We start from the raw sequence: 72,089 nt of genomic DNA on the forward strand, positions 1-72,089 counted from the left end.
TGTGTAGCTTCGCCACGTATTAGGGAAAATGGGATTGTTCAGTTTTGCTTGTTGTCAGCCTTTATATGCTGATTTTTTTTCTGTCACTTTCTTTGGCATCTTGCTTGTAAGATTCTGCAATGTTGTGCTGTGTAGCTATAATATGTTCATTCTCATTGCTGGGTTATGTCTCATTTTTGAATATACCTACATATACCTACATTTATAGATATATGGGGTATTTCCAGTTGAGACTGTTACTAGGCTTTGGCTTTCAGTAGTCTCGTATACATATTCTGGTATACCTGGTATACCTGTGCATGAGTTTCTTGAAAGTAGTGATTCTCATACTTTTTAGTCTCAGAATTTTTTTTTTTTTTTTTTTTTTTAAGAGAGGATCTGGTTTTGTCACTGAGGCTGAAGTGCAGTGGTGTGATCATAGCTCACTATAACCTCAAACTCCTAGGTTCAGGCGATCCTCCTGCCTTAGCCTTCCAAGTAGCTGGGACTATAGGCATGTGCCACCATGCCCAGCTAATTTTTAAAAACTTATTATGGAGAAGAGGTATCACTATGTTTCCCTGGCTGGTCTTGAATGCCTTGGCTCAAGCAATCTTCCCACCTCAGGCTTCTAAATTGCTAGGATTACAGGTGTGAGCCATCATGTTCTCAGCTGGGCCTCAGAATCGTAAAAATTAAAGATTAAGTAAAAATATTAAAATTTAAAAATGTCCAATAAAAGTTATTGAGATCTGAGACATTTAAAATATTTGATAATTCATTTAAAATAAACAATAAACCCATTACACGTTGCATTAGTTTCCTAAGGATCCCGTTACAAATTACTACAAATGTGATGACTTGAAACAACAGAAATTTTTTCTCTCAGAACTGTAGAGTCCAGAAGTCTGCAAGTAAAGTATTGCCAAGGTTGATTCCTTCTGGAAACTCTGAAGGAGAAACTGTTCCAAGCCATTCTCCTAGTTTCCCATAGCTTTGGGCAATCTTTGATGTTCCTTGACTTGTGAACATATCATTCCAATCTGTATCTTTGTCTTCAATATGCCATTCCCCTCCTCCCACTCTGCCCCCTATATCTTTGTGTCTGTGCATCTGAAATCTTCCCTTCTCTTATAAGGGGTATTAGTCCATGTTCATACTGCTATGAAGAAATACCCAAGACAGGGTAATTTATAAAGAAAAATAAGTTAAATGAATTGACTGTTCCACATGGCTGGGGAGGCCTCACAATCATGGTGGAAGGCGAAGGCGGAGCAAAAGCACATCTTACATGGCAAAAGCACATCTTACATGGCAAAAGCACAACTTACATGGCAGCAGGCAAGACAGCGTGTTCAGGGGAACTGCCCTTTATAAAACCATCAGATCTTATGTAGCTAACTACCTGTTACAAACATGAACAATGCATTATACGTGCATTATATGTTTATAAACACGATTGGTGCATTATAAACACGAATACTGTTTTATGGGAAACATAAACAAATGGGAAAAACCTGCCCCCATGATTCAATTACCTCCCACCAGGTCTCTCCCATGATACATGGGGATTATGGGAACTACAATAAAACCATCAGATCTTATGAGACTTACTCACTATCACGAGAACAGCATGGGAAAAACTTGCCTCCATGATTCAATTACCTCCCACCGGGTCCCTTCCATGACATGTGGGGATTATGGGAACTACAATTCAAGATGAGATTTGGGTGGAGACACAGCCAAACCATACCATAAGAATAACAGTCTTTAGATTTAGGGCCCACCCTAAATCCCAGGATGACCTCATCTTGAGGTCCTTAACTTAATTACATCTGTGAAAAGCCCTATTTCCAAATAAAATCATATTCACGGAGTGGAGGGGTTGAAACTTTGAACATGTATTTTTTAGGGGGACACAATGCAACTCACCGCACACATTTACATAAATAACACCTTTTAATAAAAATATTTTCCAAATAAAAATTTAGCAAGAAGAGTGACCTTATTTTCATAAATCTTTCATAATCTAGATTTATAGAAGAAGCTGGGTGCTCATTTCCTTTGATATTCACTCTGTTGTGCTGTTTTGGTTGAAATATATAATGAAAATCCAGCTTCACACAGATCATTACATACCCTCTGACAGGGTTTCAAGAGGCCTCTGGGGGTCTTCAGAGCAACACTTGAGAACCACTGCTCTAAAGCATATACTCTATAAATATATGTAAAGTGAAATTTCCAGGCGGTGGCTATATATTCCAGGCTATATATATATATATATATATATATGCACACACACACTGAATATAGGTGTGTGTGTTATGTGTATACATATATTCTACCTTATTAGATAACAGCACATTGTTTTCCAACTTAATTAACCAATTTGCTTTTTCACTAGCAGTGTATAAGAGGTTTTGTGGCTCTGTAAGTTGACCAATATCTGTTACTGTTACACTTAAAATTTTTGCCTATCTAGCAGTATGTAATGTATTGCATTGTGATTTTAATCGTATTCATCCTTTTGTGTCTGTTCGTTTGTATTACCATTTGATGTATGAAGAAACTGAGGTTTATTTAGAAGATCAATGTTACTTGTCCCGGGTCACATAATTAGTAAATAAGAACCCATGTTTTCTCTTTTCGAATTCAGATTTCTTCCTACTCACTAAGACAAATAATGCTTCGGTTTCTGGCCCATTTCTCTGGAAGGCTCAACCTTCCCCAGATCCCCACCCAATAACTAAGAACCTTGACTTCAAATCTTCTCCCCTCATTTCCCCACTGTGGAGACTTTGGGCACTTCAGGCGGCTGGAGGACTGCACAGCAGCCCTGCATCTTCCTCCCTTCATACCCCACTACCCACTCACCCCTACTCTCACCCTCTCATTTCCCTGTCTGACTGCTTTCTATCTGCCTCTATTTCCTTTTCATAAAACCCTCTACTCATCTTCTGCTGACTAGACCCTCATCTAATCATTTAAAAAGGAATAATTTCTAATTCGTGTGTATAATGTATGAGAAAATGTATAATGCACTATAAGAATCATCACCTGTTAGCTGTTATTATTATTACTTATTAATACTATTATTTTTAAGCACTTCAACACAAATCAGTGGTGTGATCATAGGCAGTTACTCAATGTTTTTGATACTCAATTTTCTCATCAGTGAAAAGGCGTAATAATACCTTATGAGGTTGTTTGAAGGATGGAATGACATAATATATGTAATGTGCTCAGCACAGTGCTTGATGATAAGGCGTGCTCGAAGACGTTTAATTTATGTAACAAAAATTCATCTAGTGCTTGCTATGTACCAACCACTTCTAAGTAGTTTTTCCAAATATTGAAACTTTGTAATAATTCTCTATGGTAGGTGTTATTATCTCCATTCTACAGACACAGACTGAGGCAGAGAGTTTAAGCAAGTGGCCGGACGTCACAGCCAGTACATGGCAAAACTCCTGCAGTCTGCTCTTAGAATTCGCACTCCTTGTCCAGCTCCTGTCCAAATATTTATTATTACTTATGAGAAAACTCTGCAAACTGCAGAGGGCTCTACCACCAAAGATTAGCACCCTAGGGCAAAATGAGCCCTTTACCACTCCCTCGATGCTCCCCAGCGCTAAGTTCCCAGCGGAGGTTGCAGTGAACCCAGATGGCGCCACTGCACTCCAGCCTGGGTGACAAGGCGAGACTCTTGTCTCAAAAAAAAAAAAAAAAAAAAAAAAAAAAAAAAGCGAGTGAGTGCAGCGTAATTACCCTCGCCAATAGCCTGTAACCACCGCGGCCGCCACTCCCCTTTTCCTGGCCTCGCCCCTCTCCACCCACGACTCTGGCCCCGCCCCTCGTCCCAGGCTGCGACGGAAGAAGAGCCAACGCCTCGCGGGCTTCCACGTACGCACTCTAACGCCTGTCCCCGGAGGAGAACACATCCGGGTCACGGGAGCCGGTGTCTCAGGCTCCGCCCCTTCCCCCCCAAGGGCTAATCCCCACTTCCGACCCTCATAGTCCTTTTCCGCTTCTCTTTCACCTCTCCTGGTGCGCCCCTCTGCGCCCCTCATAGGAACCCGGAGGGTAGCTCTGATCCCGAATCTCCCACAGGCGCGAACCTGCTCTGCCGTGTATCTTTGCGGGGCGGCCTGCGCTGAGGCCTGCCGCGCGCGGTGAGTCCGCGCAGAACTGACCCTGCGTCTTGCAGCTCGGTTGAGGCCGCCGACTTCTCGGGATGCCGCGGCCGGGGTCCGCGCAGCGCTGGGCGGCCGCCGCGGGCCGTTGGGGCTGCGGGCTGCTCGCACTGCTGCTGCTGGTGCCTGGACCTGGAGGCGCCTCTGAGATCACCTTCGAGCTTCCTGACAACGCCAAGCAGTGCTTCTACGAGGACATCGCTCAGGGCACCAAGTGCACCCTGGAGTTCCAGGTATCAGGGGCCTAGCAGTCCCTGGGCCCCAACTCGCGGCTCCAGGGTTGGGGGTGTAAGTTGAGGGATGGCACTTTCCTGTCCGTGTTAACCCGTTCTTAGGCTAATTCAAAAATCGCTTCCAGGTAGCTGATGCCCAGCATTTGACTTTCCTCTAATAAACCTGGAGTGAGAGATGTTAAGACCGGATGTTAAAATGTATGAATTCCAGAAATGCTCCCTCTAGCATTTCTTTCCATTCTCATATTTAAGGCCTATTGAACTTCCTTCCTTAAAATATTCCCTTAAAGAAAATCATTTATATTCTATAGTACCCAGTGTCAACTCTCTAATCCACACTTCCAATTTAATTGAATTTGAAGTATTTTATTATACTACCTTCCAGAGACTGAGTTTGACCTCAGAGAGCTTGTATAGACATATATAGTCATAAAATGTTAAATGCAACAATAAAGGTACACACTAGGTATAGTGCTGGCAGAAGACAGAAGGGTCATTGGGAAATTTAGCTGAGGAGCTGATATTAGAGCTGAGTCTGCAAGGTAAGTAGCCGTTGTTCGACAAGGCAGCAGAGGAGAGAAGAAGGGGCCCTAGGCAGATATGTTCATGACAGTTCCAGCAGGCCTGAAATTAGCCTGAGCTATATTGCTAACATTTGTGCATGACAGTGAAATACACTGAATAATAATAGTTTTGTGACTATAGTTACATATATTGTCACAAAACTATATATTATTAGCTTTAATGTAAAGCTAATAGCTTTGTGACTGTGAGTCCAAGGGCTTTGGGGGCAGTTTGTACCAGTTTGTCAACATTATTTATTGGTAACAGTGAGATTGATGATTTGCTCCTGGTCTTGGTGAGACCACACCCCCAACACAGAGCTCTGTTGTTGAGACTAGCTTCATAGCAGGAATATGCCTATGTGACCAGCGAAATATTTAAAAATGTGGTCAAGACTCCATTTTGTGTTCCTTGGTTCCAGGGTGTTTTGTTTGCACACTTGGGTGGTTCCAGATCTGAGCGAGTATGTGTCTGGCCACAGACCTAACAGAGGGAAGACAAAGGAGCCCACACCTGACCTTTTCAGACCTCTTGCTGTGAGACAGCCTTTGACTGTGATGTTTTATATTCTTTTCCTTTTGGAACTCTTTTCAGTCCCAAGTTAAATTCTTAACCACTTTATTATACTACCTCCCAGAGACTGACTCTGACCTCAGAGAGCTTACATAGACATATATAGTCATATAATATAAACTGTAGATTTATGACATTATAACATACAGTAATAAACTGTAGATTTGCAAACACTGTCATTTTGAGCCCTGTGATTCTTCTTTAGCAAACCCTGTTGAACTGCACCGTCAGTGCAGATGTAAAGCAAAGACTTGTTCAGAGAATTTCTGGTAGTGTGGCATTTTGGGAACATAGAATGAGTAAGGCTGTGAATAAAAGAGGTTCTGAAGCTACCTGGGAGGAAGAACAGTGAATAGTATACCATTGTTAACAGGTTTCGATTTTTCTGCAGGCCACAGGTAATTATCAAAAAGTTTTTAAGTGATTGCTCAGTGGGGAATGAGGAAGGATGAGGAGATTGGCACCCCTCCTTCCCAGGAGACATTTGGCATCATGTTAGAAGGGCAGCTACCTGCATCTAGTAGGTAGAGACCAGGTATGCTGCTTAACGTGCTGTAGTGCACAGGACAGTACAGGGTCCTACAACACAGAATTATTCAGCTCAAAATGGGAATAATGCCAAGGTTGAGAAACCCTGAGTTAGAGGGAGAAGATATTGGGTAGTGGGAAGACCTTTTAGGAAGTTGTGGCAATCAATAGTCCTGTCTGGATTGTGGTTTAGGAATGCGATGAATTTGAGAGGGGCAAAAAGATTGAGAGATTTGTGTGATCGTATGGATAGATAGGGACACTTGGTTTGGGATGATCCTCAGTTTCAATAGTAGGTGATTGGACAGGTTTAAAGGGATACTTAACAAGATTACTTGTTTTAAGTTTGATGGAAGAGAAGTGGGGTGATGATAAGTTCTGGTCCTATTCAGTTTGTATGTATGTGTTTGATTATTCAAAATACAATGGTCAGGTATGAATAATTCAGTATAGCAAAATGAAGTTATTATTTTCACTTGGAGAAAAAGTTACTTTTTGGTGAGGATGGGGATTGGTAAATCTCCAATTGATAAGACATTTTTATATCAAAACATTTTATCTGTATATTAACATTTACATATTTTTACAGTTTCCTAAGTGCATAATTATTTTCATTTGATTATCAAAATGATCTGTAACATAGTTCAGTTAGTATCTTCTCTCTTAAGTGAGAAAAGGTCACACCTCACAGATCCTTCTTTTAAATCCACAGTTTGAACTCTGTTCTACTGACCTAGAATGTCAGTATGCTAACCAAGAGGGTTCAAGGTTGAAAATAACAGTCTTGTGCTACCCAATCACATGGTGGTTTGGGAACCCTTCATTCAACCCAATGTCTCTTCCTAATCATCTCTTTCACAAGTGTATACGTTTCCTCTGTTTCTTCACCTCTCTCCACTCCCTCTTTCTTCCTACTCAGTTCTTTCTCATGTAAGGAAGCCTTTCTCTTTAATCCTTTCCCCCTTTTGTCTCTTAAAATACTTATCCAGTTACCGCAGGAAAAATCTCTCCCTCCTCTGTTCGTACAACCCAAATGGCTGGAAGTGTAACTGATTAAGCATAAGCCCTTGAAAGTAGTTCTGCAGTTCTGTTCAGAACTACCTCCAGCCTTCCATTCAGTATGTTTGCCCTTAAGTACTGGCTTTCTAAATAAACAGACTTGTTGTCCTTTATGTTACTCATTTTTGCTTTAATGACAAGTGTTTCAGCAATATTTTGTTTAATCAGTTATGTGTCTCCTGAAAACAAGGTTGTAAATGATTATATACTTTTAGAATAGCCCACTCCATTACTCAACTTGTGTAGTTCAAAACAAAATATATATCAAATTCCATATAACTGACTATAAAAGAACTTAATAAACACAATCCACTTGTAATTTGGCAGTAAAATGAACTTAAGTTCTATGATAGAAGTATGAATGGGGTGTAATCCTAAGGACTGGCCTACCTTATTACTTCACTGTGTGTGTGCTTGGATGATGCTAATAGGAAAGTGGGTGAGAAAATTTTCAGAAGGAAAATATTGCAGACAGTAAGCTTAGAGGTTAAGAATATGACTTTGGAGTTCAAGTTCTGCCTTTCCCACTTAACTGGATGAATACTCTTAAATGGGTCGCATATTTAACATCAGTTTTTCAGTCTGTCAAATGGAAGGAAAAAAGTCTCTTGTAGGGTTGCTGGGAGAATTAAGTGATCTAATAGATCTACATTAATTAGCACAGTTGTCTGGCTAGTTCAAAGTGAATAAAAGTTGGAGGAAACTTGTTCAGTTTCTGTAAAGTTTAGTTGAAGTAAAATCTCCTCCCAACTTCCATCCACTGGCGAACATTTAAAAATGTAAAATTGTCTGTGATAGTAAAAGTCCTTTGCCCATTACCTTATTGCCATTTTATTAGGAAATCTGATTAAATCTGATTAATTTTTCAAACTTTTCACAGTAATTTTTTTTTTTTAATCTCTTACAGGTGATTACTGGTGGTCACTATGATGTAGATTGTCGATTAGAAGATCCTGATGGTAAAGTGTTATATAAAGAGATGAAGAAACAGTATGATAGTTTTACCTTCACAGCCTCCAAAAATGGGACATACAAATTTTGCTTCAGCAATGAATTTTCTACTTTCACACATAAAACTGTATATTTTGATTTTCAAGTTGGAGAAGACCCACCTTTGTTTCCTAGTGAGAACCGAGTCAGTGCTCTTACCCAGGTAAATAAAAAAAATCAGCAATATAATGTTGGTATATTTAAAAGGAGGAAAAAAGCATAATTTAATATCATGCACTAACTGATGAGCATGGAGTTTCGAGACTAACAATCTTTAAAATCTATCTTAATTCTTACATAGTAGGCATTTCACAGAGAACTTCAAACTTTTATAGTGAAAAATAATGTTGAAAGATTTTATGAACTTTTAAGTGTAAAGGGAAAGAAGCATCAAAATGGGAGGAAGATCACTAAGGTAGAAACATCAGTGGTAAAAGACGTTTGGGAAGGCTGAGCAGTGTTCCAATCTTCTGAAGCATTTTCTTTAATCCCTAAAGGAATGTTGCTGTCATACTCAGGCTGGTATAACTGGAAGCAAAATGATGCCTACATTAGTAGAGAAATAATACCACATGATAGCCTTTATACCATTACTTAGTGTTACTCAAGCTGCTGTAACAGTAACTTGTGCTGTAACTTTAGGTGAAATATTGAAGATTAATGGTAAGTCATCTCACAAAAATAGTTACAAAAGCTAAATACGGATTTATTTTGGAGAAATAGAGAAAGCGTAAAAAATTCAAACCCAGTGAACAGCTATTGCTTAGGTGATGAGGACTGCTCTCTATTTCTAGTTCAAATACAGCAAAATCCAAAATGCTTCCAAATCCAAAGCTTTTTTTTTTTAGCTCCAACCTGATGCCACAAGTGGAATATTGTACATCTGATCTCATGACACATCATTGAACATATCATATACAGTTGCCTTAAGGCTACATGTATAAGGCGTATATGAAACATAAATGAATTTCATGTCTAGACCTGGGTTCCATCACAAAGATATCTCATTATGTGTACGTAGATATTCCAAAATCTGAAGTTCCAAACAATTCTGGTCCCAAACATTTTGGATAAGGGATACTCAACCTGTATGGGCTTAGATCATATCTAAAAGTTACTCAATTAGGCATGAAAAAGAATTATTTACCACTTATTTGTTAAAAATCTTAAACCGATATTTTAGCATTCCCAATTTCTATTTAGTCTCTTGGCCAAAGTCATGGTGAAAGAGACAGCTTTAAGAATGTGTAAAAGCCTTAATTCATAAACCTGTTGTAAGAATTAGCAAGATAAATTCAAATACTCTTAATTTTAGAAATGTTCTCTTTATTTTAAGGTCCTGTGGGAAAGACACTTTGCTTTGTAAAATGATATTTCTTTGGGGCCATTACCTTAACCTGTGTCCATTGCTTCATGAATTTTAACTTATATAAGGTGGCTTGTTCTAAACACCTAAGTGGGTAAATACAAGAAATGAATGGTAATAAAGCAGTTAGTATCATACCCTTCTTTATCCATGCTACATTTTTAATTTTTCTTAGTCTTATTTTTCTACTTTCAAAAAGATAATGTCTCATATAATAGGGATAGTTATAAAGCAACTTTTCATACTTTAAAATGGAAAATTACCAGCTAGGAATGCAGAATAAATGATAAGAGTTTTACTCTCACCCTTTTTTGCCCATTGATAAAATGATAGATTTAGAGTAGGCAATGATCACCAGTCACTACCAAAACCATTAAGTAAAAGGCTGGTGGGGAACTTAATACTGAGTGGATCAGAGTGAATGATCTTTCACAAATGGAGAGACAACTAGACATTATGTGCCTTATGAATAATTTGCAGTAAGAAGTACACAACACTGACTACTAGGCGTTCCCACCCACAACATTGCACCTGAATCCCATCAAGTCTCTAGCTCTAAATGCCAGTTTACAAGAAATACAGAGGATAAAGGAATAGCATGGGAATGCAATCAGCAAAATCCAGTAAGTGGGAAATGCCACAGGATAGGGGTAGATGGCAAGGAAAAAAGAAAAAAACAAGGACAAAAGCCTAAAGATTAACGAAGACTTGTATCAGCCAAATGATTGTGTTAACCTTACTTGGATTCTCATTTGAAAACCAGTTTTGAAACAGTAGGGGAAATTTGAACACTATTTCCTGACTTTAAGGAACTGTTTTAAATTATTTCATGTGTTACAATACTATTGGGGTTATGTTTTTAAAAAGTGTTACCTTTTAGAAATAAAGTATAAAAGTATTTGTAGCTAAAGTGATAAAATATCTGAGATTTGCTTTAAAAATAATCGGGGAAAATACGTGGGGAATGTAGATGAAGCAAGATTAGCTATATGTTAATCTTTATTGACATCATGGAGGTTCATTATACTTTTCTCAATACTTTTGAATATGTATGGAAGTTTTCACTGTAAAAGTTTTTTAAAAATCACATCTCAGGCCAGGCGCGGTGGCTCACGCCTGTAATCCCAGCACTTTGGGAGGCCGAGGCGGGCGGATCATGAAGTCAGTAGTTCGAGATCAGCCTGACCAACATGGTGAAACCCTGTTTGTAATAAAAATACAAAAATTAGTTGGGTGTGGTGGAGTGTGCCTCTAATCCCAGCTACTCAGGAGGCTGAGGCAGGAGAATTGCTTGAACCTGGGAGGTGGAAGTTGCAGTGAGCCAAGCAAATTTTTCATTCCTAGGGGCCCAAAGCAAGGACAGCAAAACATTTGACTCTTCTAATAGGCCAATGCAGTTTGTTGGCCTCATAATTTCTTACATTTTTTTAAAAGCACTTTTAATAGAATATTTTAATAATTATTCCTTTCATACTTACTTTGGCAGAACTTTATTAAACGTTATTTTCTAATGTCTCTATTCCTTAACTAAAATTAAACTTAGATTTGTTTTTAAATACAGGTTTGTTGCATAAAATAATAATAAAACATATATTTTACCTAGGATTAAGTTTGCAGCAGTAGAAAAATATTAAACCATGGTATACAAAAAAACTAGTCGCTTAACCTTTCTCAAAACAGACGGTATAATAAATGTATAAAAAGGCAAGCGTTATCAGCTAAAGGCTCACAAAGTGATTACACAGTGAAACTGAAACTTGCATCCTGTTGGGAACATACATTGGTTTAGTTGACTGGCATGAGGGAAAAGGCTGATTTAACAAATAGATAAATGTAAAAAAAAAAAAAAAAAGCCATTCCTGTTCTTACATATCCCTTTCAGATTTAAAAGTTACCTAACAATTTTGATGTAGCTGTTTTAAATATAGTTGAAATAACTGACTAATTCGGCCTTTTTTTTTTTTTTTTTTTTTTTTGAGACAGAGTCTTGCTCTGTCGCCCAAGCTGGAGTACAGTGGCACGATCCTGGCTCACTGCAAGCTCCGCCTCCCGGGTTCACGCCATTCTCCTGCCCCAGCCTCCCGAGTAGCTGGGACTACAGGCGCCCGCCACTGCGCCCGGCTCTTTTTGGTATTTTTTTTTAGTAGAGACGGGGTTTCACCATGGTCTCGTTCTCCTGACCTTGTGATCCGCTCGCCTTGGCCTCCCAAAGTGCTGGGATTACAGGCGTGAGCCACCGCGCCTGGCCTAATTCGGCCTTTTTTTTTTGTACTGTGCTTTATTTTTATAGATATTTGGGCTTTGATTTATATTCTCATTATTGATGAGCTCACTGCCATTGTCTTCCTCCTAATTCTTGTTTAAAGAACTTGGGCTAGAAATTCTGTAGTCACCAACCTTAGCTGATAAGTATTTCTGCTATTGTTAGCTTTGTGTTCCATCTGCCCCCTTACTGATGCCATGGCTGTGATATCTCAGTTCGGGAAAACAGCTGCTTCATGAGATCTCTGGCCTTAACAGTTGTCCTAGTGAAAATGAGCAGGGGGGTTTCATTGCAAGGACAACTGGCATAAATGTATGAATGAATGCCAGGTTAGTAGCACGTTAGTCAAAAGAGGAATTGAGATCAAATTGAAAGAAAAGCTGAATATGATAGATGAAGTCTACAGAAAGTATCACACATACTGACTGAAAATATTTCTCTGCAGATGGAATCTGCCTGTGTTTCAATTCACGAAGCTCTGAAGTCTGTCATCGATTATCAGACTCATTTCCGATTAAGAGAAGCTCAAGGCCGAAGCCGAGCAGAGGATCTAAATACAAGAGTGGCCTATTGGTCAGTAGGAGAAGCCCTCATTCTTCTGGTGGTTAGCATAGGGCAGGTATTTCTTTTGAAAAGTTTTTTCTCAGATAAAAGAACCACCACAACTCGTGTTGGATCATAACTACGTTTTGAGAATTGATGCACCATTGCCACTGTAATATTGCTGTCCTCTAATTAATTTTAGGTACTGAAGAACTTAATATTGGCAACATTTTTAAAACCTTACTCATACACTTGTTGGGAGGGATGTACAATGCATATCCCCAAACTGTGGAAAGGACACCTTTTTTTATTTGTAAAGGTGGAAAAACTTTGGAACTCATTTTGGGCTATTCATGTTAAATATTCAACACCAATGATCTACTCTGTTCTGGGTTGTTTCTATCTACTCTTCGCACACTAAACCTTGGTATTTTGATTCCTTTTAACCATTTAAAACTACTTTCTTATAGGTAGTTGATATTTTAAAAACCTTAGATTTAATGTCTACATATGTTAAAGAGGAAGAAAATTGCCTTTTAATTGTTAATAAGAAAACCAAATGTGATGAACTGTAGCCCAAGCCCTATTCTGCACTGTTCAATTTTATGGAGGAAAAAAAAGTCTACCATAGGAATGTTAGTTAATATTGATACATCATGGTAAAATTTATTTCTCACTAGCTTAGAAAATGTCAGACTTTTGTTTTTGGGGTTTATGATTTATAACCAGCTATGCTATTTTTTCATAAAGGCATTTGTAGCACACACAAAACATATGTTTCAGTAGCATAAAAGAGTTTATACAGGCCTTAAATATCAGACTGTTTGTAACAGGTAGAAATATTACAGAATAATTTCAGACACTACAATGGGGGCAAATGAAATAGGAAAATTTTTAGTGAGTTACCTGTACTCATTACATTTTCAGTGCTTTTACAAAGAAAAAAGGTGATATGTTTAATTTTAACATTTTAATTGGCTGACTCTTGCCCTTACATGACTTTAATGTCTTTGTGAGTCATTCCCAGCTTAAATTAACAATTGTTAGTATTAGTATCACATAAGTGCCGTACATTTTATCCTCATGGGTGTGATGCACTGAAAAGTTAGTTGCTTTCCTTTTTTCTTTTTTCTTTTTTTCTTTTTTTTTTTTGTCTTGCATATTTTATTTCTGTAGTTTCTGGTTAGCTACCCTAAAGTGATTAAAAAATTTAGAATGCTATGTGTTTCCTATTTGGTAATCTTCATCGACTGTTCTTTATTTAATGAGTATTAAATACTGCATATTCTATAGACTATAGGGTTTACATTGTGTTTGCACCTCATAACTTGTATAGATTGAGCTGATTGAAATAAGATTTTGTTCCAAGTATTATCTGATAGAATACAAGATGATTCAAAATTATATAGATATTTAAAGCTTTTCTGCTGGTTTTTTTTTTTTAATTGCAACTACTTTTCTGCCATGCCTCTCTTCCCTACCCAAAAGTGATGAGTTCTGAACAAGACAAGACTGTCATATTGTAGAGACTTTGATATGTGATACCATGGAATACTGATTGGATAGCCATCCTAGTCACTTACCAATACTGACTAGAAGTTAACTCTTAATTCTAAGCTATCTTAAAATACATATATATACTTCTTGCATGGAAGAGCAAAACAAATTCAAGTTGTCATACTTGGTAATTTCAGATGCCGCAGTATAGCAAAGGGTGAACATGTTTTCAACCCTTTAATTTTTTAAGATATTTGAAGACCAACTAACTACTCCTTAATATTTATCAATGGATTAAGAAGTTTAAGATTTTGCAGATTTATCAATTTGGGTTTTTGTATTGAGGTTGTCTTGCCTCTTTATAAGTGTCCCTTTATATTTAAATTTGAAAGTTTTAAGCACTGATGTTAATGTGATTGATCAGCATGGGCATATGTAAAATGTCCTTTTCTGGTTGCCTCTCTGTGCTATTGTGTTCAGATACTTATACCATAATTAAACAGTAAGGTATAGATCTTGCTGAGTTTGGCATAGATAGTGCACTCATTTAATCTGTGCCTCTCAAAACTTCAGAATATTAGAATATTACCACAAATAATTTTTGGTGAAACTATTGAGATATTAAAATTTTTGAAATCACTGCTGTTACCTGTTATAGAAAATAGTGTGGGCTTAGTCTAGTCTCTGTGTAACTGGTTACATTTTGATGGTTGTCTATACTCAACTGGATATGTATATGTAAATTAGAAAATACATACCTATCCAGACATAAATGTTAAGTAACCTTTTTTTCTTCCTCCAACTACATAATTTGTAGCTCATCATCTTTCCTTAATCCTTTCCTAACTTGTTGCAGCAGTTTGAACTTCCCAAATATTTATGTTTGGACATAATGGCTCAGAATACATATTTGAACATCATAGTTGTATATATTTTTAAAGTAGAATAAATAATGGAAAGCAACTTGATATACAAGTTTATACTAAAATTTCAACTGTGTGAAGATACATTTTAAGGTATTACTTTGCTAATAATCTACACATTCTTTTTTCTATTAAAGAAACGGTTTGTTGTTCACAGCTTTCATCCAAGCTTGGTGATAATCAACTTTGAAAATACAGTGGACTGAAAAGCAAATTTATTCTTTCAAAAATTTCATTTAAATCTCTGTACTATGCATTTTTGTTTCAGTTTGTAAATGTGTAACATTTGTAGTTAAATAGGACAAAGCAGGCCCTATGACTATTGTTTTCAAAAAATTAAATTAATATATAAATAATTCAGAGGGGTTTTTCATTTACTTTTGAAAAGAAACTTCTTTAACAGGATTGCACCTATCAGTTTCTTGTAGAATAAAAAAAAAATCTTTCAACAAACTGACTTCACTTGTTTCTGTCAGGATTTAAATCTTTCTATAGCTCCTTATAAACTTAAAGCCTGGAGTACAGTTCTGTAATGAGAGTGATTATTTATTTGGTATTTTATTAAAATATCTGAGGGACTGTCCAAGAAAGAAGGTGAAAGAGAAATACCACATCTGTACTGCCTAATTGGTAACCTTCTCTTTGCATTCCTTACTGAAAGTTTGTGTAGGTGAAAAGCAGTTAAATCATCAATTGCTCTAAAGAGGTCTTAATTTTTAAGTGAATTAACTTTAGGTTGTATAATACCCAGTTGTATCAATGTTTTTCTTAATAATGTAGTCAGAGGGGACAGTCTGGTTCCTGGGCACAATTCTCCAAAAACAACAGGGAAATAACTGTAAATATAGGTTAACATTTATTGAATGCCTACCTTGTGCTAGGTGCTGTGCTGAGTATTTGTATTGACACATTTAATCTTTGCAATGTTTCCATGAAATGTATTATTTCCATTTTACAGATGAGGAAACTGAGGCATAGAGGGGTTAAGAAATCTCATATCACACAGTAATTGGCACAGTTTGAATATGAACCATAGCAGTCTGGCCCCAGAGCCCTCTTTCTCAAGCACTATGCAATATTGCCTTACAAAAAACCAATTAAGGATAGTTCTCTGAAGGCTTAGCTATCTTGAATTCACTACAGCTCAGTAGCGGTTCAGTGCTTTGGCTTTGAAGTCACAGCCAAGTTCTAGTCATGGTTGTGTGACTTTGGATTTTATTAACTATATATTTCTGTTTTCCATCTGCTGCTAAGGTGATGCCATCTGGTATAATGAGAATGAAATGAGATGTTTATTAAACACTGAGAATCAGTGCCTAGCATATACAAGCATTTAGTAATTATATTTTTTATCATTAGTCTAATTCTGGTCTCTTGATCTTTCTTTAGTTCCTAAAGTCCTTACTATGGCTTCTATTCATGTGACTCTTACATGAACAATACATGACACAAATACAGTGTTTGAATGCCTGTCATGCACATGATGGTCTGCTAGAAGTTTCAAAAATGAATAAGACCGACTGGGCGCAGTGGCTCATGCCTGTAATCCCAGCACTGTTGGAGGTCCAGGTGGGCGGATCACCTGAGGTCAGGCGTTCAAGACCAGCCTGGCCAACATGGTGAAACCCTGTCTGTACTAAAAATACAAAAAGTAGTGGGGCATGGTGGTGCATGCCTGTAATTCCAGCTACTTGGGAGGCTGAGGCAGGAGAATCACTTGAACCTGGGAGGCAGAGGTTGCAGTGAGCCAAGATTGCACCACTGCAGTCCAGCCTGGGCAACAGAGCGGGACTTGGTCTCAAAAAAAAAAAAAAAAAAAAAAATGAATAAGATAGTCTGATCTCCAGGAACATAACCTAGATGGTGTAGATAGGATAACTGTATGAGCAACTAATGTTACACAGGTAGTGAAGCAGAGTGGACTCTAAGGGTCTAAGGTATTTACAGGGTGCTAGAGGAAGAAGAGAATATATAGGTCAAAAGACTTATTTCTTAGGGAGTTTTACATCATCTCCCCATAGTGGAAGCCCTGGTTATGTGACTATGCCAGTAATTGAGTGGTTTAATCTCCAGTTTAGGGATATGGGTATTAACCAGTCCCTCTTGCTACAGATTAAAAGACATATTCTTTAATTTTGTTAACAATAAAGGTGATGTTTGATCTCCTGAGTAACTTCTCCATCTCAGGAGTTTCCAAATTCTGGAGGAAAATACAAGGATGTTATCCTATTTTTATCATTAAGAATCAGCTTCCTTCCTGAAATGTAGGTACAAAAGTGACACTGGTCTGGCATACGCTTTTTAGTGCTGGATGATTCCTAATGATCACTACTATCTTGAAAAGGCAACAGCATAAGAATTTGATTAATAATTGTTCAAAGAACAAAGTCTACCCAGAATTTCATCATTCTTTTTGGTGTATTTCAGTTATTTTTATAGATACAAAAAAAAATTTATTGTTTAAAGAAATTGGTATTGTACTTTCTATAACAAATTTTTACACTTTTACATTTGTGAAATCTATCATATAGAAGAGAGCATTTAGCGTGTACAATCTAATGAGAAATAAAGTTATAAAACAGATACTCATATATCCAATGCTCAGGTTAAGAAATGTAACATTGCCAATACCTTAGAAAAGCTCCTATGTATCCTTTCCTGGTCAGTTTCCTGAATCACCCCAAGAGAGAGAACCAATATTCTGCTTGTAATGCAAATAATCTTTTCTTTGTATTTTTACCAGTTAAGTATACTAGTTCTCACGCTTTTTAAAACATAATTTCTAAACCATCATAAACTGATACTTTCATAAATACAAAATCATGTACTTGAATGTATTGGCACTGTCAGATTACTATCAGCATTTCTAAATGTTTATGAATGTTTACTCACTTTATATGCTTACCTCTCCATCAGCCAATGACAGTTGATCAGTATGGGATCAATATGGGACCACACTTTGAGTAGTACTGATGTCTGCATTCCTTAAAAATAGTCGAAACAGGTAGAAGTAAACATTAATAAAATTTAATAAAGTATTAAATTCTATTTAATAAGTAGAAATGTCACTTTTTTGTGACTTGCTGAACATTTAGTACCATCCATGATGATGCATATGACTATAGTTTTTGTTACTGTGTTTATTATTAATATTACTACTCTTGTGTATTTCTTCCGTGAAGGTATTTGGAGCATTCCACCTTTTTTGCTATTTTGAACAAAGCCACTATGAACATCCTTGTATATATGTCAGGTTGTACATGTGTATGATCTCTTGAGAATACATCCAGCAGTGGAATTGGTGGGTCATAGGATATGTGTATCTTCAAATTTACTAGGTAATACCTAACTTTTCCAAAGTAATTATGTCCATCAGTGCTTTCACCAGCAGTATTAAAAGGTTCCGCATTTGGTATTGTTAGACTTTAAAACTTTGGAAAATCTAGGCTTGTAATGGTACCTCATTGTTGCTTAATTTGCATTTCCATGAGGTTATTTTTTTCTACAAATTTATCTAACATTTGGATTTCCCCTTTTTGCAAAATTGCTGTTTAAATCATTTGCCCATTTTTAACAGTTTTATTGACTTTTTTTGGTTAATAAAATTCCTTCATATACTGAGACTACTTAATCATTTGGTTATAACTATTTCCAATATCTTCTCACAGTTATTTACTTTCTGCTCCTAGTGAAATGTATCCATCTTCTCTATTTTTGGTGTTTTTGTGTCTTATTTAAAAAATACTTCCCTCTCCTTAGGTCATGAATATCTTCTGTACTGTGTTCTAAAATATGTGTAGTTTTGTCTTCCACTCAAACTGAATTTTGTTTTATGGGTGAGGGTAGGTATCCAGGTTCTTTTTTTTCCCCTTGCTTCTTGAAAAGTCATCTTTCTCAATTGGTTGAACATGCCATTTCTGTCATCTATGAAATGTTCATATTTACATGAATCTATTTCTGGGCTCTCTTTTATTCCATTGATCAATTTGCCCATATATCAGTAACACACTGTCTTAATTACTAAAGCTTTTAAAAGTCTTGATATTTGGTAAAATAAGTCTTTTTATACCTTGTTCTTCAAGATTTTGGTTGTGATCATTTCTTCGCACTTTTATACAAATTTTAGAATTTCAACAAAACAAAATTGTTAGGATTTTGATTGGGATTGTATTTTATCTGTGAACAAATTCTTTACAATAGTACATTTTTTGGTGAGTTAATGTTGTCTTTCCATTGTATCTTTGAATAAAGTCTTATAATTTTCTTCATAGAAATACTGTATACATATATTTTGTTAATCTTACTTTCTTGTATCTTTATGTTTTTGATGCTGTCATCATAAATGATATCTTTTAAGTTTTTAATTTTTTGTTGGTTTGTGGGAATACTTTTTAAATTGATTTTTCTATTCAGCAACCTTGCCTACTACTAACTTCATTCTACAAGTCTTAATATCTAGCATTTTAGTTATTCATTAACTGCAAAGTTTTTTTTTCATTATCACTACTACTCTTTGATCCATAGATATTATTTGGAACTATAATTTCCAAACATGAATATTTAAGTTTTCCTTTATTGTTGTTTTTTAACATAATTGAATTGTGATCAGAGGATATATTCTCTATATGATTTAAATTCTTCGAAATGTGTTAATGGTTGCTTTATGGCGTAAGTGGCTGGTTTTTATAAATTTTAGGGTGCTTGAAAAGAAGGTTCTACAGTTATTTATGTTCATTAATCATTTTAGTCGTGTTCATTAATCATTTTTCAAGTCTTCAGTATCCTTAGTGGTGATTTTTTTGTTTTTGGTATATGTCTCTCGATTACTAAGATAATTGTGTTAAAATCTAGCTAGCATGATTTTAGATGTGTCCGTGTGATTCTTTCAGTTTCTCTCTTTTTCTATTTTGGGGACATACTGGGATACAAATGTACAATTGTATTTTCCAGGTTAATTGAAAGAAGCTTTATCATTACAAAATTATCTTTATTTCCACTAATAAATTTTGCCTTAAAATTAATTTTATTTGATATTAATGTAGCTATACGAGCTTTCGTTTGACTATCACTTGTGTAGTATATCATTTTCCACAGTTTTACTTTCAGCCTTTATATATATTTATTTTTTAGAGGTGCCTCTTATTTATATCATATTGCTGTTACTATTACTATGTGTCCTATCTGTCCTGTGTTTCTTTTTCTCTACTTTTTTTTTTATTGTTGTTGTTGTTGTTGTTGTTACTCCTTTTTTTCCTCTAGCTATTAGATCGGAAGTTGTGTATATTTCTGTTCATGGTTATTCTAGAAATTTCATTATGCATCTCTGACTTACCAAAGCCTAAACTTGCCCAGACTTCTGGGCAGTACAGTAGCCTTAGAACACGTTAACTCCATTTACTGTCCTCCCAGCTTATATACTGTGGTTGTCACATATGTTGTATCTCTTTAAATGTAAGTCATTACTATTGTTTTATATAGCTAATATTGACTTAGATTTACCCACAAATTTACCACCTTTCTTACTCTCCATTCCTTGCTGTGTCTTTGAGCTTTCATCTGGAGTAATTTTTCTTTTGCCTGAGTATACGTTTAGAATTTACTTTAGTGCAGTTCACCTGGTGGCACATTTACTTTGTTCTTGTTTTTTGAAATGTCGTTATTTTGCCTTCTTTTTGAAGGACTTCCCCCTGCCCCCCACTTGACAGAATTCTAAATGGATGGTTATCTGGAAAGGTAAAGATAACTTTCTGTTGTATTCTGACTTCCATTGTTACTGGGAAGAAGTCACCTGTCAGTCTATTGCTCCATTGAGACTAATCCATTTTTTTTCCTCTGGTTGCTTTCAGGATTTTCTCTTTGTAATTATTATTATTATTATTTTATTTTATTTTTTTTTTTGGAGTTTCATTATGTTGTATATAAGGGGATTTTATTGTATTTTCCCACTTGGGCTTTGTTTGGCATCTTGGATCTGTGGGTTGATACGTCAGTTCTGGAAAATTCTCAACCATCATTGATTTGTTCAAATTTTGTTTAGAATCTTACATCTGTATTCATGAGAGATGTTGGTCTGTGGTTTTCTGTTTTTGTAATGTCTTTTGTCTGATTAGTATGATACTAATGCTGGCTTAATAGAATGATTTCACAAGTATTCCCTCCTCTTGAATTTTTTTGAAGAGTATGTGTAGGATTGGTATTATTTCTTCCTTAAATGTTTTGGTAGAGCTCACTTTACCATTGAAATCACCTGGACATGAAGTTTTCTTTGTGGGAACATTTTTCACTATACCTTTAATTTCTTTGATAGATGTAGGGCTTTTAAAATAAAATGTTTTATCTTGACTGAGTTTGTCTTTTAAGGATTTTTTCCATTTCATCTAAATTGTTGAAGTTGCTGGCATAAAGTTGTTCATAATCTTTCCTTAGTAACCTTTTAATAACTGGTATGTCCTGTTACCTCTCTCATTTCTAATATTGGTAATTTGCATCTGGTCTCTTTTTTCTTGACTTACCTGGCTAGAAGTTTATTGATTTTGAAATCTTAGTAAACCATCTTTTGGTTTTATTTCTGGGGGAATAAAGTACCATAATCAAGCTTAGTAATCCTTTTTCTTACCTTCCTCCAGGATTTTGACTAGATGGGATTCTTTGTCTAATGAAGTGACCTAAACCTTCATTTCTACAGAATGGAGCCGTTGATAGGCCTGTCTTGTTGCAGTTTTCCACTGACTAGGACTGTTAGCACTAAGGGGCATTCCGGTGAATTTCCTAGTTTCCAGATATAGCCTTCTTGTTTCCATTGTATAACAGAAACACAGTTTTCCTCTGATAACTGGAATTAGCTATGCTGGCCAGTCCATTGAGCTGCTTTTCTGTTAGTTTAATGGCATGAGGAACCTCAAAAGACCAGGGCCAGTCTCAGCTCCTAAATCATCAAAACGTGATTCTTTTTCCTGAAGGAAGTGTTCTACTCTTAGACTCTAGAATTTCTAAACCCACCAAGCCCAACATTTTGGGAATGGGAAGCAAAAATTATTCATGTAGATTCTTAGGTATGCTATTGAACAGAAACACTCCTTCTACCCTTTGGCTCTGAGACCTGTGCATCCTGGTAGTGGGGAGACCACTCCATATACTGACTGCATATTAAATTAATATACCACATTCTATGGGATAGCACCCTACCTTTTCATGATGTTGCCTCCCAGATACCTCTGTAACTGAGCTCTCATTTTGCCACTCAACCATTCTATCAAGCTAGCTACTTCTAGGAGATAAATCATGTGTTAAAACCATTGAATTCACTTCCATTGCCATTAACTGCGTACCTGGTTGGAAGAAATGTTTTTGGGATTCCTATGCAATGGATAAAACCCTCAGAAATGTGAAGAGTATTAGTGCCAGTGGAAACACTGCAGGCAGAGAATGCAAATTCATACCTTGAATGTGAATTATCTTTGTGTGAAGACAAAGTGCTACCTATTTCTTATGGAAATTGCCCAGTGTAACCATCATGTTACCGGGTTGCCAGCAAGTCTCATTGAGAATAATGCCATATTAGGAACCCAGCCGTGGAAATATAGTCACACTCCACATTGTTGCCAGGTTGGACACTCAGCAATGATAGTAGCCAAATAGTGTAGGTGAGGAGAAGACCATACTATTGAACCTCCATCATTGCTTTGATGGCCGCTTGGTACGTGGGCCCATTAACCAAGCCCTGGATTGGCTGGAGAAAGACTGACATCTACCAGACAATTCATCTTGTTCCCCTTATTACTGAAAATCTTCTCCACCTGATGTATCCTATTAGGCACTTATGTGGGACATGAATATCTTCACATGCCCTCACCACTCCAAGAGGGTTATCTGTAAGCCTCACTGACAGATCTTTTACAAATTTTCCATTTTGTTCTTTCCAATAACCTAAAAGCTGGATGATCCATTAGACACTGCCTATAAGTCAGTATATTTATCAGTTTGTCATGTCGTCCCCGCCTTTTTTGAATGTGAATAACCAGGTATGTAACTAGCATTTGCCCACTAGGAAGATTCCCTGTCCCCATTACCATAGATCTGAAATTGTCTCACTTCTTTACATACCTGTCCATCTCCCAGATTAGACTATAAAATCTCCATGAGAACTAGGACTGTGTCTCCTGTTCACACAATATCCCTAATGCCTAGCACATAGAATGTACTCTAACCATATGTGGCATGAGTGATTGATGCATTTTCTTGAACATTTGGAGAGAAAATGTTAAGCAATTAAACTTGTAACCAGTTTAAGATTTTTTTTTTAGTACATGTGACTGTATTATGAAGAACAATGCAAAATTTGGAGCAATTTAAAAAGATGAAACAGTTCAAGTAAATTTGCCCATGATACTAGTGACTTCAGGCTCTTTTATGTATGCAACCTAAGTGATGAATAGGTAAGTATGCGTTTATGGAATCTCATTGGTGGTATTTCAGTGGAAAGATTTGAAAAGCTCTGATTTTGAAGGGTTGCCAGAGAAAGAGGAACAGGCAGAGGAAACTGAAAGAAGAATTTTAAGAAGCAGGATGAGCATAAAGGCAAAGTGGGGTTGTCAACATCAAGGAAACAGTATTGGGAGACAATGGTCAACTCTGTCAATCGCCAAAGAGAGACTCCCAGGAAAAATGAGGGCAACAAAAGATCAATGGATTTAGGAGGCCACTGCTTACCCAGAGTTTAGGTAGAATTGTTGGGAGGTGCAGTGGTTGGAGAATCAACTGCATGAATAATGAATTGTGTTGACACGGTACATAATACGGTATTTCTGACTACATTGTGGCATTTCACCAAGTAATTACTACCTGAAGTGCCTACCTTCAGTAAGCCATCCTGTTGTTGGATGGGGAAAGAGAAGGAGGAAATAACTCTTAGCTTTACCTGTACTGTGCTGAGACCCAGGTATGAACCTTCACTCCCAATTTGCTATCCATGTTCTCATCCGATGTTCAGTAACTGGGTTCTCCTTTGGCAGAGTAGGTATTGCCTGAGAATTAAAAGGGGAGGGGAGATTTCTGAACTGGAGCTCTTAGGTTATGACTAGGATTGGGTGCCTGAGGAAGCAATGGAGAGCTTTATAAGGCTTCTTATGCTTCATTTACCTAATTGCTTTTTTTTTCTCTCCTGATACTCAGTGGAGTTCCAATCTGTTCCGTTGTGGAGAACGAACCTGAGAAAAGGGATCTTTCTCAGGGTAGTTTTTGGGGGCAGGGGCGGTTGTGCTGCACACCCTAGTCAGGGGTATGGTTGGCTGCAGGGGGGTGAGACAGCCGCAAAGGGACAGGAAATGTCGAGACTATCTTAGGGAACCAGGAGAGTCCCTGTACCTCTGAAGGGTCTAGGGTTTGGTCTGTAAGGAGCAAACATGGTGGAATTCCTTTCTAGATTTTTCTGGGCCTCGAAGTCTGGTTTTTGCGGTACATGCCAAAAAAGAAAGGGCAGGGAGAGTCCACTAGCCTCGGTGACAGTTCCCCATTGTGGTTTCCCCTCCTCCACCCTTCTTTGCGAGCTCCTTCCTTCTGCCGAGAGTTATCCCGCCACATTAACCCCTGACTCGCAGCTGGACCGCCCCGGCCCGGAGCGCCACATCCCGGGTGGGGTCCGCTGCGGCACGCAGCAGCCCGGCCGGCCGGGAGTGGCCCTTCGGGAGCAGCAGGGCGGGCGTCAACAGCAGTCAGGCCTGGCGAGAGGCGACCTCCAAGGGCCGAGGCAGCGCGTCTCCAAAGGCGTGGGGTCTCTGCTGCCCGCGACCCACACGCGTCCCGACTCCGCAAGCGCGGCGGGGAGCAGGCTGCTGTGGTCTCGAGGACTGGGTTGCGGCCCGCAGTGTAGGGGGCGGCCCCAGCCTCTGGACGCCCGGGGCAAGACGCCCACCGCCTGGGGCGCTCTCTGGGCCAGAAAGGAAGACAGAAAAGCCACGGGCTAACCGTGGCGGCGCTCGCCTGCAGGCAAGTACCGGGCAAGCTGGCGGGGGCCAGGCCGCCAGGGGCGCGGGGTGGGCTGGGGGCCAGGCCGCCAGGGGCGCGGGGTGGGCTGGGGGCCAGGCCGCCTGCGCTACCTCCCCAGCCCACCCTACCGGACGGCGCGGGTGCTGGCGCTGCTGTCCCCAGTGGGGGCGGGCGAGCAGGCAGGCCTTTCCGTCTCTTGGGTTACTCTGAAGGGAAAATCCGCACAGCTGTCTGCCTTTTTGTTTCATTTTGACTAGAAAACCCATTTTCGAAAATACACCTCAGAACCATAAGCAAATAGCCCAGAGTCTTAAATGCTCTAAAGGCTCTGGATGAGCCCCTGCCAGGCACACTGAACCAATGCTGGAGGTTTTGGCGTGGGTTTTTCCTACTTGGCTTTTTGTCCAAAGCTAATTTGGATAAAAATAGTTTGACTGGCAGCTGTGAGCTATTTTTCAGTATATTAGGACCTCACCAGCTTTCCATGGTAGTAAACTTTTTTTTAAAAAAGAAAGTCTTTTAAAATATTCTCACATTATTTTTTTAATTTATCCTTTTAATTTTGGAAAGCAAGGGTGAGAAAGGCTATATGATCTGGAGGTAAAAATACACCACTGTATAGAGTTGAAGTGTTATCCCCTGAACCCGCATTGCACGTCTACAAAGGAGAAGAACTTGTCCTTCTCCAAGTGTTTAGTATTCCTTAGATTAGTGTTTTTCAAACAAGCCTGATGGGAAGACGCATTTGGGACTTTTGTTTAAAATGCATCCCCCCTACCTCTGAAAGTTTAATTTGGTAAGCTTGATTTCTAGAATCTGTATTTCTATTTTTTTATTATTTAATTTCATTTTATGTTCTGAGATACTTGTGCAGGTTTGTTACATAGATAAACGTGTGCCATGGTGGTTTGCTGCACCTATTAGCCCATCAATCCTTACATTTTAATATTTTGAAGTAGTAGGTTGGTTATCAATGGAGTTAAGCCACTCCATTTATATTTCATTCAAGTCAGAAAATAGATAAGCAGATATAGGATACTGACACCTGCATTTGAAGCAAAGTAAATGTGACATGTACATCTTACTGTATGGAACTTGAAGTACAAACCATGTTTACACTGTTGAATCATGCACACCTATCTATCTGTTGAGTCATTTGTTCCTTATGATATTCTTAAAATGTATTCATTTAACAAATATCTGCTGTTAAATCTTTTGTCTTTAATCCCCTTAGACTACACATCCCATTCTAGGTCCCACTCCACTACTTTGCTGCTTTTTATAACAAACAAACAAAAATCGTCTTTGAAAGATTTACCTCTAAGTCTCCATTTTCATTTCCCCTGTTTCTTCCTACCCCCTCTCATCTGAGGCTTTTTGTCCCCATTACCCCCTACATGGACCTGACATTGCCAATGGCTGTCTTGTGAAATCCCGTATCTGTGCACAGTTCTTATCTTTCCTGACCCCTCAGTAGCATTTGATCACTCCCTCCTCCTTAATATTCTTTCTTCTTCACTAATGTTCTGCACTAATATTCTTTTTTCTTCACTTGGCTTCCAGGTCACCACATTCTCCTGCATTTCATTCTGCTTCTTTGTGTCTCCAGGCTTCCCCACCACTAAATCTTAGTATGCCACAAAATTCATTTCTTGGCCATATTTTTCTAGCCATACTTTCTCCCAGGACAATTTCTATCCCAAGGCATATTCCTTGGCTATAGATAACATCTATCAGCTAATGACTTCCAAAATTTTATTTCTAGCTTTACTGTTCTTCTGAGCTCCAGATGTGTATGTCCAGCTGGTTACTCAGCATTTCCATTTGGAAGTCTGATAGGCATTTAAATTTAGTATGGACAGACAGAACTACTGATGCCACACTCACCAAGTTCTCCCTCTGTTTCCCCTCAGCTCCCTCCCCTTATCTCAATAAACAGCCTCAGTTACTGCCATTCAAGTAGGCCGGAATTCTAGGAAATTACTCTTGACTTCTCTTTTTAGGTCAGACCCCGCATCCAAGCATCCAGCAAATTCTGTTCATTCTATCTTGAAACAAAAGATCCAAATCTGCCCACCTCTCCGTCTCTCTGTAAGCTAAGCCACAGTCCTACCTACATGATTGAGAAGTCTCTGCCTCTGCCCTTCCTCCTCTATAGTCTTTTCCAAACAGCAGTGATTTTTGTCATACATACTCAGAACTTTCATTTCCCTTCAAAACCTTCTCATCAGAATCACAAACAACAACAACAAAAAAAAAACAAACAAAACACATACACACACACACACACACACACACAGACTTACAATGGCTTTAAAGCCCTGTATGATCTAGTCCCTGACTACTTCTCTGAACTTATCTTCTGATTTCCCTCTCACCCACTCCACTGTAGTAACACTGATTGTGCTGCTGTTGCCTTTGCCTGCAGCAGGTCTCTGCTAGATCATTGCACACTGTACTCCCTCACTTCTCTGTTAGCATGCTGTCTCAAAGGTTACTGTGCTATTGCAGCAAGATCTGTTTTGCTGCTGGACTTGTGCGGTAGGTTGTTATTAAATACTGAATGCTACTCTCTAGTATTCCATGAAGCTTATGGCACCTTTAAAACATTGTTGGTTGCTTGAGTTCTCTAATATTAAAAATGCACAACTATTTTTCTTTTTAGCCTAATTTTGATAAGATAGACAGTTTGCCTTTAAATTCTGTGTTTTTATAAAATCTCTTCCCGATTTGGAGATTTGCCCTTTAACATCAGTTTTCATTTTTAGATACAGAAAATGGAAGAAAAATATCCAGTTCACTAAAAGGGATATTTGGTGGGGGCCAGTTACCCCCTCACCCCCACCAATAGGGGCAATGGGAAATAGGAAGCAATAATCTAACATTTGGAGACTCTTTGAATGGTACCAGCAACAGGTAGTTTATGGGAAGAAGAAAAATAAAGACTCTTGTTCAGAGAAGAATATACAAGTTTCTAAGTTCTACGGTGACTAAGCCAATATCAGTTGTCAAAATTTTATAAGATATTATATACATTCAACTCTTTTTTTTTTTTTTTTTTTTTTGAGACAAGGTCTTGCTGTGTTGCCCAGGCAGGCCTTAAACTCATGGGCTCAAACAATCTTCCCACCTCAACCTTCCAAATAGCTGGGACTAGAGGCACATACCACTGCACCTGGCTCCAGTTCTCCCTTGAGGACTATGTAGAAATGAAAAACAATATTTTCATCTTTATGAAGAGGTGTAGCAACTAAAAGATTGTTTAATTTATAATCCTTATTTCTCATTTTAATCCCTAGGAACTGGTTCTGTTATCAGTAGCACAGGTACTATTGCCCCTTCTTTTAAAGGAAAAGAAGAAAATTCCTTCTCATTTTAGAATTAGGATTTAAGATACTTAAATAAATATTTCCAATATGAGATTAAATAAAATAAGTAGATTTGGAATATGGAACAAAGAGAAGAGTAGGAGGGTTAAGCGGAAGCTAGGAGTGAAGTTACTAATAGCATCAAAACACCTGCCATAAGCTTCTGTCTGTTGGCCAGAGCGCTTATTAATCTGGAGCTTCCTAGCAACTGAGTGAAGAGATAGGGTCCACAAGATGAAAAAGCAGTGCCCAGGTAAAGATCAGATAGAAGCATTTTTTAAACATTGACTTGCTCAAGGACCTGTTTTAGATACTATGAAGATGAATGTTCTGTCTTCTGGTACTTAAGAAGAGTATTGGAGAAGCCCTATTTGGTTTAGAGTTAGCAAACCCAAGCTCTTGGAATATTTGCATATGAATAAAAAACAGATGAAATAGAGCTACACCTGGAGATAGGCTAAACTCATTTGGAATGTACAGATAGAGCTTGTAAGGAAGACACTTACCAAAGGTGTTGGAAAAGATATATATGTATAAGGAAGTTACTATTTAGATGGAAATCAGATCGACATAATTGACATAATTGTTGACAATTACTGACATAATTGATATTTATAAAAATATAAAGCCTAGAAAATGAATTTTTATTTACTAAAAAACTATTTTTTCAGATTGATCATCGTTTGAAAAAGTGAACATGTATGTGTCTATATATGTACATGTGAAGAACATATGTGAGTTCTTCACATATACATACATGAAAGAATACATATATACACACACATTTATATATTCTTATGCTTATACCATTCACAGAGTATCAATGTTACTTTTTTGGTATTCACTTGGCCCATGAACAACACGGGTTTGTATTATGTGGGTCCCCTCATATGTAGATTTTCTCGAACAAAACATGGATCAAAAATGCAGTATTCCAGGATTCAAAAGCCACACATATGGAGAAGTTACTTTTCGTATAGGCAGGCTGTGCAGGCTGACTGTGAGACTTGCGTATTCTTGGATTTTGGTATATTCAGGGGTCCTGGAACTCCTAGAATCAGTCTTCTCTAACCTTAAGTATACCAAGAGATGACTGTACTGCATTTTGTTTAACAAAGCTGAAATCGTATTCTGTGTACTATCTTATAGTCAGTTCTTTTTGCTTTAATTACATTTCATTTTCGTGTCATGAGAAGCATTTTCTCATGTCATTAAAATTATAACATTCTAAACATTTTTAATGGTTTAATAGGATTCAGTCATATGAATAATGTGACATAGTTAATATTGTCATTCCCCAGTTTGGGGATATTTTGATTTTTACCTCCAGTGGAATTTTAACTAGCTTATGACACTATGTACAAGATCTCTTATGATAATAAAATATAGTCATCTAACTCACACTTCAAATTTGCAAGAAAATATCTCCATAGATTTCATGACAGGAGAAAGCTAAGCCAATTTGAGAAACTGACAAAAAGGTCTGTCAACCTAGATAACAGAGAGAGAGGCTCTCTAAAAGAAAGTAATATTTATTCAGAAATGGGCATTGCAGTGGGAATATGTGTTCCATAGTAAATTGTGTGTACTCAGGGAAGTAAAGGCAGACAAAAATTTTCAAAGTAAAAATGAGGAGGTTTACATAATTGTTTTGAGATATTATTTTTGGCTTGTGGATAAATAACAAGGGTGGCACCAGTCTGAAGTTGGACAGGAAGTTGCTGGGCAGATGTTCTCGCAGAAGTACTTTTTGTATAGGACTGTGATGGCATTTGTGCAAGGTTCTGGTTTTTGTGGAGACTTTTTTTGATAATTCTGGTTACTAGGCATATATGTATAAGAACCTTTCCTTCATGGCCTTCCCTGGCTCTGATTGTCTGGTTTTTTAACACTAGTGACTCGATTTTGGTTTTGACAACTCTCACAGACCCATGAAGACCCATGTGCAGGGAGCCGGAGGAACAAAGTGGAGAAAAGCATGAGATGGGGTTGGAGCTGAAGTAGTCAGGCTATGCAGGGTATTATTTGTCATATCAAGAAATTTTTATATCAAGCACAGTAGGAAGCCAATGCAGGGTTATAAATGGGAGTAAGTCAAATCAGATGTTTTGAAAGATCATCCTTGCTGTTGAGTGGAGAATAGATTAGACTGACTGAGAGTAGGGGACCAATTAGGAGGCAACGCAGAGACCAGGGTAGAGACATTGATCTAGAATGAAAATGTGGTAGAGAGGAAACTTGAAACGATTTGAGATTGTCTGTTAGAGTTAGATACACAGGACTTGGTGATCACTTGGAAGTGTAGGAATAGGAGAGTAAGAGGAAGGCGTCAAGGATACCCCAGGTTTTGGGTCAGAACAGGACAAATGATAATGCCATTTACCATGATGGAGAAGTCTGGGAAAATGAGGTCCAAGCTACCTTCCAGGTCAGCAAGTAAGACAAATTAAGAGTGCTGTGCAATACATATTATAAGAGATGTGAACCAGATATTATGGATATACAGAGAATGAGTACTTAATTTAACTTGGAGATAAAAGGAAATGCAATCCTTGAGTAGTATCTTGAATCATAAAAAGGAGCTATTCATGTTGATGGTTGGGGAAGGGTATATTCTAAGATGGAACATGGAGGTAAGACATGACATTTGGGGAAACTGTAAACAGATGGATATTAGAAGTCTCAAGAGTAACATGGTAGGAGCAAATGTTATGGATAAAAGGAGAGATTGGATCATAGAGGGCCTACAATGTTATTCCCATAACATAGAGTTTTTCTTGAAGGCATTAGCGTATTATCAAAGGGATCTTTAAGCAAGAGAAAAACAGGATCAGTTTTCCATTGCAGAAAGATCTATCTAGAAATGATGTAAAGAGGAAAGAGACTGGAGGCAATGAAACTAGTTGGATATTATGGGAATCTGTAATCCTCTAAGGAGGAATAATATAGGTCTTGAACTAAAGCATAGGCAGGGAATGGAGAGAATGGGAAAAGAGACAGATATGTTTAGGAGACAGAGTTATTAGCAGGACCTAAAGTTTAGTGGGTGGAGTTGTGGGGAGGGTTTGTTTGAATGGGTGAAAGAATATGAGAATAATTTCTAGGTTTCTGTCTTCATAGGTAAAGAGGATATTAGTATCATTGACCGAGGCAGAGAAGATTGAAGAGGAAAGATTGATTGACTGATTGATTGGTTGATCCATCTGTCTGTCCATGTGTCCATTTACCCTATACTTATTGAATGCCTATTATGGCCCAGGTACTATTAGCTTGACCCAGTAAGCAAACTCTGGTCAACAGAGGGAATGACTGTACCAAGCCCCGTTTGATATCTATCACTCATATTAGTTCTTGTGGCCCAGTCTCCCTTGGAATCATGTCAGAGCCGTGTGCAGAGTCAGGGGTGCTACAAACCTAGAGAAGGGAGTGCTGTTTGGAAACAAGTCACAGACTGAATTGAGTCTGTATCTGTCATCTCAGATGGGGATGAGCTTGTCTCCTAAAAAAATCTCCTAAAGTCATGATACGCCTTTAGCCATCATTTATTTCAGTTTATCCAATTGTGAGTCAGTCCTCCTCCTCCCAGGCTGCAAGGGTATTTATGGTACCTTCTTAATGCCAAAAGATTTCACCAATTCCTAATTGCCTGCTTTTGTATCCTCTTTTTTCTGTGGTCATTTCCTGAAAGTACTTTTAGCCAAAACATCTATATTTTTTTTCTAACAGGTCTAGCCACTGTCACTTTTATGTAGACGTTATGCATGAAAACTGTTTGCTAGAAAACAGCATTTTGGCACACAGTATAAACACCTTGTCAAGCTGCCATTCAGACTGACGAAAACTTAGTAAGTTGAATAATTTTGTATTTCTTGGCTAAGAGCCAGTGACAGAACTTAGTCTCCTAAGCTGACTGATCTACTAGCAAAAAATGTATAACTCTGCTATTTGGTATTTAAACACACATGCTTACATACATTTGTTTATTTAAAATTATAAAAAGACATCTAAGACAAACAGTGCTCTCATGGATTGGTATTGCATAGGAAAGCACACAACCATATGTGTGTTTGGGTGTATGTGAATATGTATGTATACATACACACACTTTTAAGCAAGCATATGCAAAGATGCACATATTCAGTGTAATTTTAACACAGAATTGGGATCATACTGTAAGTATTGTAATATATTTTAATTTGATCACTTTTAAAAAAATAAGTAGATAATGTTACAAAGGTCATTTTAGTCAGAGGAAACACATTTCAGGCATGGATGAAGTTACAGAGCTGAGAAGGCTGAGTATCCTGGCAGAAGAGAAAAGGACCAAGCGTGATACTCACATTTTTGAAAAATGTTTTTATATAGTAATAACATAGAACACAAAAGTGCATAGAGCAAAGTATATAGTTGAATAAATAAATAATCACCCATGTAACCATTTTCTGACCTACAGTCATTTTTCCCAAAGATTTTTTCTTTTCCCCGCTACTCTGCAGTACCTCTTTTGTTGTACATCAAGTGTCCATATATGTGTGAATCTGTTTCAGAGCTCCTTATCCCATTCTATTAGCAATTTGTCTAACATTTTGCCGTATTACATTGTCTTCATTATTGTAACTTTATAGTAAGTGTTGATGCCCGATAGAGCAAGTCCTCCCAACTTATTCTTCCAAGTGTATTAACTATTCTTACCCTTTATATTTCCATAGAAATTCTGGAATTGAACCTGTAAAACTCAAAAAAGTCTTGTTGAGATTTTGATTGGTATTGCATTGAGTCTATATATCAATTTAGAGAGAATTGGCATCTTTACTATATTGAATATTTCAAATAATAAACATGATATATATGTGCATTTATTTAGTATTTTCCTTTTATATTTTATCTCACTAATATTTCTGCGTGGAAATCTTGCCCCTTTTTTTGGTTAGATGTATGCCCAACTATTTGATATTTTTTGATCTATTGAAAAATGACATTTTTTGTAATTGTATCTTTTATGTTTGTTATTGGTATTCAAAAATACATTCAAATTGTTTATGTTGACCTTATTATATTCATGTTCTTGCTAAACTTGCTTATCTTTTAGTAGTTCTGGTAATTTTTTAGATTTTCAGATGATAGAAGACCCTCTTATTGCCAGTTTGCTAAGAGTTTGTATAATGAATGGATGTTAAATTTTCTCAAAAGATTTTTATTTTTAATTGTCAATGTGATTAGTTACATTGATTTTTTTTTTTTTTTTTTTGAGACAGGATCTCATTCTGTCAGCCAGGCTGGAGTGCAGTGACAGGATCTCGGTTCACTGCAACCTCCGCCTCCTGGGTTCAAGCAATTCTCCTGCCTCACCCACCTGAGTAGCTGGGATTACAGGTGTGTGGCACCACACCTGGCTAATTTTTGTATTTTTAGTAAAGATGGAGTTTTGCCATGTTGGTCAGGTTGGTCTTGAACTCCTGGCCTTAAAATGATCTGCCCACCTTGGCCTCCCAAAGTGCTGGGATTACAGGCATGAGCCACCACACCCAGCCACATTGATCAATTTTTACCTGTCAGATCAACCTTGCATCCCTAAAATAAACCCAACTTGGTTGTGATGTATTTTCCTTTTTATAAAAAGGATCCATTTTTCTAATATTTTGTTTATGATTTTTGAAGAAATCATGAGTTAGATCTATAATTTTCGTTTTTGTAATATTCACATCAGTCCTTGGTGTCATGATTATGCTGGCTCATAAACATGAGTTGGGGCATTTTTCCTCTTTTTTAATCTTCTAGTTTTATTATTTTCTTCTTTACATATTTGATAGACTCCCCTGGCTACCATTTGAACCTGGAGTTTTCTTTTGGGGAGATTTCCAATTATGAATTTATATCTTTAATAATAATTGAGAGAGAGGATTAGGAAGAATAGCTAGTGGGTGCTGGGCTTAATACTTAGGTGATGTGATGATCTGTGCAGCAAACCATCATGGTACACATTTACGTATGTAGTAATCCTGCATATCCTGTAAATGTACCTCTGAAGTTAAAAGTTGAAGAAAAAGAATAATTGAATTCAGGTTATTTCTTCTGTGTCTGTTTTGAGAAGTTGTGTATTTCTAGGAATGTGTTTATTTCATCTCAGTTCTCACTTTTGTTTATATATGCTTGGTCATAATCTTTTTATTACATTTTAGGGTCTGCAAGATCATCACTGAGATCCCATTTTCATTTCTGACATTGGTTATTTGTGCTTTCTTTCACTGCGTATATGACTCTAGATTAGCAGCTATTTTCTTTCAGCACGTTAAAGCTATCATTATTTCTCTTGAGAAGCATTCTTATTGTTGCATCTTTTAAGGTAATCTATTTTCTGTTGCTATTTTTAAGACTTTTTTCTTTGCTGTTGGCTCTTAGCAGTTTTACTGTGTTGAAGCTAGATGTGGTTTTCTTTTTATTTTCCTTGAGTTTCATAGGACTTTTAAAAATGTGTGATTTGATGTCTTTCTTTAATATTGCAGAGTCTTCACATTATCTCTTAAATTACTGCTTTGGTTTAATTCTCTCTCTTTTCATTTGGGACTCCAATTTACATATTTGTTATACCTTCTAATTGTATAGTTGTCCTGTATAGCTTTTACCTGCTTTCTTGTATTTTACATTCTTTTTTTTTTCTCTGCCTTATTCCAAAGGGTTTTTTCTAGCTTGTTTTCTAGTTCGTGAGTTCCTTCTTCTGCTGACCTAATCTAACGATAAATCCACCCATTCAATTCTTAATTTCAGTGACTATATGTTTCAGTTTTAGATTTTTTTTCTTACCTGCCATGCCTTTTTAAGTTTGTAGTTATCTGACAAAATTCTCAATCTTTCCTCCCCTTGTGCAATCATAGTTATTAATAAAAGTTTGAAATCTACATAGATTTATTTCTGTTGTCAGCTGCGTTTGCTGGTTTTCTTGTCTTCTTCCAGAGAGGATTTAATTTTTGCTTCTGCCAGGTTCCTGGCAACAGTAACAATCTGTGATCACTTTAATCTGATTTCAGTGATGGGGGTTATTAAAAAGAATGCTTCAATTCCTGGGAGGATCAGTCTGTTTTTAGATCACCCTTACACCTAGGTGTAGCCTTCAGGGTCCCAACCCAAAGCACGTGACTGGAATCACACTTTTGTCTCGTTAGCCATGAGGGGCTGTCAGAAAGCACAGCACCAGCTTTCTTCTTCTGGACTTGAAAAATACTCTAGGGGGAAAGTTGTCTCTGGGTTTCTATCTTCTGGATTTGTGTTCCATAATTCTTCACTATGTCAGTAGTTCTCTGATGCTTCAAGCCTCTTTTTTTTTTTTTTTTTCTGTTTTGTCTAGCTTCTCTAGTTATCCTCAGCAGTAGCATTGATCCAAATTACCTAGTCCACCAGTACTAGAAGTGGAAGCTTCCAATAGCCACATTTTGATATTTGAGAAACAGGCCAAGAAAGAGCATTTAGTAAAGGAGACTGAGAAGGAGGAGATGCGAGAGAGACAGAGACATGATGATATAGTTAAATGGATCTTGGAAAATGCCTTTCGTGACTTTAAAGCCATAATAGAGAGTTAGATAACTTTTCATAGGAGTTTTTTCCTCTTTCCATTGTAGCCTATATCTTTGGAAGAGAAAGATAAGATGATGGTTCTAAAGGGAAAGATATAAAACAAGTACGACATGCAAGTAAAAGCAGGAGAGCAAAAGTGAAAACAGAAGAACCTGAAATATCTTAAAGAAAACTGATTGTCAGCAGCTGAGACATCTGTATACATCTGTAGCTAATAGATAGGATATGGATGGGTAATAAAGAAAGTGAACTTGAGTTTTTAATACAATGTATCCCCTGAAAGGATAAAACAAAAACCAAACTCGTTAAAACAAAAACCAAACTAAAGCAATTTAGAAAATGTACATTAATATTGCTTTCTGTCAATAAGACAACCAACTTGTACAGAAATTTCTGAATCCAGGTATGGGAAGCACTATGGAAGCACTATGGAAAGTTTTCATATTTCATTTCTTGATAGATAATGGTCCTTTTGTCTACTTTGTAATCTTTTCCGTTTTCCATATTATGTATAATGTATATGTCATATTTATATTCACATAACTTTTTCTTTTTTTTGAGACAGTGCCTTGCTCTGTTGCCTAGACTGGAGTGCAGTGGTGCAATCATGCCTCACTGAAGCCCCAAACACCGGTGCTCAAGCGATCTTCATGCTTTTTAAATTTATTTATTAAATGTTTTTTGTAGTCATGGGGTCTTGCTATGTTGCCCAGGCTGGTCTCAAACTCCTGGCCATAAGTGATCCTCCCACCTCGACTTCTCAAAGTATTGGAATTACAGGCATGAACAACTGCGCCAGATCCTATATTCACATAGTTTTTTAAAAGATGTAGCATAATTGATCATTTTGAAAATCCAACAAAATATATTTTGATTGGTTACTTTCTATTCTGGTTGAGTCAATGATTTATATAATAGGGATGATCAAAAGCTATCTGTTTGGCTGTCTCTCTAAAGCAACAGAATTCTGTCATATCTTTGGAGCTGTCTAATTAATTTATTCATTCAAAAAGCATTTCTTGAATGCTAACTATATGCTAGGCTCTGGGAATACAGTGACGAATAAGACAAGTTGATCCTTGTTCTGATCGAGTTTACAGTATAGAGGGAAAGATGAGAAACTAAGCAGATAACCATACACATAAATAATTAATTCTGATTAGTGCCATGAAGGAAAGATACAGAGTGCTAGGCTTTGATAGATCCCGTAACTCTAACCTTTCTAATGCAAGCTCTAATAGCTAAGAATGAAAAGTATAGGTACTGGCTTACTCTAACTGTAAATAAATGCCAATAGGTAATATTTGATATTTGATAATCCTTTTATTTAGGCTGGGCCTTTGCCATCCTTATTGATTCTCTGCAATCCCCCAAAGAAAGAAAACAAATGACAGCTGATTCTCAAGAATGTTATTTCAATCTAAGATCAAGATGGACTCAAATTCTACTCATTCTGTTCCTGAAAATACTTATTACCCTAGATGCGATTTTTTAATATTTCCAGTGTCTAAGAAGTCTAAGAATAGTCTACATGTTTCTCATCTGGCTGGCACAGATCTGTTCTATTGTGTCCTGACAGCTCGGCAGAGCTTGGCACACTCCCGTGCTGTAGTTGAGGAATCAGCAAACTTTTAGTAAAGGGCCAGGGAGTAAATATTGTAGGCTTTATGGGCTATATGATTTCTGTTGCAATACTCAACTCTGCCTTTGTAATATGAAGTAAGCCACAGACACATACATCAATGAAGGGACATGTCTGCCTTCCAATAAAAATTTATTTACAGAAGCAGGTGGTAGAGTGTGTTTTGGATGTTGTATCAATCACAGTTTAGTTGTGAACAACAGAATCTACTCTAGCTAGTTTAAGTAGAAAGGTATGTATTATGAAATATTACAAGATGTACAGTATTACTGGGAAAGTTGAAGAACTGCACTCTAGGTTGAGTTTCTAGAAACACCTCTCAAAGCCACATAACAGATTTGTCTACTCGCCTGGGGCTTTTGGCACACTCAGAAGCCTCCTGCCAAATCAGGAAGCAGCTAGCTCCTTAATTACACCAACTCTACCAGAATCGTAGCCAGCAAAACAGGTGCTTCATGTTCTACCTCCTGGCATATTTAACTCAGACATGTAAGTACATCCGATTGGTGAACTTAAATTACATTTAGGAAACCTAGCATCGAGGGAGTCTGGGAGATAAAAGTTTTTAGTACTTGTGGTACATAAAGTACAGGAAGATACAGTAAAAAGAGACAGGAATAAATTTTGGATGAACAAATCTCTAGTAGATACTGCAGCAGATCCACAGAACACCCCTTTGGCTAATTAACGTCATGGACACCCTTCTTTTCAAACCTAAACTTCTAGACAACAGCAATAGCTGTAATGGTATGCTATCTCCCAATATGATGCAACTCTCCTTCATATAAACAGAAGTGGACTCACCCTCTCTCTAAAAGGTACAACCTGAAGTCCCATAGGTCACTGTATCATCTGTAATATTCATCACAGACATTATCCTGTGACCCAGCACACTCAAGAGTTAAGTGTCCTATTCCTCTTCAGAAAAGGAGCAGTGGTGGAGAGACAGAGCTTACCCAGTGCCCAAGAGGATAAGACCTTAATTCTAAGAAGCTTCTACACATGTATTTCACCCTCTTTCTCTTTACTAGCAAATTCCCTTCAGTTTGTAAGCATTCCAAGTATTTCTTCTCTTAATGAAAGCCTCTCCTGACCCTGCATTTAGTTGTGTGAGTATTGGCCTTTCTTTTCTCTCTCAGCCAACCTTTTCCTCTGAATGTCAAGGTGCTAAATGCAGTGGATGCTGACTTCTTGGCAGCCATGGGTGCTGACCACTGCTGAAGCCCTCTCCTCCCTTGGCTTTCAGATCCCATTCTGTGTCTGATTTTCCTGCTACTCCTGGGCCACTCCTGCTCCATTATGGGCCCCTCACCCTGCATATGCTCTTCAGTCATTGATTCTGTCTTTAGCTCTCTCTCCTCTCTTTTCACTACCTATTCTCAGTTACTCACATGATTTAAACAAGCACCTAACTTGTATCCCCAATCCAAAATGCTCTTTTATGCCCCAGACCTACATGTCCACGTGCCTACTGGACAACTCTTGGAGGCCATGGGCACGCAAGCTCCATAGGTCCCAGACTGGATTACTTGGTCATCCCCAACCCACTTCATCCTGATTATATTGCTTTTCTCAGTGAATGGCACCACCACCCACCAAGTTACACAAGGCACAAGCTTGGAAGGCATCCCTGACTCTTCCCTCTCTGCCACCCCCATTACCTCCTACATATCTTTGTCTCCACTATCACTTCATCTGTTTGGGGCTCTGCTTTCTCACCTATACTATTGTAGCAGCCTCTTAACTAATTGTTCTCCCAGTCTAGCATCTTCCAGTCCTGTAGCCTAGTTTCTTTGCAAACCTAAACTTCCAGACAACAGCAATAGCTATAATGGTATGCCATCTTCCAATAGAATACAACTCTCTTTCATATAAACAAAAGTGCACTCACCTTCTCTCTAACAGGTACAACCCAAAGTCCCATAGGTCACCATATCATCTGTAATATTCATCATCAACAATTTTAGGACTACTTTAACCTGCGTCAAGTCAGACCAGATCACTCGTATTTAACACCTACCAGGGGCTATCTGTCTGCCAGCATGATGAAAGCCAAAGTCCTGAGCAAAATACCTTAGGTTCCTTATAAGGAACCTCTTTTAATCTAGTTTACCTTTCCCCTGCTCTCACTTCTTTCCCTTCCTCTTCTACCTCCTCCTTCGTGGACTTGAGCCATAAATATCTGGTGCAAAATGATTCTAACATATAGTCTTTGCCCTCTGGTACCTCAGTGTTTTTTCAAGTGCTGTTTACACTGCCTAGAAAATGTCCACCTGTCTTTGTCTTGCAAGTGTGAAGTGTCCCCTGCTGCAGATGGCCTTCCTGAGTGCTTTCATGGCATCTGATACGCTGAATAAAGCACCTGTGCAGTGGGTCCTAATTGTCTTATTTAATTGTCCTGGCTTCACATCTCTAAAACCTAGCATGTTTGGCTGCAGAGTGAGTTTCCAACAAAATATTTATTAATAATAAAACATTAACAAAACTTATTAATTGAACACAGGAATCTTGATTTTACAAATATTTGCCACAAGATGGTGCTGTTCAGATATGAAAGAAAAAGGCTCCCCAAGGCTGAAGGATTCAGTACCAGGTGCAATTACTTTAAATATGTTACAATTTTAATATTGCTACATTCATCGGTCACCATACTTGACCATCATAAGCATTTGAAGTCAATTAAGTACTGTCTTTCTCTTGAATTGTTTTCTTTCCTTAGCAGCTGGGGTACCCTCTCTTCTGGTTTTCCATCAACCCATCAACCTTCCTGACTAGTTCTTTTCTGCCTCCTTTGCTGGTTCATTCTGTTCTATTTTGTTTGTCTGTTTTTTTCCCAACACTCTACTTTTATTAATGGTTTTATTAATGGTTTATGAATTGCATGTTGTCATAGCAGTAATGGGTAGAAGTGACTAACAAATTGCCATAAATCTAAAATAAAGACAGATCATCAACTATCCAAAAATCATTTGCAACATGATACAAATAAAAAATCACTGCAGGATTAATAATAGTTAATAGTTAATCTTAATAATAATGACCACAATAACTCCACCTTCATAATGTTGGCGTGCCATAGGGCTCAGCCTTTCTTTTTGTATCTGTACTCACCTCCTTAAAATCCTGTGTAGTCTTTCATGATCTTATATTGTCTTTTTCAAATACTATCTATACAAAGATAAAGGTCAAATATGCATCTCCCCATTGGACCTTTCTCCTACACTACAGACTGTATATTCAATGCCTAGTCAACATCATTAGCAAATCTTCTCAGTTCTACTTTCAAAATATGCCCCAAATTTAGCCACTTCTCACAACTTTTGCTACTGCCATCCTGGTTCAAGTCATCATCATGTTACTATTGGGTTTCTGCAACAGACTCCTAACGAGTGTTCCTGCTTCCACCCTTCCCTTCCTGCCTTCTATTCGCAATGCAGCAACCAAAGTGATCTTATGAAAACTAGTCAGATCATGTCACCCCTCTGCTCAAAATCCTCCCCTGGCTTCTCCTCTTGCTTATCTCCTTCTTGGCTACCCTTGGCTCCCTCCAGCCCCACGGCACCCCTTTGCAGTTTCTATTTTTTCCTAATAGTGTTTGGATCCTTGATTTGTCTCTAGCCTCCCTTTTTTATCTAATTCTGTTAATTTATCTCATCTTTGCTATTTTTGTTTCATTGATTACATATTCTTTTTAGTACCTCCTAGAGCAAGGGTACTCAAAGTGCTTGTCCATGATAATCTAAGACGCATGCACCAGAATGTAAACCATGCTGCTTCCTGCTTTGAGAGTGTCTTGCTAGGAAAAAAAATGTCAGCTGAACTAAACAGCATAATTAGTGAGGTAGTTGATTTACATCCTGGCACAATCTGCTTATGTCTTCATTGGTAAGAAACAGTTCAGAGACTGGCATCTTGTTCGTGGACTACACTTTGAGTAGCACCATCCTAAAATGTAAACATTTGTTGTATAAATTTTTTAGCTTCTTTGTTACATATTTAATAGCAATAATAGCCGCTAACATTTATTGAGTACTTACTATGTGCCCAGCACTATTCTAAGCCATTTTGATCTTCATAAACCCCTAAGGATAGGGACTATAATTATTTTACAGATAATGAAATCAAAGCAAAACTATATTGATTAATTTATACAAAATCACAGTTATTTTATAGCAGGAAGGGGATTTACACTCAGGCAGTCTTATTCCAGAGTGCATAGTCTTCATGAAATGGAATTTTAAATCTGTTTTTGTATGCTATGATTCTTCTTTATATTCTTTTATATTTCCTGTAATATTTTACATATTTACCATAGCATATTTGCCATTTTTTTTTTCTTTCATTCCTCTTCTGTTTAATATAGAGAATTCTACTGGGGTCCTCTTTTGCATAAATATAAAGTGGATACATTCTGGACTCTCCTTCCTTCTTATCTCAGATAAGATCTTCCCTTCAGAACTTTAGTTTAAGGGCACCATTTGGATTGCTTATGTTTCTTCACATTCCTGTTTCCTGAGGGGATGGATATGATTCACTCTGTTGGGCTTTGGTGAATAGTAATTGGTAGTTTTTGTCTTATGTCTTTTCTGGGGCAAGGGATAGAGTTGGGGTGTCATTCTATCAAGTTATAAGTTTTTAAAAAAAAAAAAAAAAAAAAAAAAAAAGCTTAGCCCTATGGAGAGCAATTTGACCAAATGAATCACTGTTCCAAATGGAAATCCCATTGGGGGAATTGTTCTATAGACAAACTTGCGCACATATGAAATGCTTTTTGTACAGAATTATCCATTGCAGCATAGTTTGTCCTAGAAGTAGACTGGAAACAACTCACATATCCAAGAACAGGGAATGATTATGGGATAGCCACATGCTGCATGATTATGTAGTTGGAAATAAGAGGAAGTTCTCTATGCGCTGTTATGGAAAGCCCTGCAGATATAAAGGGAAAAAGCAATGTATACTAATGTTTATCTATCCACTGCTGTTTGGCATTTATATGCCATGTATACGTATGAATAATGATACTTTTTTTGAAAAGAATAACAAGAATATTCTTTCAAAATATTCTTATTTTGAATTTTGGGACATTTTTGAAAAAAGGAAAGAAAAATAAGAATATATGTTCATAGAGAAACAGTGGAAAGATGCAGGAGAAACTGATAAAAGTGGTCACTAGCAGGAGACCATGGGGATAAGTAACAGAATGGATGGAGACACACCACCACCTTTTTTTTAAAAAAAGTAAATGAAAATGTATATACATACACATTTTAATTTTTATGAACAGTGGTCTCACATGCTTCTCCCAAGTGGCACCCTCACTCTCCTTCCATTTAGCTGAAGTAAGGAGGTGAAACCTAAATTTTTTAAGCCTGGTGTTCATTGTTCTGATGGAGGAGGACTTTAAAGGAGGCTTTCCAGGATTCCTTTGGCCAACTTCAGGTTTCCTTCAGCATGCCATGCCTTTCCTTTGTTCCAATAGAGCCCTTTTTATTGATGGAGTTAATCAGCCCACAGTGAAGCACAGTCATGTCCTCTCACTTCCTCCCAGCCCTGGGAACCACACTGCAGTAATGAATCCTGACCATCTCTCCATGTCTGAGTCACAGTGATGTTATGAACAGCACAGCTTTCCACAGCTTGTTCCCTTGGCAGTCTCCTTACTCCCTCCCTCCAGATTAGAAGGTTATAGTGAAGTTTTATAGACATTCCCACTAGCTTTTTTCTCTCCGTGTGATTAGGTGGGTGACACTGCTTGGAAATTGGAACAATGCATCATAGATTTCTGAAGTCTTTTGCTCTGTTTTTGCTAACTGGCATTTAAGAAAAATAAGTCGAAGTTGTAATTCTTTGTTTTTATTTTAAAAGATTTTGTGATCTGCCTTGACACACTATCTTACCCTAGAAGTTTTTCATATTCTTTATAAATGGCTGTTATATTCCTTCAAAGCACTTGTCTGTACCAGCTAGTGACTAAGATAATGGTGTTGAATTCAATGATAAGTGTAGATCATTTTAACTGACAGAAAATAGATGCTTCTGGATGGTTTAACAATTGTTTTCTCATTCAGGGGAAACTTCTTTCTGCAACTTTGCATAGCAAAAATTTTTATAATGCAGGAACAAAAGTCAGCAGTGAATCCTAATCAGTGAAGAGAGTCCAAATTAATTTGGTTTTATTATTTTGGATGTATGTATGTCACATTTTAGAGTTATTATGCCTTAGAATACCTCTCGGTAACTAGCACAATATACCATGGAGCGAGAACCTAAAGTACAGACAGAGTGAATGACAGGGAGTGGTCAGCAGTTTCCTCACTAGTCAGAGGCAGCTGCAAACATTTTTACTCATATACATTAGAATGAAATTCTCTATGTTTTTTTCCTTGGTTTTCATTCCCATGACACTTTTCACCACTTTTGTTGAACAGTTTCTTCTAAACCTGAATTATTTAGGCATATGTAGCCATGTTACTTATGTTGTTATGAATGTTATAATTTCTTCTTGAGGTCTGGCCTTTGCCCATAAAGAATAAGTAAAAATGCTCTGGAATATAGCCTGTGGCTCATATTTGAAAATATGAAACCCGTATTTATATATTCTAAATGTTGTCTTTTGATAAAAGAATTCCCCTTGAAACTGCCTGTTTAGGGGGTTTTATTAGGAATATTGCCAACGTTTTCTGAAGAGTTATTTAAATTAGATTCACATGGTGTACTTTTCTTTCACAGTTGATCTGGTTCTTCCACTCTGAATTTAGAATTTTTTTTAATAAAAGAATGAGTCTAGGCCAGGCGCAGTAGCTCATACCTGTAATCCCAGAGCTTTGAGAGGCTGAGGTGGAAGGATTGCTTGAGCCCAGAAGTTCAAGACCAACCTGGGCAACATATGAAACCCCATCTCCTCCAAAAAAACAAAATTAGCCAGGTGTGGTGGTGTGTACCTGTAGTCGCAGCTACTCCAGAAGCTGAGATGGGAGTATGGCTTGAGCCTGAGAGGCAGAGGTTGCAGTGCAATAAGTTGAGATCACACCACTGCACTCCATCCTGGGCAACAGAGCCAGACTTTGTCTCAAAATAAATAAATAAATAAATAAATAACAACCAAAAAAAAAAAAAAAAAACAAGAATTGAGTCTAGACTATAATCATTCTTTGTTGATTTCACTGGAGAAAGTCTCAAGTCTTTGTTTCTAGAGTTCACTTCCAAACTGAGATGTTAATTTTTCCCTAGGTGAATAAATATATTTTCTTCAGTAGCTACAGAATTTATTGGAAAAAGATATTTCTTACTTTTCACACATGCTTATTATAATTTATTCTCCATTAGGTTCACCATCACCATAATGCCTGACTCCTGACAAACAAAAAAAAGCTCTGAACCAGTGAATCCTAGACATCATTTCACTTGACATTTCGGATTTTCCGTTTATGTTAAGTCAGTAGAGATGCTGCCAGTCATTGTTAGGATATTTGTGTTCTATTTTGTTGGTGCTTGATACGAAATATATTTATGCTTAATATTTGAATATTCAGTTTCTTTAGATTTTCCTGTTTCTAGTCTGCATGGTAATTTGATAATGGAGAAATTAGATTTAAACTGCGTAAAAAGATAGAGTGGTACCTCTCACGAAAATACCAGCGTAATTTATTTCAATCTGGAGGTTTGTAGTGCTAATGTAACGCCATTTACATTTTCCAAATATCTCCTATTAAATTGGACCCTTTATTTAACATACCCTTCAGCTGCCTCTGAGAGCCCTTGTGAAGCTTACAAAAGGCTAGTAGTTTAGCTTCCCAATTATCTGTTTGTCATTTATGTAGTTGGATCTGTCTATTATAATCTTTTTGAGCTTTTCAGGTTGAATGAAACTTTCCATTTTAAATGTTTTGATTAAATTTATAATATTCTTCTGTTTTGTTACTTCTTTTAGATTGAAAAGAAATGCTGAGAAATACATAAAGTTTTCCTCTTCTGCCTTGGATATTTATAATGGGTATCGGGAAGTCTAAAATAGATTCTTGCCCTCTTTCTCTCTCTTGGGGTAAAAGGCACAGTGTGGATACAAGTCCAGGATATCATGAGTCAGATTCCAAGAAGTCTGAAGACCTATCCTTGTGTAATGTTGCTGAGCACAGCAATATAACAGAGGGGTCAACAAGAAAGCAGGAGGGAGCTCAAAGCGTGGAAGAGATGCTTGAAGAAGAAGCTGAAGAAGAGGTGTTCCTCAAATTTGTGATATTGCATGCAGAAGATGACACGGATGAAGCCCTCAGAGTCCAGAATCTGCTACAAGATGACTTTGGTATCAAACCCGGAATAATCTTTGCTGAGATGCCATGTGGCAGACAGCATTTACAGAATTTAGATGATGCCGTAAATGGGTCTGCATGGACAATCTTATTACTGACTGAAAACTTTTTAAGAGATACCTGGTGTAATTTCCAGTTCTATACGTCCCTAATGAACTCTGTTAACAGGCAGCATAAATACAACTCTGTTATACCCATGCGGCCCCTGAACAACCCCCTTCCCCGAGAGAGGACTCCCTTTGCCCTCCAAACCATCAATGCCTTAGAGGAAGAAAGTCGTGGCTTTCCTACACAAGTAGAAAGAATTTTTCAGGAGTCTGTGTATAAGACACAACAAACTATATGGAAAGAGACAAGAAATATGGTACAAAGACAATTTATTGCCTGAGACGAAACATATAACATGTGGCTGGGTCCTGTTTTGTAAACCAAATGATTAATCTTCACTTGAGAAAGCAGTTTCTAGGAAATGTTTAAATAGAAGAGAGTCTTAGTCTTAAAGAAACCTATGGAGCACAAGAAAGATAAATTTCTGCAGGACAATCTATAAAATTGTGGTACTTTTTGATGTTTCGGTAAACTTGACATTGTCAGTTTCAAGGACTTTTCTTTCACAATTTTCCTAGTTCATGGATATGAAAAAGGAATTCTCAATCCATATTCCTCGTACTGAACCTTGAACAAGAACTTGTATGACAGACATTTTTAAAAATGTGACAACACTTTTATTCTCTGAATTTTGATCTCAAAGGACACAGAAAAAAAATGGCCCCAGGAGATCTGATCACACTTCCTCCTGAGACGCGTCTCAAGGATGTTGCAGTAAGCTTTTGGGTACTGTCACCTAGAAATATGAATTGCCAGAATAGAACATTTAGCATATTGAGTGTTGATGCATATGAAATCAGAAATAGATGTGAGAATGGTGGAACTTTCTAAAAGAACCCAGTCAAATGTATTTTCTGCTGAAATCTGCATATTCAGAGGCATTTCCCACCACCGATTCACAGCCCATTTGATAGTGTGGTAGTCAGGGACTTCATGGAGTGGTGTTCGGACATCCCCTGGGGCTTAAAGCTCTTCATATTAGTCATCATCTGTAACTATGGCTTTATTTGCAGAGCTTCTAAAAGGCGTATAACTGTGTGAGTGGCCAGATACTCACTTTTAAAATCAATAACCTCTCTTATGGAAGCTTTAAAGAAGTTTCCCTCACACACAATCCTCTTCTCAGGAAGTATTTCTCATTTAGGTCTTCAAAGTAGCATGACTGTGTGCATGTGTGTGTGTAATGGGTTATTTGTAAAGACTTTGGATAGAAGGAGATGTATTTTATTACCTCCTGTTCTAGAGCCCCATGCTTCTAACAAGCCAGAGAGGCCCCAAACAGGATTGTTTCTTTTCACCACAGCCCTTCTGCCCATCTGAGACTGAGGGAGTATCGTCCACTTGCGATCAGGGATGGGGTGGAGAATGAGTCATGTCATGTAATGAGAAAAGCACTCTTCAGGATCATGAGACCTGGTTCTAGTCCAATCTCTGCCACTGAGGATGAATGTAACTGTGGGCAAGCTATTTACCCTCCTTTATATGTGAAATGAAAGGGTTGAATTGATGGATCTCTGAAGGCCTTTGTCCTCTATGAGGATGTGAAAAACTAGGAACCACAAAAGGGAACAAGCAAAAAAGTTCGGATTTGATAAAGTGATATATAATAGTTGCAGAAGGCTTTATATATGCTTAAAATGAAAATATCTTTTTTGTATATTGACAGCATAATTGATTTTTAGTGCTGTCATTACACTTTTAAAGTCACAGAAAAAAATATACATGCTTACTCAGGTTTTCTTAAAAATAAATGTTTATAGAGATCCTTGAGTAAAGACATTTTGCTTAATTTCTTTCTTCTTATCCCCACTTGTATATCCCCTACCAGTACTGGGATCTGCACACATCTTTCTGCAGTTACCTCTTCATAGCCATGAACCAAAGCGTTCTATGGGGAGCATGCAAGTAAGTCAAGCCTCCTATTCTGTTAGCACTTACTAGAGGAGGAGATTGTTTGCATTGCATGGCGACATTTTCTTAGCCTTAGTGTTCTGATAGTAGCTGACTACTCACTTCTCTTTTTCAGTTTTCATAATAAGTATTCATTTTCTTGCCATAATGCTTCCTGTAAAGCCAATTTTATATACTAATAAAACATGAACTGCCCACTCTTCATGTCTGCCAAACTTGGGGCAATTGATGCTAAATGGTATTTTTAAAATAAATGTTTTTATTTACTCTTGACTAAACTTGTTTATTTTCAACTCCAATGAAGATTGTGGAAGAGTGTTTTGAAATGAAGCATCGATTTGTACTTCATAGCGTACCAGACACAATGTCTCACCCAATTTGGAGTTCCATATTTTTTTATGATGAAGAAAAATGTTAAGTGCTGAATTATTATATATGTTGAAATTATCGGCCGGGCGCGGTGGCTCACGCCTGTAATCCCAGCACTTTGGGAGGCCGAGGCGGGCGGATCACAAGGTCAGGAGATCGAGACCACGGTGAAACCCCATCTCTACTAAAAATACAAAAAACTAGCCGGGCGCGGTTGTGGGCGCCTGTAGTCCCAGCTACTCGGGAGGCTGAGGCAGGAGAATGGCGTGAACCCGGGAGGCGGAGCTTGCAGTGAGCTGAGATCCGGCCACTGCACTCCAGCCTAGGCGACAGAGCGAGACTCCGTCTCAAAAAAAAAAAAAAAGAAATTATCAATTGTAACAAAATAGCTAAACTGAGGATGAAAACAGGTAAAGGTGTGGGCTTAGTCATGTGTTTGTGTGTTGTGTACATATGTGCATGTGCACACACACATATCTAAGTGCATACACATATCAGGAAATCTGGGAAATTTTGCACCATGCTGAAGAGCTTTCATTTTGAGTACTCTTTGGGCCTTATTGCCCACCCTGGAGCTTTACAGGGAAGAACCTGAGTTGAGTCTTATGTATCAGTTAGGAAAACCCCATGCCACATGGCCTAAACCATAAGAAAAACCTCTTGTTAACAAGAGGTTCACCAAGGTACAGGGGCTCAAAGATGTCATTAAAAACCCATTCATATACTGAAATATTACTGAGTTCTAAAAAGGAATGAAATTCTGATACATGTTATAACATGGGTGAACCTTGAAAACATTATGCTAAGTAAAATAAGCCACATACAAAAGGACAAATATTATATGATTCCACTTATATGAGGTAGATTCACAGAGACAGAAAGAATAGAGGTTACTAGGGGCTGGGAGGAGGGAGGAATAGGGAGCAATTGTTTAATGGGTACAAGAGTTTCTGTTGGAGGTGGTGATGGGTAATGGTGATGATACACAACATTGTGAAATGTACTTAATACCACTGAATTGTACACTTAAATATGGCTAAAATGATAGATTTTATGTTTTTTACATATATATATATATATATATATATTTTTTTTTTTTTTTTGAGACAGCGTCTCGCTCTGTTGCCCAGGCTGGAGTGCAGTGGCCGGATCTCAGCTCACTGCAAGCTCCGCCTCCCGGGTTCACGCTATTCTCCTGCCTCAGCCTCCCGAGCAGCTGGGACTACAGGCGCCCGCCACCTCGCCCGGCTAGTTTTTTTTTTTTTTTTTTTGTATTTTTTAGTAGAGACGGGGTTTCACCGGATTAGCCAGCATGGTCTCGATCTCCTGACCTCATGATCCGCCCGCCTCGGCCTCCCAAAGCGCTGGGATTACAGGCTTCAGCCACCGTGCCCGGCCGTTAAATATATTTTACCATGTACAAATTGAGTATCCCTTATCCAAAATGCTTGAGACCAGAAGTGTTTTGGATTTTGGATTTTCTGATTAGAGATGCTCAACTTGTAATTAAAAAAAAAAGAAAAGGTGAAAAAACAATCCCAGGTTCTTTCCATCTTTTTGCTCTGCCATTCTCAGTATTTCAGTTGAGCTCCCTTCCAAGGTGTAGCCTGACTGCTCCAGTGTCCGACACCGTATACAGACACGACAGGGTCCAGCCTAATAAGATGATGGGAGTGGTCCAACCATGTGGAAGAAAAAATTCACTGCATTATTGAAAATTGTTGATACCCAATAATAATAAAGAGCCATCTGACTCCCAGCTGGTTCCATTATTTCAAAATTCTCCCTACCTCTACCCTAAGTGGATACCTCCTAGCCTCCCTGCCTCCCAACATCTTCCAACACCAATTCTGAGTCAGACTACCTGGATTTGAATTCCACCTCTTTCCTCTATAAATGATGTTCTTAAGCAAGACATCTAACTTTTTTGAGTCTTAATGTCCTCATCTAAAAATAAAGATCATAAATACCTCCCTGAAAGGTTATTTTGAGGATTTAATGAGCTAGTGCCTCACATATAGCTACCATATCTATGCTACTAGAACTATTTTTTATCGCCTACACACATTCAATCTGCAGCACGGGTTGGCGGGGAGGAGACATATGCATTTTTACATACCCACAATCCTATCCTTGGAAACCTCGCAACTTTTAGGGAACAGATTTTAGACAAAGACAAAGGAAGATGCCAGGCCTTGTTCCCATGTGCAGTACAGCCCCTAGTTGGCCACTGAAAAGCAGAGGAGCCCCCTTGATCAGCAAGAGATGTGTGAACTGTTAATGATGAGAATGAGTGCAGAGGAAGCCGATGGCATGAAGGATGCAAGAGCACAGTGCCATGATTCTAACAAGTAAGTAAAGTTGGGCCATAAACTAGAAAAGTAGGAAAATGGAGTCTAGGAGTGCTAACTTTGAAGCCAGTTAGGAGGAAGAATGGCTCAGACCTGGATGCCTTCAGTGGAGTTTTGTGGCTCCTTACACTCAAAAATGCTGGATCAGCTTTGTATTCATTTAATTTTGGAGGGCAGGGGGTGTAATCCATTTAATGTAGCTCTTTTCTGGGGCTTAGCAACTCCCAGATAATTTTGCCTTATTTGGGAATAGGCTGTATGAGTTTAGTTACACTGTTCCCCTTGGGTTCAGTGGAGAAGGGAGTAAGAGTATCACTAGTCTGCTCTGCTCCTTTCTTTCTTAAGTTCCGCCTTGAATTCAACAGGCTGTTTGCTGCGGTTAACCCTTTCCAGCACAAGTCAGTGATATTTTCCACTTCAGTCCCTCATCCTTCAATTTTGCAGATCCTAATGCATTGGTTGGCAAAACCACCTCACAGCATAGAAGATAACATCACTAGTCACAGAAATAACTTCCCTGGGCCCTCTCATTTGCAACAGCTCATTCCTAAGGCTCAATCCCAGTTCCTGATGATGGATGTTGTTCCAGCCTGAAAAGCTTAATCACTTCCTCTCCAGGAACAAATACGTAGACTAGATTTCACTGAGTTATCTGTCTGCCCAGCAAAGGACCCTACAAGAAAGAGATCAAAGTGGTTTCCACAGTCTTGTTGCAAAGGAAATCTGAGTTGAGGCCCAAGTGTCCAAAGGGTGTAGAGTGGCTCAATATTAGTATCTAATTCAGGAGAATCATTTCAGTGCAGGCAAAGGATCTTGGGTCCTTTATCTGTACATTTTGCAGGTAGAAAACCTCAGTGCAGGCAAAGAAACCACATGTCATGCTGTGGAGTCAGGCTATTCCCAACTGTAGAGAAAGTCCATTGATACGTGAGTGTGCTGGGGCTGGTCCCACGGCTAGTGAGAAGCTGTTGCCATGCTTCCATTGCTGGTAAGGTGGGATTCTGTGTGTTTGCCCTGAGCAATCTGCGCTGCCTCTGTGACTTTCCTCCTCTTCTCAGTCTTACACCGCCTGGTCTTAGGTCACCTGCTGAGCTGTCACAGAAAGCGACTGTACCCTCCATACCTGTGGATGGTCTGAAGGCCAAGGAGGAAATTTCAGAAAGCTGTCAGGCACTTGATGAAATGAAATCACAGCATCTGGAAGTTGATGTGCTTAAGCCAATGACTAGGAAGAATGAACAAGAGAAGTGGTGGTGGTTGTGTCCATGGACCTGATGTTTCTTATGAGATTCCAAGTAGAAAAATTTATTAGATTTTGAACACTTAACAGCTGGATAAGGACAACTTTCATATATATGTATATATGTGTCATATGTGGCAATCCTCTTGTCAATTAACATATTAAGTTTGGATTGAGGTAAGTAGTACTAGAAAGTACCATTAATTAATAACTCAGAGCATGAAAATTATTTGATTACAAGCTCAATGAGGCCAGGTGCAGTGGCTCATGCCTGTAATCCCAGCCCTTTGGGAGGCCAAGGTGGGTGAATCACGAGGTCAGTAGTTCAAGACCAGCCTGGCCAAGATGGTGAAACCCTGTCTCTACTAAAAATACAAAAATTAGGCGCAGTGGCAGGTGCTTGTAATCCCAGCTACTCAGGAGGCTAAGGCAGGAGAATTGCTTGAACCCGGGTGGCAGAGGTTGCAGTGAGCCGAGATCAGGCCACTGCATTGTACTCCAGCGTGGGCAATACAGTGAGACTCTGTCTCACAAAAAAAAAAAAAAAAAAAAAAAAAAAAGAAAAAAAAAAGCTCAATGAATTACCTTGTGGAAAAAAAGAATGACAGTTGCTCTCTCTTCTCCTTTGCCAATGAACCTCCTCTCACAACTGTTTACTCCAACATCTATACTCCTTCACAGCTCCCTTCCTTTCTGGCGTGAGCAAGAACTGTTCTGAGGAAATCACTTCTTTAGTTGGTTTAACCCACTTCTATTTCTTTTCAGATAGAGTGAATTCTGAGTCATTTTACTCTGAGGTGAATAATTAGAAATGGTTTTATTAGCAAATAACAGGAACCTGCCTTTAAGCAGTTTCCAAATCTAATTAGAAATGTTCCTTCCAGCTACCTACTCAAACTACAGGTTTAAAACAAGAACATTGTTTTTCTCTATTATTTATGGGGACCTCTACAAACTAGCTCCTTCCAGAGGTTTTTCATGTATATACTGGACAGGACACATAACAAGCTTCACAGATTTCTGTATGTTTTATGTCTATTTATAAATAACGCTATCACATTAAAATGTTCTAAAATTAGATTGTAGTGCTGGTTGCACAACTCTGCACATATACTAAAAACTATTGAGTTGTATACTTGAAATGGGTAAATTTTACGATATGTAACATATATCTCAATAAAGAACCTAAAAAACTCTAAAGCAAAGGTGGCAACAAAATGCTACAGTGATTTGGAAACACGATTTAGCAATGACTAGTAATGTTGAATATGGGCATATCTTATAAATCTAGGAATTCTACCTCTGGATTTGTATCCCAAAGAAACTCCCTCACCCATACCCAAAGGAGCATGAGTGAGAAGGATGCCTATGCAGCATTCTTTGTAATAGGTGAATAACGGGAAACAATCTAAATGTCCATCAGTAGAAGGACGCAGGAATACATTATGGCAGGTTCATGACATCAATACTATAGGGCATTGAAAATAACTAAGAAAGCTGCATGTAAGAATATGGGTAAATTTCTAAGATGTAATGCTGGGGAGAAGTGAATTATAGAATAATATGGACAATTTCATAACATTTGTATAAAGTTTTAAAATATATAAGACAGCTCCATATCTTTAATGGATACTTACTTTGGTGATGGTATATTATTTTCCATGCTCTCCTATATGTTTGAAAAAGTTCATAATTATTTTTTAAATTAGCATACACTTGTAGTCATGCTAAGTGCTGTAGGCATTTCCTGCACATGCAATGATTTGAGGAATTAAAAAAAGATGAAGACTGTCAATGGATAGAGAAATATATGCTTGTAATAATATGTTTCATTTTTTATCATCTACTGTATTTGGCACTTAACTTACATTATCTCCAGTGTTCCCAAGATTCCTACAAGGTTAGTCGTACAGTGTCCAATATTGGGCCAAGAAACAGACGCTGGAAATGTAATACACCCAAGATACAGGCTGGTAGATGATGGAGTCATTGAAATATCCAGTGGCCTGGCTCCAAAGCCTGGTGGGTCTTAGGCTTCATAATGGTGCTTCTCAATGTACCTGTCTGCTTTTCTCATGGTGGAGAAATTAGGAGAGGTCAGCAGCACAAAGAGAAAACCATAGCAATTTCTAAGTGAGAAAGAAGCAACATGGTGAGGTTGCCATAATTCTAGTCTTCTTTGCCCAGTATGCACAACTCATGACAGAGAGTCTCAGGAACTATGTGTCCTAATTCCACTGTGCTGCTGTGGAACTAACTTTTCTAATCTTCACTTTCCTCCAGAAGATTCAAAGTATTGCGGTAGCTGATTTCTAACATTTTTCTAGCTGTATGATTTTTTTCTGAGCTCTGAGAACTAAGGTCTCTGCCAGTTCTAAAATGCTTCCCTCCTTTTGTTGTACTTTCTTCACTTCAGCTTTTGAACAAGCATCACTAAGCACTATTCTGTCACAAACTCCATGACCTTTGGAAATGGAAATGATGCTCTCTTAGTATACCCTGTCTATGTCTAGGGTGAGAGGAGGATGTCAGTGTCATTTAGCTCTGAACAAGAAGTCCACTATGTTTGGCATGATAATTTAGAGGGTCGCCAAGTACCCTTGTTTTGTTTTGCTTTATGTACTGTATTTGCTCATACTAGATGATGAGTATGTTAAATGAAACACTGCTTTGATTTAGAGGGAAGAAGAAAAGTGGGGGACATAATAAGTGGGACTAGTGTTTATTTCAGGAAAAATGTGTTGCTTAGCTCCTGGATGCATAAAATCATGTGCATCTTTTCTGTGTTTCAGAACAAAGATGTTCAGCAATATAGGAAGCATTAAAAAAAGGAAATGAATGCAGACATTTACATACACTGTGATTTGTGAGTTTCAGAGTGGAATAGATCTAGCAAAAATTATGTTTCATGCTTAGATTTTATGTAAAACTACTTTGATATTGAATGCTATATGTTTTGATGTGAGTACAGCCTGTGCAGCACCATTATTTGGGTTCAATTTTAGTTGTACCATTTATTTGTTGGGTAACTTTGGTCAAATTTAGTTAATCTTTCTATGCTTTCGATTTGTAAAGTGGAAATCATAGAAATGACTACCTCAGAGTTGTTCTGGAAAGGAAGTGAGTTAATAGAGATAAAGTACTTAGGACAGAAGGAGTAAGGCATTCTTAGAAGTTGCTTTCATCTTGACCTTGCCTATTATTCAAGGCTGACTGCTAAGAGACTAGTTAAGCAATTAGATCCAGATCTTGATAGTTGCCCTATTTTTCCCCTTCAAGACCATATGTGTTACTTTCCTCTAATACATTTGCCTAAAGCCAAAGAACAATCCATCTACCCCTTAAGAATACATTTATTGCTTTTAACTTAAAAAATACATAAAGAAAAGATCTCTGTAAGGATGAGCTCCATCTTATAGTGGGCTTCATCTAATTGCCTCCTTCTCGTCGCAGTGGCTGATGCAGTCAGGCATCCAGTCACTGGTACACAGCTGAGAGAAAACTCAGGGCTGGTGTTCTAAAGGGGGTGACATAAGGATCTGTAATCACTGACCCAGCGACTCCAATACTTTCTTTGTTTCCCTGAGTTTTATATTTGCCCAGAACTGGAAGGTTCCCAGCCATTCATTCACCGGTCAGTTCTATGTGTGTGCTGTAGTAGCTACTCTGTTGCTAGCAACAAGAAGAGGGAGGTGAGGACAGCTCTAGGCCTGATTTTCACTGCCAAGGAAATTCTGGCACTGGTTAGTGCCCTGCTACATGGTTGGCATGGAAAGTAGAGAATTCAGACTACCTAACAACTGAGGACTTAGGGGAACAATAGGTCCTGGTTATTTTATTAGCCTTTTGCTGAGATATTTCTTTTATTCTTCTTTGGACTGCCCCATTAGGACCCAAGCTATTTCTTGTGGTTGTAAGGGTCTATTCAACTTAAAACATTTAATTTAATTCTATTTAATTTTTAAAAATAGTTAATATATTCAAATGCCTCAAAATTCAAAGAGTACAATGCAGCAACCCTGTTTCCATTCTCAAAGCCATTTACTATTACCAGCTCCTTTTGAGTTCTGCCAAGATGCCTTATGCATATACAATCAATAACATATGTACATATATACAAATCTACCCATCCCCATCTATCTCAGAGGTCATCCCATACCAATGCATGAAGAGCTTCTTCATTTCGTTCTTCTTATTGACTGCCTGGTACTCAGTTGTTTCAATGTATCATAACTTATTTTAACCGGTATCCATTGATGGATGGCTCTTTATATTGTTTCCAGTCTTTTGATACTACAGTGCCTCTGTAACAAGTAACCTTGTATGTGTGAAATTTTGCACATGTATAAATGAATATATCAGTAAGATAAAAGCCTAGAAGTAAACATGCTGGGTTAAGAGCATGTGTATATGAAATTTTTATAGATACTCCACAAAAGTTGCATCAATTTACATTCCCAGCAGCATTATATGAAAGTGCCTGTTTTCCCAGAGCCTTAGAAGAGTGTGTCACCAAACTTTGCCAATCTAAAGGTAAAAAACAGTGTCTCACCAGGGTTTTAAACAGCATTTTTTAAGATGCAAAGTTGAACATCTTTTCATATGTTCAAGAGCCACTGGTATTCCCTTTTCTGTGAAATATCTGTATATACCCTTTGCCTAAGTTTCTTTTGGATTATTGGTCTTTATATAACTATTATATGAATAGGTGCTCCTAAGAATAGGATCTCTTTATATGTTGGATAAATTAGCCCTTGTCTGTGATTTGCAGATATTTTTCATAGTGCAGGTTTAAATGTTGCTTGTTAGTTTTTTTCCCCATGGAGATATTTTTTATTTGTAAGTAGCAGAATTTATCAGTTTTTCTTTTATCTGAGTTTTTTCCTTTATAATATGCTTTAGTATCTGAGAAAGCTTATTTACCCTTATTGTTCTTCAGTTTCAAAATTTTCTACTTCTATGCTTGCTTACTATTGCATATGAATGTGAAATATTAATTTTAATATATTAATATAAATATGCTTATATCGCGATAAAAATCCTTTTATTAGGGCTGCATTCCATTTATAGCTTAGCTTAAAGAGATTTTATATCTTTATGTTGCTGTGTCTTTCTATCTAGGGACCTCTTATGCCAAAGGGCAACACAGATGTGCCATCTCTGGGTGCTTTTAACAAAAATGCCAAGCTTTTGTATATGTTATGTGTGCCAAGTGTTTAAAGCAGGCCTTGCACTAGTGCACCAATAGTTTTTACTTTATGACTTCAGCAAAACATTTTGACACTGTATTGTGGCTATGTCTCTAAAGTTAATAGTAAACATTTTTAATTTAAAAATATTAAGAACCTTAAAAATATATATTTGAATAATTCCCTTCCAAAGCCAGAAAATTAGAGATATGAAGAAAGCATTGTATACATGTGCTTATATTATTTTTAACATAATAACAAAAATTAGAACTGATGTAAATGCCCACAGGTGAAGATTTGGTTAAATTACAGTAATCTTTATCTTGAAATGCCTTTCAGTGATTCAAAAGTTTTTTTATAAATATTTATTGACAAAAAAATTCCAACTATTGGCCGGGCGCGGTGGCTCAAGCCTGTAATCCCAGCACTTTGGGAGGCCGAGACGGGCGGATCACGAGGTCACGAGATCGAGACCATCCTGGCTAACACGGTGAAACCCCGTCTCTACTAAAAAATACAAAAAACTAGCTGGGCGAGGTGGCGGCGCCTGTAGTCCCAGCTACTCGGGAGGCTGAGGCAGGAGAATGGCGTGAACCCAGGAGGCGGAGCTTGCAGTGAGCTGAGATCCGGCCACTGCACTCCAGCCTGGGCGACAGTGCGAGACTCCGTCTCAAAAAAAAAAAAAAAAAATTCCAACTATAATGTTAAGTAAAAGTACAAGAAACCAAAAATATATTTAACATGACTTGACTTCATTTTAAAAAGCTGAATGTGTATATTACATATGCTTTGAAAAAAGACAAGAAGGTAGTAAACTAAAATGTTAGTATTAGCCATTTGCAAGGGTTGGATTGTGGGCAATTATTTTTTTTCCTTCTGTTTTGTTGTACTTTCCAACCTTTCTACAAGAAACAGTATTATTTTATATCTAAATAATGAAATCCTAAAAAGTTAGCTGCGTAACAAGGTTGTGTTTGAATGACAGGCATAAGAGGTATATTGGTAGTTTAAAAATACAGTATTTTCCCAAATCAGAGCAGCCTACAAATGCTGGATGTTTTCTTCACTTTATTTATGATACAGCTACTCTTCCTAAAGAAACTCTTATTGAAATTATAGATTCATTAATGAATGACTGATATGTAAATATATAACTTTAAAAATAGTGACTTGTAGAATTTTTTTAAAGAAGCACGATAGTAAAATTAAGTGTGCATAGTTGGAAAGAAATTATTGGACAGTTTTATTATTTGCCAGTAGCATGACTATACACTTGTTGTAAAACAAAGTAACAGAAAAGAGAAATCATCCATTGTACTTTTACCGTCAAAGAAATCTTTAACCACCTATAAATTCGCAAAAAGAAAAGTTAATTCTATGATTGTGATATGGATGATGAGCAGATGAGGACATCAATATGTCTGCCCTGTTTTAACTGCCACTGAAATATCTATTTCAGCGAGAGCAGCATCTGCTTCCCACAGTGCACGTATTTGCTCTCAGGGTGAGTATTATAAGCCAGCTGCTATTAATCCTGTGCTGAGGAGTTATGTTTCCTACCCTCAGACACAAGGAAACTTGAGAACTTGAAATCAAATTTAAGAAATGCACATTTCCTTTAAGTTTGGTTTTATTTGAAAGTTTTCTAGAAGACATTTTCCTCTTATTCCAAGAAGTATTTTATTGCTGAATTTTAAAATGTTATTCCCGAATTTTTAAACTATTTCGGTTTTTAATACACATGGATTTTTCTGGAGACTTGGACAATGAACTACTTTGAACTGAAAATTCAAGTTGACACCTTACTTTATTTAAAAAAAAATTTTTTTTTTTAAATATATAGCTGTTGGCCAGGTGCGGTGGCTCATGCCTGTAATCCCAGCACTTTGGGAGGCCGAGGCAGGAGGATCATATGAGGTTGGGAGTTCGAGACCAGCCTGAGCAACATGGAGTAACCTTGTCTCTACTGAAAATAAAAATTAGCTGGGCGTGCTGGTGTATGCCTATAATCCCAGCTACTCAGGAGGCTGAGGCAGGAGAATTGCTTGAACCCAGGAGGCGGAGATTGCGGTGAGCCAAGATCGTGCCATTGCCCTCCAGCCTGGGTGACAAGAGGGAAACTCTGTCTAAAAAAAAAAAAAAAAGAAAATACATAGCTGTTTAAATACTAAGTCTGTCATTATAGACCTTCCTGTGTAATATATTTATAATCAAATGTTTTTCTGGAATGTGATGATTTCTCTAATATTGAGAATAGAATGTATAGCTCCCAGTTGTTGCACTATATTGCTATTCCTACCCTCACCTACAGCTTCATGCAAAATATTTTATTGAGCACATACTATGCATCATTCATTGTATAAGAGGATGAAGATATAAAAATAAATAAGACATCGTTCCTGCCTTCAAGGAGCTATATGAGTGAAAAAATCCAAGTAAGAGTATGGCCATAGTAACAAAGTAAATTCCATATACCGCGTGTTATGAAAGATGGGAAAAAACAACTGGACTCTGAACGATGACCTAGAAATTTCATCCAGTGGAGTGGGGTAATAATGTTGCTCCTGCTGATTGATGATGATGACAGCAGTAATATCAGGGCCAGGACTTTATATCTACATATACATTATGAATTTAATCATCACCATATTCCAATGAAACAGATAATAGAATAATTTATTTTTACAAATAAAAAATCAGGGTCATCAATGAAAAGAGGCATAGTCGAGATATAAACCTGGGTCCATCTGACTTGGAGTCTAAGTCCTTAAAGAGTTTGGGCATTGGAATTCTACAGAGCTAAATTTGGATTCTAATACCACATGTTCTAGCTGAGTAATTGTTGGTAAATTACATAACCTCTCTAAGCTTCAGTTTTCTCTTTTGTAAAATGAAGACAATGGTAGCACCTATGCATGATGCTGTTGGCTTCCTACTTAAGAGTTACCCCTCCTGCCCTCCTTACTCCTTGCCAATGGAGCTCACCTCCAATTACTGTGGCTGAAAATTCCAGATTCTCATGATCCCAGTTGCTCTTGCAGTTAGGGCCTGAATACAACATTTCATAGTCCTGGTCAATGGGGTCTGAAGGGAGAAATCATCAGGAGAAACATTTCCTCTCTAATAAAAAAAAGATGCTAGAAATCTACTTTCATTACATATGGTCATGTGAAACCTCATACTACTCTAGCCAACTTGCAATCTAAAATGAGATGTCACAAACACACTGAGGATAAGCTGCAGAAAAATGTAAGTAAAGGAATCCTTTTTGACATCACTGAGCCAGTAATATCATGGAATTATGTGATACAGCAAATTTTCTTCAGTATTTAAACCGCTTTTAATTGAACATTCTGTTACTCATAGGTAAATAAAATGTACTGAGTTTTAGATGAGCTAAATTATATAAAGCACTAAGTATAATACTGGCATATAGTAACTGCTTAATAATAGAGGCTATTGTAATATTCTTGGTCAAAGTCTTCTAAGCATGGTGTTTATTTTGTAGCTTTTGATCATTACTAGTAAGGCATTCTTGTATTGCAATAAAGGATACCTGAGACTGGGTAATTTGTAAAGAAAAGAGGTTTAATTTGCTAATAGTTTTGTAGGTTGTACAAGCATGGCTCCAGCATCTGCTCAGCTTCTGGGGAAGCCTCAGGGAGCTTTTACTCATGGCAGAAGGTAAAGCAGGAGCAGGAGCAGTCAGGAAGGTGTCACTTACTTACCTAGATCTCGTGAATATTTACTAATAATTGCAAGGATAGCACCAAGCTAAAAGGGATCTGCCCCCATGACCCAAATACCTCCCATTTGGCTCCACCTTCGACATTAGGGATTACAATTCAGCATGAGATTTGGCAGGAACATATATTCAAACTATATCATTCCACCCCTGGCCCCCAAAATCACATGTCCTTCTCACATTGCAAAATATAATCATGCCTTCCCAGTCGTCCCCCAAAGACTTAACTCATTCCAGCATTAACTCAAAAGTCCAAAGCCAAAATCTCATCTGAGACAAGGCAAGTTCCTTCTACCTATAAGCCTGTAAAATCAAAACCAAGTTATTTATTTCCAAGATAGAATGAGAGTACAGGCATTGAGTAAACATCCCCATTCCAAAAGGGAGAAATAGGCCAAAAGAAAGGGGCTTCAGTTTCCATGAAGTCTGAAACCCAGCAAGGCAGTCATTAAATCTTAAAGCTCCAAAATAATCTCCTTTGATATCATGTCCCACATACAAGGCACACTGGTGGAAGAAATGGGCTCCCAATGCCTTAGGCAGCCCTGCCCCTGTGGCTTTTCAGGATTCAGACCCCACAGCCGGTCTCCCAGGTTGTTGAGTGCCTACTTTTCTAGGTGCAGGGTGCAAGCTGCCAGTGTCTCTATCATTCTGGGATCTAGGGAATAGTGGCTCCCTTCCCATGGCTCCACTAGGCAGTGCCCCAGTGAGGACTTTGTATGGGGGCTCCAACCCCACCTTTCACCTCTGCACTGTCCTATTAGAGGTTCTCCATGAGGGCTTTGCCCCACATCAGGCTTCTGCCTAGACACCCAGGCTTTTCCATACATCCTCTGAAATCTAGGCAGAGGCTGCCAAGCCTTCACTCTTGCATTCTGTGTACACACAGGCTTAACACATGGAAGCTGCCAAGGCTTATATCGGGCACCCTCTGAAGCAGCAGCATGAACTATATCTGGAGTCCTTTGAACCAAGGCTGGACCCAGAGTGGCAAGGATATGGGAAGCAGTGTTCCAAGGCTGTACAGTATACCAGGGCCCTGGCCCTGGCCCTGGCCCTCGTCCAGGAAACTATTCAGTCCTTCTAGACCTCAGGGCCTGAGATGGGAGGAGCTGCCTCTGCACTCTCTGAAGTGCCTTCAAGGCCTTTTCCCCATTATCTCAGTTATTAGCATTTGGCTCCTTTTTAATCATGCAAATCTCCCTAACAAGTGGTTGCTCCATAGTGTGTTTGAATTCCTCTCCTGAAAAAGCTTTTTCTTTCTCTGCCACATGGCTAGGCTGCAAATTTTCCAGACTTTTATACTCTGCTTTTCCTTTAAATATAACTTTCAACTTAAAGTTATTTCTTTCCTTCTGCATGTGAGCATACGTTGTTAGAAGCAGCCATGAACATCTTAAATACTTTGCTTCTTAGAAATTTCTTCTGCCAGATACCCTAGGTTATTGCTCTCAAGTTCAAACTTCCACAGATACCTAGGACATGGACACAATATAGCCAAGTTCTTTGCTAAGATGTAAGAGTAACCTTTGCTCCAGTTCCCAATAAGTTCCTCATTTCTATCTGAGACCTCATTAGCCTGGATTTCACTGTCCATATCACTATCACCATTTTGGTCACAACCATTTAACCAGTCTCTAAGAAGTTCCAAACTTCCTTATCTTCCTGTCTTCTTCTAAGCCCTCCAAACTCTTCCAACCTCTGCCTGTTACCCAGTTCCAAAGTCGCTTCCACATTTTCAGGTATTTTTATAGTAATGCCCCCCTTCTGGTACCAACTTCCTTTGTTATGCCGTTCTTGCATTGCTATAAAGAAATACCTGAGACTGAGTAATTTATAAAGAAAAGATATTTAACTGGCTCATGGTTCTGCAGGCTGTACAAGCATGGTGCCAGCATCTGCTTGGCTTCTAAGGAGGCATCAGGGCATCAGGGAGCCTTTTTTTTTTTTTTTTTTTTTGAGATGGAGTCTCACTTTGTCGCCAGGCTGGAGTGCAGTGGTGTGATCTCAGCTCACTGCAACCTCTGCCTCCTGGGTTCAAGTGATTCTCCTGCCTTAGCTTCCTAAGTAGCTGGGACTACAGGCACACACCACCATGCCTGGCTAATTTTTGTATTTTTAGCAGATACAGGGTTCCACCATGTTGGTCAGGCTGGTCTCAAACTCCTGACCTCATGATCCGCCTGCCTTGGCCTCGCAAAGTGCTGTGATTACAGGCATGAGCTACTGTGCCTGGCCAGGGAGCTTTTACTCATGGCAGAAGATGAAGCAGGAGTAGACACATCACATGATGAAAGCAATAGCTAGGGGCTGGGGGAAGGTGCCACACACTTAAAAAAGCAGACCTTACAAGTACTCACTCACTATTACAAGGATAGCACCAAGCCATGAGGGATTTGTCCCCGTGACTCACACACCTCCCATTAGGTCCCACCTCCAACACTGGGGATTACAGTTCAACATGAGATTTCACAGGGACAAATACTCAAACTATACCAATCACCATTTCTAAATTTACCAAATCTAAGCATATAAGTAATATATAAATCAAATAGTTGATGCTGTTCGACTTCTCAAGAGATTAAACATAATGCCAAGTAATAGCTAGGTGAGTTAGCACAGAACATTGAACTACTAGATGAGCTGCTGGATCAATCATTAATTAGCTTTGCAGATCCACTCAAGTTATTCAAGTTTTATAACGTATATTAAAGGATTATAGGCATCTACATGAAATAAACTTTCATTAAAAAAAATTCAAATAGCTTACAATTCACCACTGAAAGCACATCTGTAACTGAACAAGGTGGGTTTATTACCTGTTGCAGAGAGGGAGAACATACACCATGGGAAACCATGGAGCACCTCAGTAAAAGAGTATGAGAAGGAACCCATTATAGGGTTGGACTTTGGCAGGGTAATTTAGGGAATGGTCTGAAGTGGTGAGGGTTTGTTCTAGATTAGAGTGTAAGAAAGCAGGGTCAATAGTATGTTGGGTATATCAATAAATCTTATTTATAGGGAGAGGAGGTTAGAATGATCATAAAGTTGCAATTGGCTAATAAGTAGTAGTCAATTATTCTGGCCAAGAGAGGAGACATTTTATATTTTGTGGGTTGCATGCTGACTTTGTATTTTTTTCTGTGCATAGACAAAATTATGAAGAGTCCTTATTTTGTCTTGTTTTATCAGGGTCTTAGAGTAATCTTGTCTGCAGTTAGTATTCTATGTGATGGTTTATGCCTAATAGGAGAATAATATGGCCTAGTGTAAGGTGAGATTCTGAATGTCAAGGACTGTCATTTTTGTTTTCCTTTCATTGAAAATTACAACAATATAAAATGCACATCTTCTTTTCTATATGTATTGCCTTAGTTCGAAATTCAGATTTAAAGTCAATAAGGTGATGGTACTTTAATATAAAGGAAATAAAATTTTTTTGTTTCTATTAATGGTCCTCAATGGGGAAGTTCTATAGTTCTCTTTGGATGATTCAAGGAAGTTAGACTGAGAATACCACAAAAGAGCAGAAACATGTTTCCTCAAAAGGTATAGTCTTACACTGGTTATATTCTTCATCGTGGTACAAATAAAAGATAATTTCTACCTATGTTTTAGTCATTCTACAATTAACTTTTGGCAATCAAATCCCAGTTATATTTACTTTTTTAAAAAGTCATTTTTTTGCAATATGACTGTTCATGTAGGAAAAAAATGTAAATTAAATGAAAACAATATTTTGACTGTCCTGGGTTTCTCTTAGTATCTATTCATATTTATATATTTTTAAAAGATTTTAAAAGATCCTGGTAATAGCATCTTAATGTACAGATAATAAGTCATAAATGAACTTCAGTTGTGTTTCAGTTCTAGAAATATTTGAATGCCATGTGGCCAGTTGAAAACTGATAATAAACCATGTAGACATAAGTGTAGGGATAAAAAGAGCTGCAATAAGTTTCTGGATTACTAGCTAAAAAATAAAACTACATAGGAAAAAGTCAAGGAGACACAATAAAAGTATTTTAGTAAATGACATTTCTGAAAAAGAAATTAAGATAATACTTAGATTATAAAGGGAACCACTGACCCAAGACAGGCACAAAACTCTCTCTGCTTTATGATATACCCAGGATGAAAAGCAAGATGAGCAACATTTGGAGGCTGTTGCTCCCCTCCACATGTCCTGATAAACAGGCTCTCGTGTGAAAACAGAAGGAGCTGTATCTAGACTAATTTACTTGTTTCTGTGGATCTCAAGATGCTTATCAGTAGAAGATAAAGGTGAAAATGCTTGCTGTGGTTCTCAAACTTTATTGCATATCAAAATGACCCAGAGAGTGTGCTAAGACACAACTTGCTGAGCCCCACCCCTAAGGGTTTCTGATTCCTTAAGTCTCAGTTAGGCTAGAGAATTTACATTTCCTAGTTCATAGGTAATGCTGATATGGCTGATACAGGGACCACACTTTAGAAAACATTACTCTATTGGAAAAGGAATTATTTAAAGCACCACCTGTTGAACTCCTTGGAAAAGGAATTATTTAAAATATTACCTGTCGAACTCCCTGCAAGGTGGGTTATATGTTCCTCCTTTCAGCACTAATCTTTCAATATGCTGAGATCAGTTTGAGATGGCCTGCTAATAGGATTTGGCTGTGTCTCCACCCAAATCTCATCTTGAACTGTAGCTACCATAACTCCCATGTGTTGTGGGAGGGACCCAGTTAGAGATAATTGAATCATGGGGGTGGTTTCCCCCATATTATTCTCATGGTAGTGAATAAATCTCAAGAGATCTGATGATTTTATAACAGGAAACACCTTTCACTTGGTTCTCTTTCTCTCTTGTCTGCCTCCATGTAAGATGTGCCTTTTGTCTTCTGCCATGATTGTGAGACCTCCCCAGCCACGTGGAACTGTGAGTCCATTAAACTTCATTTTCTTTATAAATTACCCAGTCTTGGCTATATCTTTATCAGCAGCATGAAAACAGACTAATACACCTGGCTTCAAGTCCCTTCTTGTTGCTGGTGCCCTAAGTCTGTTTCCTGGACCTCTTATCTAGAGCCTGAGTCCTGGATGCTAGTCTTCTTAGGCTGCATCTTCTCTTGGGCTTATCTACAGCCTGCCTGCCCTACCCACATGACTCGCAGTGCCTGCCAACCCATCTTCTATCTGCACCAACCGTTCTTGTCCTGTCTTGTTCTGTTATCATCTAAGTTCCTCATGAAATTTCTTGCCTATAAAACTCTAATTTGTTTCAGTTGCATTGCTGTGATTAATATAATGAAGTAGAATCTCTGTTGGGAGTTCAAGGAAAATATAAGTGTTTGATTTGATTGAGTTTTAAAGCTGAGATATGTGAATTGTTAGTGGTTGATTCATCATAACTAATAAGATAATGAGCAACTGATGAATAGTAACTGAGTTCCACTTATATGGGACATACTCACATTGAAATAGTCCACAAATATTTATGAATTGTATTTGTTTTCTCTTGCTTTATAATAAATTATTACAAACTTAGTGGCTTAAAATGATAGCCATTTATTAGCTCACAGTTCTGTCAACATCTGGCATAGCAGAGCTGGGCTCCCTGCTCAGAGTCTCGAAGTCAAAGTGTTAGTGGGTTACATTCTCCACTGTTGGCTCAACTAAGGAGCAATCAGTCTGCTTCAAAGCTCATTCAAGTTGTTGGCAGAATTCACTTTCTTGTGATTGTAGGACTGAGGTCCCTGTTTCCTTGCCATCCACCTGGAGGCCATTGCTTCTCATAGGCCCTCTTGCAACATGACAGTAACAAAAGACTTTGAGTCCAGTAGGAGAATTTCCCTTGAGTTTAAATCCCTCTAACTTTATTTATCCCTCTGCTGCCACGGGCCAGGGAAAACTCTTTGTTTTTTAAAGGCTCATCCAATTAAAGTTTGTGAGTCTAGTTGGATTATTCCCCTTTTGATATATAACATAACATACTCATTGGGCTGATATTTCATATTTACAGGATCCTGTCACACTCAAAAACAAGATAATTGTACAAGACTGAGAGTCACTGGGGCAGAATTCTAGCTGCTACTTTCCACCCCTTGCTCCCAATGATCCACATCTGTCACACATGCAAAACACATGCCCCTCAAAGGTTCTCAAGGGTCTTTTCTCTATATACCATCAGTTCAAAGTCCAAAAATCTCATCTAAACATGATCAGCTCAAAAGTCCAAAATATCATCATCTAAACCAGGTGTTGATGAAGCTCCTGGGTATAATTAATTCTGGACACAATTCTTCATTATTCATGGACCTGTGAAACTAAAGAGACAAGTTACGTGTCCTACACTGTCAACACACAATAGTTGGACAGGCATAAGATGACAGTTATAGGCATTTGAGTTAAAAAAAGAAGGTACAAATAACTTATCAGTCCAAAGAAGTTTTGGCATCTAGCTGTACCAACTCCATTGGCTTTTAAAGCTTTGGAATAATTATCCCTGACTGTTTGCTTCATTCTCTAGGCTCTTGGCTTTCCCCACCCAGGCCCTTAGTTCTGCCTTCTGGATGAGGGTCACTGGGGTCATTCTTAGAATTTTGCCTACCATAGCAATGATTCTATTTTTTGTGTAGCCCACGTTTCGTATATTTATGGCAGATACATAGGAACACATGATATAGTGACAAGTATGATATAACTCAAATGTTTATAAAGCTAATGAAATGACTTGCAACTTTTAAGCATGACAATATTAACCACCAAATGCCAGATTATGAATAAGTCCCTTGGTTATTCTCTAGCAGTGATCTCATAAGTGATGACTTCTAAAACTATGGCATCTCCATTGGTAATGGTGATCTCATAGATGATTATCTCAATAATTAAGCATGAGGAAATCAAATAATTGAGAAAAAAGTTCACAATAAACTTTTTTAAACAAAGTCTATTGGCATTTTTTTCAAGCTAAGTTTTCTCTAAGAATAGTTAAGTGTCATAAGTGTCATCAATAAGAAAAAGCCACCAGATATCACTTTGGTAGTCAATTTCTTAATATAAAATGGATCTTAATATGAAAGAGATCCCTAAGACTTAATCTAGGTAAAATGTCCAGCACATGGAAGACTCTTTGGGGGAATTTTGGGAGTGGCATTTAAATCACGCACCCTTGGATACAACTGCTATGTAAAGCTATCTTGGACAAAGTCATAAGAAGGCTGACATGACCAAAGAGAGAGAGAAAAGACTGCAGTTAACAACAATTTATTGCATATATCAAAATAGCTAGAAGAAAAGAACTATAATGTTCTCAATACAAATAAATGATAAGTGTTTGTGGCGATGAATATCCCAATTACCCTGATTTAATCATTACACATTTTATAGATATATCAAAATATCATGTGTACCCCAAATTATGTACAACTATTTATATATCAATTAAAAGAGAGAGAGAGAAAATCTTTAATGAATTATGGCAGACGGGGGGCAAAGGTAAAGACCACTTAGTACTTAAAGCCTAGGACATAATTATGTGTCTGATTTTGATTCAGATGGAATCTTTGATTTCTGAATAGAGGGGTTAATATTGTGGGAACAGTCAGCCAACCATAAGGTTAGCAATAGGATAAAAAATGGACTAGTGAACAGAAGTGAGAAGAAGACGATAGAAGAAGTTACAGTGATAATGTGGACATTTTGTTCTTTGTATATTATAACAATGGCCCTGGCATGCTGTCAGCACAGAATGTTCTCTGAAGCATTATACGAGTAGTACTCATGGATTTGTGCTAACATAGTCATCATTTCTTGTCCAGTCTCTCCTGTGAACAAGGGCAAGGATCATCGTGGGTTGTTGTTACGATTACTACAGTGCATAGGGTTATGTGAAAATTCAGTTTGCGGTGGAGAATCACACAAATTGAGGCAGCACAAATAGAATAAGTACTCCAGATTCTGACCTTATTAGATAATCTAATGGATACCATTTATCAAGTGCCTCCTGTGTGTAAAACACTGTGTTATTTGTTTTACAAATGTTATCTCAGTTCACACACACAAAAATCCTTTGGCAGTGGAACTTTTGGCCCTATTTGAAAGTTGAGGAAACTGGGGCTCTGAGAGAGGTAATTATTTGCCCAAGGACACACAATTAGGAAGTGATGGTTGCCCCTGTAGCATTCTGCATACTTTTTTCATTGTTTACCCAGTAAATTGAAATTGCCTATTTATGTGTCTGTTGTCCACACCAGACTGTGAGGTCATGAGGGATGGGACTCTGTCTTATTCTGAACCTGCTGCAGGCCATACTTGTGTGTTGAACTGAATTATCTGCTTCTAAAGCCTGTGCTCTTATCACGTGGCATGATGTGTTAACTACGTAAACTCAGTGACCTTAAGAGCATGATAGAAACATGGCAGGGGCACAGTTAGAGTGTGGAGGCAAGAAAAATACAGCGTTAACATTGAAAGGTCCCGAAATGACCTATGTCCTTCTCTTCAGAAGAATTCATTCTCAAAATTCTTTGTTCATGCAAATACTTCCTGATGATTAAAAAAACAAAACAAAACAAAAAAACAGTCTCCATGAACAGTACATAGAAACTGTTGTAAATCTTTCTTCCTTTAACTTCCTCTCACCGCTTCCCCAACCCCCATCTCCCAGAGCACACAGAATAACAAAAGAAATGTGACAGTTATTGCTAGGTTCCTACATTCCTGGCATTACTACTCCCTGGCCCTGAGAGAGGAAAGGACCCACAGAACTCACAGATTCACAGATAGTGAATGAGAACAAACTAGGACCCAACTTAGTCCTCAGGGTTAGGGTAAGTATGAGGGGCATTTAAGTGGAGGCCTAGTGGCAGCGTGGCAAGGTAGGCCTCGGCCAGGAAAAGAGTGTGTGTGGGGCCTGAAGCCAAGGAACCAGCAAGAGTCTGACATGCAGGCAGAAAGCAATACCAATAAGGCAGCAAGGAGCTGTTGGAGAGGAGAGAGGTATAAATCAACGATGTGGGGCAGTTGCAGACCAGAGCCTGGAGGGCTTTGGAAACCACATGAATATTTGTAAATTTTTCCCTAAGAGCAGGGAGAAGCTGCTGAATCTAAAGGAGCCTCGTGACATATGGGCCTTTCTCTCTGGGTAGCTGAGGGCAAGAGCAGTTGTAGGAAGGCCTGTTAGGAGGCTAATGCCTAGCCTGGAAGGGTTGATGGGACAGTCTGAAAAACCCCACAGCTTGGCACCACCACTCCTACATTCACCAAGTTATTTCTCTGCCAAGTGAAAAACACTTTGCATTCATCACTAGTCTGGATACTCCATCATTTCATTACAGAGTTCTGTGGACTGCATGGTCTGGTTCCTACCTGCCTCTAGCTTGGGGGCACCACATCTCCCTCTTATTTGCAATACTCCACACATGTTGGCTTTCTTTTTGCTTTCACTGAGTGCACTGAGTTTTTTTCTCACTTCAAGACACGTCCTTATTAAACAGTGTTTACTTCTACCTGGACTCCTCCTCCCTGCTCTACTCACTTCCTAGTCAACTGCTCCTCCTCTAGCTTTCACATCAAGTGACTTTCTCAAAGCAGCCCATGTTGACCCCTTAGAATAGGTCAGGGCTTCTATTGCACACCCTCAAAAGCATCTGTGTTTCTTCCTCGTAGTGCTGATCTCACTTTGTATATATTATGTTTGTTTACTGTTTGTCAGAAATCTTTTGATAGCAATGAATGAAATCCAGCTCAAATTGGCCTAAACAAAAAACAAAAAGTGTTGGAAGAGGGACGTGTTTGCTCATCCCCGAAAGGCTAGGACAGGATTAGCATGTTGCCTAACTCCAGGGAGCACCATTCAGTGATTCTGGAGGCAAGCAACACAGCGGCACTAGCCAGGGAATATTTGACCTCTGACATGGCGGGATCTAGGGGCTCAGACCATGCCATGGTTCCATCTCTCCTTCGATTATATTGATTTTGGCATGGACATCCTCGTGGAGCCTATCATAGCGGGCAGGGTTCAGAGGATGGGATTTCCCAGATAAAGTGTTTACTCAAAGAAGCTTGAAACAGCAAAACAAAAGGGGTAAGTGCAAACCATAATCAACATGAGCCATCCACAAATGATCCAGTGGAATCTGGTCACATGTCAGATCTGAAGGGCAAATAAGTCTACAAATGGGCAATGAATCTAGGAATTAGGATTCCAGGAGTCAGGAATGGGAGAAGAAAGTAGGTTGGAAGCAAGTTAGAGGAAACTTCTCAGGATAGAAAACAAGACCAAGGTGGAGGGGCCCATTCTTGGTGGTGTTTCCCCAGTGATGGGGATGTCATCCTGCAAGCTATAAGCTGCAGACCAGGTCCCAAATAGGTGGGAGTCCTTTGAGGAGACAACTATACATAGCAACTCAGCCCCAGGACCTAGGGACTAAGAGGGTACGGAGGATGGCAAATTGGAGACAGAAGACCCATTACTGAGAAAATATATTGGGGAGGCAATGTAGCACCTACGTTCTGGCCCAGACTGTCTAAAGTCAGACAGATTCCACCCTGCCACTTACTAGCCATGTGAATTTGTTTCAGTTACTCAACTTCTCTAACCCTCGGTTTCTCTCTCTGTATAGAAGTACTTACAATATCTGTCATAAAAAATAATGTGACAATACTAAAGCTTTTTTGCACAGCCTCTTTCACACAGAAACACTAAATAAATGCTCACTGCTATTATTAGCAGCAAACTATAATACTAATTAGCAACAAAGGAAACTGAGAAACAATTTGGAAATCCATAGTCAGCACGAACGTTGCCATTGCTAGCTCTGAATTTCCATGTCCCTTTCTTCTTTAGGTCTTTGCACAAGGTATTCCACATTCAGATCTCAGCTCATACATTCCTTCCTCAAGGTTGGAAGTCCTGCTGTTCTAGAGGTGCTGGCCTGATGAGTGCACTAAAGACATTTGAATCTGTTTCCCTGTATCTAGTTTGGCCTTGAAACTAGGGGAAAGGCTGAATCTTCCTATTCAAAGTCCAGCTTGTACCTGACACAGAGATGGACTGAGTCTCCACATCCACCCATTCATTTTCACTATGCACTATTTCACTGAGGATAACCTGTGTGCCACACACTCTGCTGAATTATGGTGACTCAGAATTGAGCATCCAAATATGGCCCCTGCCCTCCTGGGCCTTCCAGTTGTATAAAGGAAATAGATAACTGCATCACACGGATCCTGAAAGAGGAAGTAAAGGGCACAATGGCAGCTATGGGGAGTGGAGGAAGTAGGCAGGGCAATATGTGGCATCCAGTTATAACAAGGGAGATACAGAGGCTGGGAAATTGGCAGGGCCCACCCCCACCTTGAGTCCACATGTAGACTTTTTTCTTTGAAACGGGACAACAGAAACCTTGCATGTATATCCTAACAGTTTCCCTCTACAAACAGAGTTTAAAAATACATATTTCTTAGAGTAGCTAGAAATGGAAAATAAGGTATAGGACCTGGAAAAAACGAGTTCTTAAAAATAATGTCAATATTAGTGGTTGTTTAGCATCATTATCATCACTGTCAGTGTCCTGCTGATGATAGGTACAAGGTTGAGTGTGAG

At 38.2% G+C, this 72,089-nt stretch overlaps 2 protein-coding genes and 1 long non-coding RNA gene across 3 annotated transcripts; 2 read left to right on the top strand and 1 right to left on the bottom strand.

Moving 5' to 3' along the window:
* The first annotated feature begins 3,904 nt into the window (after positions 1–3,904).
* LOC105499995 (transmembrane p24 trafficking protein 7) lies at positions 3,905–21,057 on the top strand. The gene is made up of 3 exons (XM_011772896.3): positions 3,905–4,405; positions 8,037–8,282; positions 12,194–21,057. Exons 1-3 carry the CDS (start codon positions 4,214–4,216, stop codon positions 12,428–12,430), a joined length of 675 nt encoding a protein of 224 aa, XP_011771198.1. The 5' UTR covers positions 3,905–4,213; the 3' UTR covers positions 12,431–21,057.
* On the bottom strand, positions 8,297–24,846 carry LOC105499996 (uncharacterized). Its single transcript, XR_003013817.2, has 6 exons — positions 24,824–24,846; positions 23,850–23,917; positions 23,629–23,734; positions 17,617–17,695; positions 9,511–9,571; positions 8,297–8,647 (listed from the first exon to the last, which is right to left on the bottom strand). It is a non-coding gene; the product is annotated as an uncharacterized lncRNA (long non-coding RNA).
* LOC105499997 (TIR domain containing adaptor molecule 2) lies at positions 24,286–47,872 on the top strand. Its single transcript, XM_011772897.2, has 2 exons — positions 24,286–24,695; positions 45,208–47,872. Exon 2 carries the CDS (start codon positions 45,267–45,269, stop codon positions 45,972–45,974), a length of 708 nt encoding a protein of 235 aa, XP_011771199.1. The 5' UTR covers positions 24,286–24,695; positions 45,208–45,266; the 3' UTR covers positions 45,975–47,872.
* The last annotated feature ends 24,217 nt before the right edge of the window (positions 47,873–72,089 follow it).

This window comes from Macaca nemestrina, chromosome 6, assembly GCF_043159975.1.
Source record: "Macaca nemestrina isolate mMacNem1 chromosome 6, mMacNem.hap1, whole genome shotgun sequence".
Classification (NCBI taxonomy): Eukaryota; Metazoa; Chordata; class Mammalia; order Primates; family Cercopithecidae; genus Macaca; species Macaca nemestrina.

Bases quoted from the DNA above. Each gene is read 5' to 3' on its own strand.
- LOC105499995 (XM_011772896.3), top strand. From the start codon at position 4,214: ATGCCGCGGCCGGGGTCCGCGCAGCGCTGGGCGGCCGCCGCGGGCCGT. The intron at 4,406-8,036 runs GTATCAGGGGCC...AATCTCTTACAG, and splicing joins AGTGCACCCTGGAGTTCCAG to GTGATTACTGGTGGTCACTA. The intron at 8,283-12,193 runs GTAAATAAAAAA...ATTTCTCTGCAG, and splicing joins GAGTCAGTGCTCTTACCCAG to ATGGAATCTGCCTGTGTTTC.
- LOC105499997 (XM_011772897.2), top strand. From the start codon at position 45,267: ATGGGTATCGGGAAGTCTAAAATAGATTCTTGCCCTCTTTCTCTCTCT.